The sequence below is a fragment of the Ursus arctos genome, unplaced genomic scaffold (assembly GCF_023065955.2).
Source record: "Ursus arctos isolate Adak ecotype North America unplaced genomic scaffold, UrsArc2.0 scaffold_32, whole genome shotgun sequence".
Classification (NCBI taxonomy): Eukaryota; Metazoa; Chordata; class Mammalia; order Carnivora; family Ursidae; genus Ursus; species Ursus arctos.
In genome coordinates, this window is record NW_026623008.1 from 18,692,237 (window position 1) to 18,762,892 (window position 70,656).

At 46.2% G+C, this 70,656-nt stretch overlaps 3 protein-coding genes and 1 long non-coding RNA gene across 11 annotated transcripts in view; 1 reads left to right on the forward strand and 3 right to left on the reverse strand.

Annotated features, from left to right (window-relative positions):
- The first annotated feature begins 791 nt into the window (after nt 1–791).
- On the forward strand, nt 792–18,724 carry MTFR1L (mitochondrial fission regulator 1 like). Of its 8 annotated transcripts, none has more exons than XM_044390482.3 (7): nt 792–860; nt 4,406–4,550; nt 5,042–5,146; nt 8,011–8,120; nt 8,315–8,526; nt 9,815–10,136; nt 17,323–18,724. In XM_044390482.3, the coding sequence occupies exons 2-7, from the start codon at nt 4,527–4,529 to the stop codon at nt 17,426–17,428; spliced, it is 879 nt and encodes a 292-aa protein (XP_044246417.1). In that variant the 5' UTR covers nt 792–860; nt 4,406–4,526; the 3' UTR covers nt 17,429–18,724. The 8 variants fall into 8 exon arrangements, with proteins under 8 accessions (XP_044246417.1, XP_026372783.1, XP_026372786.1 ...); XM_026516998.4 differs by lacking the exon at nt 792–860 and adding an exon at nt 999–1,582; XM_026517001.4 differs by lacking the exon at nt 792–860 and adding an exon at nt 1,477–1,582 and having other exon boundaries at nt 9,851–10,136.
- A 69-nt stretch (nt 18,725–18,793) lies between these two features.
- On the reverse strand, nt 18,794–41,738 carry AUNIP (aurora kinase A and ninein interacting protein). The gene is made up of 3 exons (XM_026516996.4): nt 41,565–41,738; nt 22,750–22,888; nt 18,794–20,668 (listed from the first exon to the last, which is right to left on the reverse strand). The coding sequence occupies exons 1-3, from the start codon at nt 41,640–41,642 to the stop codon at nt 19,815–19,817; spliced, it is 1,071 nt and encodes a 356-aa protein (XP_026372781.2). The 5' UTR covers nt 41,643–41,738; the 3' UTR covers nt 18,794–19,814.
- Nucleotides 41,739–44,928: 3,190 nt separating this feature from the next.
- Nucleotides 44,929–54,369, reverse strand: PAQR7 (progestin and adipoQ receptor family member 7). The gene is made up of 3 exons (XM_026516997.4): nt 53,867–54,369; nt 50,254–50,350; nt 44,929–46,004 (listed from the first exon to the last, which is right to left on the reverse strand). Exon 3 carries the CDS (start codon nt 45,981–45,983, stop codon nt 44,937–44,939), a length of 1,047 nt encoding a protein of 348 aa, XP_026372782.1. The 5' UTR covers nt 45,984–46,004; nt 50,254–50,350; nt 53,867–54,369; the 3' UTR covers nt 44,929–44,936.
- A 15,485-nt stretch (nt 54,370–69,854) lies between these two features.
- Nucleotides 69,855–70,656, reverse strand: part of LOC130542269 (uncharacterized) — a 14,961-nt gene continuing 14,159 nt past the window's right edge. The window contains exon 2 of the long non-coding RNA XR_008956724.1: nt 69,855–70,511. This is a non-coding gene — a long non-coding RNA (uncharacterized LOC130542269). The remainder of the gene's footprint in view (nt 70,512–70,656) is intronic.

Below are 70,656 nucleotides of genomic sequence, written 5' to 3' on the forward strand. Positions count from 1 at the left end.
ACTTTAAAAAAATAAAAAATTTTTTAAACCTTTAAGAAATTTTTTTCAATTAAAAAAAGAAAGGAATGATGAAGAATGGGGAAAGGAAAGAGGCTAAGCAGGGAGGATACGGTCTCAAATCCTAGCCTGGGCATGATCACAGGGGAAGGAACATAAGCCACACCAGAGTAGAACGTGCCTTTTGTAACCTGTATCAGTCAGTCATTGACTTGGGGGGTGGGGTAAATTCCCAGATTAGGGCCTCTGTGCTCGCTCTTGTAAGTACAATTTTCCAGACAAGGGGGCAGTTGTGTGAAGCCAACACAGCAGCCAGAAGCTGGGTTCACTGGCAGGGTAGAGGTGATCTGGGTCGGGCACCAAGACAGCATCCCCCATGCCCAGGAAAGACCGCTAAGGTGGGTCTGCAAGACCTGCCATTGACCAGGAAGGAGACTCAATGATTAAACAACTTGCCATCCTGGCAAGAAGCCTGGACCTGGAAGTCAACCCTCAGCATTTGAAATATGGTAAGGATCAGGGCGGACAACTCTGAGGTCTCTGGCCCTATATATATTATATAATTATATATATATAATTTCAAGAGGGCAACAGCCGAGCATTAAAGCAAGCACAGAGTTCTGAGCAAGAGGCCCTGTGTGACTGCCCAAACCTGTCCCCCTTGTGAAGCCAGCCTGTTCCTGGCAGCTGGAACTTGCAGGCCCTGAGAGCACAGAACTGCAGCCTGGAGCCCGGCACCGCTGTGTGCTCAGGTCAGAGGAGGGCACGTGACTCAGGCCTGGATGCCACGGAGACCAGGACCAGGACTAGGAGACCAGGACCAGGACTAGGACCGAGAGGGTTTAAGCTCAAAGAGGGAGAGGGTGAGTGCGCCTGGAAGGAACGTGGGGCTCTTTCCCAGTGCCTCTGGGGTTTTGCCCATCAATCTACTACCTCACTGAATCCACCGTGTGTTGGGGGGGGGGGGGAGAGAGAGAGATACAGGCTAAAATAGAAGACAGCTACCAAGAGCTGAAGGGCAGTAGGCAGAGGAGAAAGAGGCTGCTTCTGGCCGGACAGAAGACTGTAGAGGGTCTTGGCTGGGAAGCTAGAAGTGTGAAAAGCGGACCAGGACGAGATGAGGCAAGGTTAAGACGTAGGTCCGGAGGGCCTGGAACGCCAGGCGGAGGATTCTCAGTGCGCACAGGCGTAGGGACAGCTGACGCCACACAATTTGGGGTCCGGGCAGGGACGTAGACCCCGGCCGCTAGAGGTCGGATCAGGACTACCCGAGGAGAGCAGCAAGGCGGCGGAGACGAGCCACGGATGCGGCCAGTTAGGCCGCGGGGATCTCCAAACGCCGCCAACTTTTCCCCACGGCTGGGCCGGCGCGGGTGTGGTCTCGGGAGTGGGCGTGTCCCCTTCCTCGGGATCCCCGCGTGAGGCAGCCCGTCGCCCCGCCCCCGCCGTAGCCGCGGTCCGCCTCCCGAGGGCTCGCGGGGCTGCCGCCCGATGCGCAGCCGCAACGGATCGCTTCCGGGGGCGGGTCAGCGGAAGTGAGGGCGGCTGAGGCTGGGCGGCCGGCTGTGGTAGGAGGGGCTGTGAGGTGAGTGAGTCCCGGAGCTGGAGTCTGAGGTGAGACTAAGTCCGAGTGCCGCTCCGGAGGCGGGAGCTTGGTCTCTCAGCCCGACTGTGGACGCGGCCTAGTACCAGGCGCTGTGCGGAGCCCACGGCTCCTCTTCCCGCGCCAGTTCTCGCGGGAGCCCGTGCTGTCCGCCACGCTCGGCTGAGGGTGGGAGGACTCAGTGCCCGGGGGGTAATTACTCGCTCGAGTCACCCAGCTTCGGTGGCTCCGCTACAGCAGACGCTTCTCGTTTCGGCCGCGTTCCTCGGCCGGTCGGGCCACTTCGGCCGCCTCGCTCCTTCTGGGACCCGGGCCGGGGCCTGTGGGTCCGAGGGCCTCCAGGGCAGGCGGCGAGAACTTGGCCGACCTTGGCCCCTTGGGGTCGGGGAGTTACGGGGGAGGGGAGGCGGGTCCCGGGCAAGGTCCCCGCAGCGGCTCCCCCAGTGCAGCCGCTTGGGGCCCACGCGGGCTGTCGCTCGCCAAGTTCCACCGAACGCGGCGGCCTCGGTGGGGCGCCCGGCGCGGGGGTGATGAGAGCAGACCCTGCTCTGGAGGAGCCCCGAGCCTCCTGCGGGAGAGCGTGTGTGAACAGGCCATGACAGCGGCCTGGAGAGGGGTCGTGGGAACGCAGGGGTGCTGAGAACCAGCCTGCATGGCCAGCGGCCTGGGGGAAGTCTAGCGGATGACACTTGGGGCGCGGAGGGGGGGTGAAGGCTAAGCCGGAGTTCTCCGTTCGTGAACAAACGTTGAAGTGCTCACTGGGGACTAGGCAGGCTCTGTGCCTGGGGAAGCTCCTGCCCTGCGACAGACAGCAGATTACGCGGGTTCTAATTACTATTGTGAGAGGACTCGGAAGGAAACGTGGGTGCTGCGGGAGAGGAGGCAGTAAGGATCTGTCAGGGCAGGGGAGGTGATGCTTGAGCTCTGAAGAATGATGAAGAATGAGCGTGGTGAAGAAGGTGCTGGTGTTTCAGGCAGAGGGGATAGTGTGAATAGGAGCTGAGAGGCGGCCAGCGTGGTTGAATGGCAAGGGGAACGTGGGAGGTGTGGCTGTCAAGTGTGCAGGGGCCCATGTGCGGGCCTTGGAGTTTGGTCTGGTTAGGTTGGGCCTGATTGTGGAGGACCCTGCAGGCCATGCCCAGTATAGATGTTACCCTGTTAGATATAGCGAAGGGGGGTGGGTGTTAAACATAGGAGCAGTGTGTCCTAGAAAGATCCCTCTGGCTGTTGTGTTAGGCCTGAGTCTTTGGAGGTAAGTTTGGAGAGGAAGTGGCTGTAGTGTCTAGAGTGAGAAACACAGGGAAGCACTGTTCTGTGAAACTTGTGGCAGGCACTGACATTCAGCACAGAGCCTGGCACACAGAGGGACTTTGATAAAGGCTTGAACTACAGGGAGTTGAGCCCATGCAGAAGGCAGCACAATTTAGACCAGACTTGAAGTGCTTTCCACTGGCGTGACCACTGAGTGACCTTAGATACTTGCCTTCCTCTCTCCAGCTTCCTTTCCCCATTTGTATCATAAAGTGAGTGATAACTCCTCTCCCACCGGTGAAAGAGAAATCCTGCAAGGGAGGTTTCAGTCCATCCCCTGTTCAGAGCCTGTCCTTGGCTCCCCAGTGACTTCTTACTTGAGTATTCCCAGCCTTCATGACTTGACTTTACCTTTCTTTGCTCCTCTTTACGCCTCTCTTGCCCTCCTGTCCTGGACCTGTGCTATTGTTGCTGTTTTTCATCCCTTTCTACCCCCTCTGAACTCACCATGAGGCCTTGGGGCCAGGGGCCTGAGTTCACCTGGCCATCTGCTTAGTGTACCTTTCTTAAGAGTGATTTTCAGCCTTTGCTAAAATTATGTATTCAATTCCTATTTCTCTTCATATCGTGCGTTCCTTGAGAGCATGGGTGTGTCTTACTCCTTCCATAGCCCCTGCAGTGCCCAGCACAGGGCCTGGCACAGAGTGGGTATTGTTATATTTGATGAACAAGGCAATGAGTTCATTGATTGCATCTGCTCACCATACAAGAGCAGCTGAGAAGAATCAGGAGTGATCCCATCCATCTGTGTCATGTTCATTAAGCACTTTAAAATCTTACCCTATTTCAATCTTACCCTATTTCACAGATTGAGCCTTAAAGTAATCTAGGATGGGAGCTCTTGTCCTCTTTTTACATATGAAAAATCTTACCCTATTTCACAGATTGAGCCTTAAGGTAATCTAGGATGGGAGCTCTTGTCCTCTTTTTACATATGAAAAAACCCAACATTCAAAAAAGTCAAGGGACTTTCCTAAGGCTACAAGACCAGTAGATGGCTAAGCAGTATAAAAATTTTTGGCTGTTTTCCTTGTAGCCCAGTAGACTGAGATTGACAAGAGCTGGCTGTTTATTCTCACGTTGTCTACTTCACATCTCTCCCTTGCCAGGACTCAGCAGTGCTAGGCTTGGTGGCACATGCTGGGGCTTTTACACTCCATCTTCAAGAATGGATGCTGGGTTTGGATGATACCTACAATTTGGCTTTTAAACTACCAAGAAAGTTCTATTTATTTATCTACAAGTAATGCCTCAGGAAGTCCGAGGGATCAGGAAGCTCCCAGAGTTGGCCAAGCTCATGCCACAGGTCTGGAACAGAACCTTCAAGGGTCTGGATTTGGAGCCATTGTTGAGTGAGGGCAGCCTCTTGGGTTGTTTTTCTCCCCTGTGAAACATCAGAGAAACCTTGGTGTTAGTCATGGCTCTGCAGGACCTGGTTTTTGTGGGGCTTGTGTGGTGGCCATTGAGTCTCCACTGTGGGGGGTTGTTTCACAGGAAGAGAAATCTGGTGTTCCTTAAAGATGGCCTGATATGAAGGAATCACGCCTCCAGCCTCCCCAGGCCCCCAGAACTGCCCTGTGGCTGGCTTGTCCTTCAAGTGCAGGAGCCGGTTGAAATGTCAGGAATGGAAGCCAATGTGGTAAGGGGCATTCCCAGGGCAGGGCTTTGGTGGGGAAGGGTTGAGCACTGGGCCTGCTGAAATTCTGCAGGAAATTCTGAGACTCTACAATTAATTCTTCCTTCCCCTGGAGGCGACCCTTCCACATACCCTCACTGCTTGCCCCCAACAGGCAAAACCAAGTGTGGTCTTGGGGACAGTTAAGGAGTCAATGTGTTTCTGCCTTTTTGGGCAGAGGGAAGAGTGGGAAACCTATGTGATCCCTACACCCAACTAATTCCTCATGCCTTCACTGGATCCTCCCAGCATTTACCATGCCTTGGCAGCAGCAGATGTCCCCTTAAGTGGCTGGCAACTGGGGAACCTGCCCTCACTTATATTGAGACTTGACCCACACACAGTGCCCTGTCCCTGGGAATGGGGACTTCAGTCTCCCTGCTAAAGGGGGGTGGGGTGGTAGAATAGAATAGTGGTTGGACCCATCTCTGAGACTGCTTGTGTCTCTCCTTTAGACCATCCCAATCTGGCAAAACAAGCCACATGGAGCTGCTCGCAGTGTAGTGAGAAGAATTGGGACCAACCTGCCCCTGAAGCCATGTCCCCGGGCATCCTTCGAGGTAAGTATACTGAAAGGGCCTGGTTAAGTAGAAGCTCAGAGGCTATGGGAGGATGGTGCTGCTTCTGTGCCAGGTATTGCTAAGGCAGGTTGCTTTCCTGATCACTTTTTCATTTTGTCAAGAAATATTTATTAAGTGCATATAATGGATACTGGTCACTGTGCCTTTCTGATTTCACAAACTATGACCACAACAGACTTCCAGTCTGTTCATAAATAACCTTGCATCTTTGATGCCACTAAGTGACTAAGATTTCATCAGGCTCCTGCAGTCCAGTTCATCAGAGTAGGCCAAAGTCCCTTGTTGAACCAGATTCCCAGAGTAGCCATGTCTGCCCTGAGGTGTTTCCCCGAAACCCTGACAGGTCTCGCTGTGGGACAGAGTGCTGTGTGACTGAGTTGAACTCTGCTTTTCTTACCAGCCCTAAGACTTGACCACTTAGCCACCTATTTTTATGTTTCCCTGAGGCCATTACTCCCCATCCTTTTCTTTTGGGCCGCTCCTTTACTAGAGCACCTAAGGCTTACCTCTGTGTCTAGGGTCCTTTGGCACCCACTGTGCAGCAGGTTCTTGCCAGGCCCATGTTTTTGAGACCCCCCCCCCACTTCTGCAGTGGAAAGCTAAGTCGCATTTATTAGGTCCTAGCTACCTCCCTTTAAGAACTAATGGTTAAGAACCAGCTCCAGGGGCGCCTGGGTGGCACAGCGGTTGAGCGTCTGCCTTCGGCTCAGGGCGTGATCCCGGCGTTGTGGGATCGAGCCCCACGTCAGGCTCCTCCGCTATGAGCCTGCTTCTTCCTCTCCCACTCCCCCTGCTTGTGTTCCCTCTCTCGCTGGCTGTCTCTATCTCTGTCAAATAAATAAATAAAATCTTAAAAAAAAAAAAAAAAGAACCAGCTCCAGGCTAAATGCTTAAGATGTGTACATTTTGGGGAACTGGAAAACAAGAGAAGTACTTCAGCTTTCTGCCTACACAGGGGAAACAAATACACGGGCCCAGGTGGAAACAGAAATGAAGGAACCTGAGTTTCTGTATCAGATGCGGAGCTGTGAAATCGTAGGAACTCGTTCTGGAGTCAGAAATGGTGTCAGGGTTGGCATTAGAGTCAGGAATGGAGTTGGAAGTATGTGATGTGGGGTGGCTATCCTATGACCTGGATTGCCACTTATCCAGGATTGCCTGAAGGGCATGAGCAGGATGTGGTCCTAGTTGCCTCAAGCATCAGAAACAAAGGGGAGCACAGCTAGGGGGTGTGAGGGACTCAGTGGATGTTGCCCCTACACTTGGCTATAACCTCTTCAGTCCTTTGGCCAGATGCTGCTGGGCAGGGACGATCAAGGGCACAGGCTCCCACAGAGCAGGAGTGTGTGTGAATAGTATTAGTAATACTAGCTGACGTTTACTGAGCACATACTGTGTGCCAGGCACTGTGCTAAATTATATGTGTTAACTCATTTAATTGTCAATAGCAGAGCAGCATTCTGGAAAGGAAAGCAAATGGAGGCTTACCCTAAATGGCCCATTTTAGCAGTAACTTCTGGGTCAGTGGAGGTCCTTTCCTGTGTAACCTTGGAGCATTGCATTGCTCCTGTGAGACGCAGGTTCCCTGTCTAAAGGCTAGAGCTATCAACTCCGGACCCACCCACCAACCTATAGCAGAAACATCTGAACTTAACTCGTGTAGATGGGTTTTTGAGAAATTGTCCCTGGATATCTGTTGTAAATTAATTCCTTTAATTATTTAAAGTAATCTTGCTGATTTATTTTTTAAATTTACCCATCCAAAAAATTATGAAATGTGAAAAAAAGGAAAATAAATTACTTATAATCACATACTCATGACACAAAATAGTTAATGTTTTGGTGTAGTTCTTTTCCATCTTTTTCTAGATGCATGTGTTTTTTTTGTTTTTTCACTTTGTTAAAATCATAGCATGATTGAATCCTCCTAATCTTTCATTTAACATAATGTCATTCAGCCTTGTCTGTTCCCTGGTTGTTGTTCATCTGAGTTGAGGGGCTGTTTTTAAGGAATCCTCTTATCCTTTTGGTATAATCATTTCTTTTTATTTAAATCCAAATATTCAGATTATCAAGTTTGCTTAAAACAGTGTTGCTCTGACAGTATAGATCCCAATTAGCTTCGGAGGTGTTGTAAACAGCCTGCCGGGGAAGCTTCCTGTTGATGTCCTTGTACCTGTATTCTCATAGCTGGAGAAAGCAAGATGCTCTTAGTAGCCATTTCTGTTGAAAGGTAACTCTTGCCAGTCCCGCTAATGACTCCTTTGCTCCAGTCAGGGGTCAGCAAATGTTTTAAGAAGCCAAATAGTAAATATTTTAGTATGGGGGCCATAACTTCTGTTAAAACTACTCGTACAGTTGCAGCTTAAAAAATACCACAGACGATACATAAATGAATGGGTGTGACTTTCCAATAAAACTTCATATATAAAAATAGGTCCCAATCCCACTGTAGGCCACCATGTTTTGCTTGGAATATAATAGCCTCATAACCGGTCTCTTCACTCTCTCATGCATGGTCCACATGGCAGCCAGAGTAATCTTTCAAAATCTGATTTTTACAATCTTCCAGTGGCTCATTATTGGTCTTAAAAGTTTTTTAATTCACTTTCCTGCCTCTTGCAAACCACCCTCTACCCCCAGCTCTGTCCTGGTGTGCTAAACTACTTATAATCCCATAAACTCTCTTCTGTCCTTTTTCCAACCGAGAACTGTCTTCTCCCCTCTCTAGGAAGACTCCCTGATACTCAGGGCTGGATTAGGTGCCCCTCCCATGTGTTTTGCAGTCTTTGATAGTCTCATGTCAATAAATGTTTTAATTAATGACTTTTGCTTTCCTGTAGACCCTGCCCAACATCTCTGATCTGTGTCTGAGGGATGTACCCCCAGTCCCAACCCTGGCTGACATCGCCTGGATTGCTGCGGATGAAGAGGAGACATATGCCCGGGTCAGGTAGCTGGTCTGCTGGGGAATGGGGAGCTCCTTCCCACACAGGGTAGCAGGCAACAGGGAGAGTGCTTATGCGGGGCTGAGGGCAACAGGAACAAAAGCTGTGGGCTCTGAGTGGGAGTAGAACCTGGCTGTGTTACTTGTGTAAGAAGTACAGTGGCCAGCTGCCTCTGACATACTTATCTTTCCTGGTCCAGAAGTGACACACGGCCCCTGAGGCATACCTGGAAGCCCAGCCCTTTGATTGTCATGCAGCGCAATGCCTCAGTTCCCAACCTGCGTGGGTCTGAGGAGAGGCTCCTGGCCTTGAAGAAGCCAGCCCTGCCAGCCCTAAGCCGCACCACAGAGCTGCAAGATGAGCTGAGCCACCTGCGCAGCCAGATTGCTAAGATAGTGGCAGCGGATGCAGGTAGGAGCCCGGGTCAGGGCCACAATTTAGCAGATTGTTCCTTTCCCTCTGGCTTTTGGTACAGGATAAAGGTAGGAAAATGATGGTCCATGGTTCAGGGGGACACAGGCCCAGGGCTCTGGGGTTGTCCTGAGGACTGGCCAGCCTGTAGTAATCCTTGAATGGTTTCCATCAGCCATTTTGGGCTGACTGGTTTGATTAGGAACAAAATCTTCACTTAACCTGTGAATGCGCCCCCCCCCCCCCGCCCCTGGCAGAGTCCCTCTCTTGGCTACAAAAACCAACACCCTCTTCCAAGTGTCGTTAAGATCACATCTTCCGTGAGCCCTCAGGCAGCTTCCCTTTTCAATGAGAAATAAGAATTCTCCACCATTAAGAGAGAGATTCCCTTTAAGCTATCTTCCTATCTATCTTCCCTTTCCTTGTTCTCCTAGAGACCACCTCTCTATCCCTCCACCTGTCTGTCTGCAGTTAAGGCAGAACCACTGGAAATGAATGGGAGTCTGCCTTGACCCAGTGCATGAAACACCAACATTGGATCTCTCCCAAGCTGTCCGGGGTTTATCATCCTATTCCTTCTATCCATCCTCACTTTTTTGCTCCTTGCCAGCTTAAAGTCCTAGCTCCCAGATCTTACCTGTTGGTAGAACACATGAAAATCATGGTGTTCTTTGTAATCTTCATATATTTAATTCACTCATATGGCAGTTTAATAGAGGAATTATACTTGAAATTTTCCATTTATATGTTGGCTACATTTTTGTCATCCAAGAGACAAGCTGAAGTAGTTGATGAAAAATGAAACAAAAAATCTTTTGTTTTGGAAATTTTTCAAGATTTGAGAAACTAGGACTATCACCATTCTATTTATTTTTGCTATTTCTTCTAGTCACAGATAGGAGCATAGTCAGAAGCACTAGCCCATTTAGAGAAAAGGACACATTCCGGCCTTGGTTCTGTCACTGTTGCTCTGGTAGAAATAGGGCTGTCACTGCATAGCCCACTGCAGAATGGGAGCTTTTAGAAGCTAAGCCTTTATGGGGGGGGGGGGTCTACCCTCCCAGAACACTGGAAGAGCTCAGTGCTTTTCTATCTTCTGTAGATCCTGAGAGGGGAGGGTAGTGGAGGAACCCTCCACTGGCTTACAGATAACATCCTGGGCTCTCCCAGAATGTCATGATGTCAAGCCCAGGAAATGAATGTTTGATAGGCACTGCTTGTGGGGAGAAGATATTACTGCCGTATTCTAGTCCCAATGTCCATCCATGCCTATTGTTTTCTCTTTCAGCTTCGGCTTCATTAACGCCAGATTTCTTATCTCCAGGAAGTTCAAATGTCTCTTCTCCCTTACCTTGTTTTGGATCCTCATTCCACTCTACAACTTCCTTTGTCATTAGTGACATCACCGAGGAGACCGAGGTAGAGGTCCCTGAGCTTCCAACAATCCCCCTGCTTTGTTCTGCCAGCCCTGAATGTTGCAAACCAGAACACAAGGCTACCTGCAGCTCATCTGAAGAGGACGACTGTGTCTCTCTGTCCAAGGCCAGTAGCTTTGCAGATATGATGGGGATCCTGAAGGACTTTCACCGGATGAAACAGAGCCAAGATCTGTAAGTATATGATAAGGAGCTCTGGTGGTGTGTTTACTGTTTAAGTCACCTGTGGCCAATGATCTAGTAGAAAGAATGTACAAAGTTAAGTCCTCAGTAGTAGTTATGTGTTACTTCATTCACAAAGCTTGCTTGCTTAATAACACCTGGGGCTCCAGTTTGAGGAAAGAGTAACATTTTACATTTGGTTGGGGTGATCTAACACAATTGTTAGTAGAAATTTTACAAGGCAGCTCATCTAATCCAACTTCTGTCACCCAGGGGAGCTTTACCACTTCAGTACTTATACTGCTGGTGACAGTATTCCCATGCTCCACCTTGCAAAATGGGGTTGCATAATAATTATTTTAGTATCTCAAACTGGTAGACTTTCTGATGGAAGGAGAATTTCATAAAGTTGGGGTTTCTGCTTTAAAATACAGTGGTCCCTTATGCAAACCAACTCTCCAAATCCAGGCATTTGAGACTCTAAACCTGGCTGTCCAGCGGAATTGCTAAGATTTGTTATAAATACACCTTAAACTTACTAAAGCAGAACTCCCAAGGAGTGGAGCCTTGTGTCTGGGGATCTTTTCCTTTGTTAATGGAAAGAGCTGGGTTGATGACTAAAAATGAGAAGGTAGCACCATCAGCAAAGATTCAGAAGTGTGACAGATCTTATACCTACCTAATGGAGGTATAAGTAGCCGTTATACCTACATAATGACCAGTAAGATGTCTTCATAGGAATGTACGTAAGTTCACTAGAATTTAAAGCGCCTATTTTCCAGATATCTAGGACACTCTTTTATGATGTATTAGGTAACTCAAACCTACCCTAATCTGGAGTTGGTTTTGTTCCTATGGTTCCCTCGTGATGTGAACGTTTTACTATGAATTCTAGATCTCTTATAAAAACCTCTGGAAAAAACCCTTAATAACAGATAAGTAATCTGCCTGATAAAGAATTCAAAGTAAAGCTCATGAAGATGCTCACCAAACCGGGGAGAACGGATGGACAGAGAACTTCAGCAACGAGATGGAGAATACGTCAAACTGCTAAAACTAAGTCACGGAGCTGATAAACACAATAACTGAACTAAAAAAATACACTAGAGGGGTTCAGGGCAAACTAGATGAAACAGAAGAAAGAACAAGTGAACTCAAAGACAAAGCAGTAGAACTCCCCCAATCAGAGCAGCAAGTAGAAAAAAGAATAGGGGAAAAAAAAAAAAAAAGTAAAGATAGCTTAAAAGCTTAAAGGAATTTACGGGACATCATCAAATGGACTAATGTTCTCATTATAGGGCTCCCAGAAGAAGAGAAAGGTACAGAAATCTCATTTGAAAATAGAATGGCTGAGGGGCACCTGGGTGGCTCAGGTCATGATCCCAGGGTCCTGGGATTGAGCCTTGTATTGTGCTCCCTGCTCAGCAGGGAGTCTGCTGCTTCTCCTCCCCTCGCTTGTGCTTGTACTTTCTCTTGCTCTCTCTCAAATAAATAATAAAAATAGAATGTCTGAAAATGTCCCTAACGTGGGGAAGCAAACAGACATCCAGATCCACAAGGCCCAGAGAGTTGCACATAAGATGAGCCCAAAGAGACCCTAAAAGCAGCAAGAGAAAAATAACTTAGGTAAAAGGGAACCCCCATAAGACTATCAACGTGTTTTTCAGCAGATACTTTGCAGACCAGAAGGGAGTGACACAAAATATTCAAAATGCTGAAAAGAAGAAAACTTCCAACCAAGCAGAGTCATTCCAGACAAGCAAAAGCCAAAGGAGTTTATCACCACTAAATCAGCCTTACAAGAAATGTTAAAATGACCTCTTTAAGCTAAAAAGAGCACTAGTCAGTAATAAGAACACATATCAAAGCGTAAATCTCACTGGAAAGATAATAAAAATAGCAGACTCATCACTTAAGGTTAAAAGGACAAAAGTAATAAAAATAACTGATTATAATAAGGGGTACACAAAATAAAAAGATGTAAAATGTGACATCAAAAACATGGGGTAAAAATGATGAGCTTTAGAATGTGATCGAACTTAAGTTGGCAACTATTTTATCAACTTCGACTGTTATAGATAGTAAGTTGTTATACTTAAGGCTAATCTTAACTACAAAACCCTATAGTAAATACACAAAAGATAAAAAGGAATATAAGCATACCACTAGAGAATGTCATCAAACCACAAAGGAAGAGAGCAAGAGAAGAAGGAACAGAGAAGAACTACAGAAATAGCCAGAAAACAATTAATAAAATGGCAATAAGTACATACTTACCAATAATTCTACTTTAAATGTACACGGACTATTCTGATCTAAAGACAAGAGTGGCTAAATAAAAAAACAAAACGATATGCTGCCTACAAGAGACTCCTTTAGATGTAAAAACACACAGGTGAAGGGATAGAAAAAGATATACCATTTAAATAGAAACCAAAAGAAAGCTGGGGTGGCTATACTTCTATCAGAAAAAAGTCAACTTTAAAACAAAGATTGTAACAAGACAAAGAGCATTATATAACGATAAAAGGGTCAATCCAACAAGAGATGATATAACATTTGTAAATATTTATGAATTATAAAGCAAATATTAGACATAGGGAGAAACAGCCATACAATAATAGCAGGGGACTTAATACCCCACTTATATCAATGGATAGATCATCCAGACAGAAAATAACACTGGCCTTAAATGACATGGTAGACTGGGTAGACTTAACAGATATATACAGAACATTCCTTCCAAAACCAAGACAATATACATTCTCAAGTGCACAATGGAACATTTTCCAGGATAGATCATATGGTAGGCCACAAAACAAGTCTGAATAAATTTAAGATGACTGAAATATCAAGCATCTTTTCCAACTACAGTGATAAGAAACTAGAAATCAGTTACACAAAACTGGAAAATTCACAAGTATGTGGAGATTAAACATCTACTGAACAATGGGCAGGGGATGGGGTCAAATCAGAAACCAAAAGGGAAATAACACCTTGACACAAACAAAATGGAAATATACCAAAATTTAGGAGAGGCAGCAAAAGAAATTCTAAGAGGGAAGTTTATAGCAGTGAGTGCCTATCGCAAGAAACAAAATTCCCAAATAACACAACTTTACACCTTAAGGAACCAGGAAAAAAAGAAGAGCAAATGAAACCCAAAGTTAGAAGGAAGGAAGGAAGGAAATAACAGGGATTAGAGCAGAAATAAATGAAATAGAAACTAAAAAGCAATATAAAAGATGAAAGTAATTGATGGGTCTTTGAAAAGATAAACAAACTTGACAAACCTCTAGCTAGAATCACTAAAAAAAAGAGAACTCAAAATCAGAAATGAAAGAGATATTACTAATACCACACATTCAAAGGATAAGAGACTACTATGAAAAATTATACACCAACAAATGGACAACCTAAAAGATGGATAAATTCCTAGAAACATACAATCTACCAAGACTGAATCATAAAGAAATAGAAAATCTGGACAGACTGATCACTAAGGAGATTAAATCAGTAATCAAAAACCTCCCAATGAACAAAAATCCAGGACCATATAGATGGCTTCATTGGGTGAATTCTACCAAACATTCAGAGAATACCAGTGCTTCTCAAACTCTTCCAAAAGACCAATATTTCTCAGACGCTTCCAAAAAAGAGATAATGAGGAAACTCTTTCAAACTCATTTTATAAGGCCAGTATTATCCTCACACCAAAACCATACAAGGACACCAGAAGAAAATAAAATTATAGGCCAATATCCCTGATGAGCATAGATGCAGAAATCCTCAAAAAAATATTAGCAAACTGAATTCAACAATATCTTAAAAGGATCATACACCATGATCAAGTGGGGTTTATTCAAGGAATGTGAGGATAGTCCAACATCTGCAAATTGATGTGATATACCACATTAGTAAAACAAAGGATGAGTCATATGTTCATCTCAAGAGATGCAGAAAAAGCATTCAACAAAATTCAAGATCCATTTGTGATAAAAGCTTTCAACAAAGCAGGTATAGAAAGAACATACCTCAACATAATAATAAAGGCAAGATATGACGAGCCCACAGCTAACATCACACTCAACAGTAAAAGCTGAAAGCTTTTCCTCTAAGATGAGAAATAAGAAAAAGATGCCCATTCGCCTATTTAGTCAACATAATATTGGAAGCCCTAGCCCGAGCAATTAGACAAAAAAAAAAAAAAAAGAAAAGAAAAGAAAAGGCATCCAAACTGGAAAGGAAGAAGTAAAACTCACTATTTGCAGATGACATGATATTATACAGAAAACCCTAAAAACAAAAAAATTGCTAGAATAAACGAATTCAGTAATGTTGCAGGATACGAAATCAATAACTAAAAATCTGGTGTGTTTCTATACACTAATGACAGGCTGTCAGAGAAATTAGCAACCCCATTTACAATTGCATCAAAAGAATTGAGTATCTAGGATAAAGGAGGTGAAAGAGCTGTATACTGAAAACTACAAGACATCACGGAAAGAAATTAAAGAAAACACAAATATTCCATGCTCATGGATTGTAAGAATTAATATTGTTAAAGTATCCATACTACCCAAAGCAACCTACAGATTCAATGCAATTGCTATCAAAAGTCCAATGGCATTCTTTACAGAACTGGAAGAAAGTATTCTAAAATTTGTATGGAACCCCAAAGACCCCAAATAGCCAAAACAATCTTGAGAAAGAAGAACAACGCTGAAGGCATCATGCTCCCTGATTTCAAACTCTTATTACAGAACTATAGTAATTAAAACAATATGGTATTGGCATAAAAACAAATCAGTGGAGCAGAACAGAGCCCAGAAATAAACCCACACATATATGGTCAATTTACAACAAAGGACCCAGGAACATACAGTAGGGAAAAGACCGTCTCTTCCATAAATGGTGCTGGGAAAACCGGACAGCCACATACAAATGAATGAAACTCAACCACTCACTACCTTACACCATATGCAACAATTAATTCAAAATGTACTAAAGACTTGAATGGTAAGACCTGAAACAATAAAACTCTTAGAAGAAAACACTGGCAGTAAGCTCCTTGACATAGGTCATGATAATGTATATTTTCAACCAAAGTAAAAGCAACAAAAGCAAAAATAAACAAGTGGGACTATATCAAAGTAAAAAGCTTCTGCACAGCAAAGGAAACCATCAACAAAATGAAAAGGCAACCTATTGCATGGGAGAAAATATTTGCAAATCGTATATCCAATAAGGATTAATATCCAAAATACATAAAGAACTCATACAACTCAATAGCAAGAAAGGAAAAGACAAGACCAAAAACCCAGTCTGATTAACAAATGGGCAGAGTACTCTAATAGACATTTTCCCAAAGAAGACATATAGATGACCAATAGGTACATGAAAAGATGCTTAACATCGCTAATCATCAGAGAAATGCAAATCAAAACCACAACTTTCACCTCACACCTGTTAGAAGGACTTATCATCAAAAAGATAAAAAATAAGTATTGGCAAGGATGTGGAGAAAAGGGAACCCTTGTGACTGTGGATAGGAATGTAAATTGGTACACAGACTGTGGAAAACAGTATGCAGGTTCCTCAAAAAATTAAATACGACACCACGTGAGGGGTGTCTGGGTGGCTCAGTCAAGCGTCTGAGTCTTGATTTCAGCTCAGGTCATGATTTCAGGGTCTTGAGATTGGGCATGGAGCCTGCTTAAGATTCTCTCTCTCCCTCTCACCCCCCCCCACCCAAAAAACCCTACCATATGATCCAGCAATTCCACTTGTGGGTACTATCCAAAAACAAAAACACTAACTTGAGAAGATATATGCACCCCCATATTCACTGCAGCATTATTTACAATAGCCAACATATGGAAAAAATTAAGTGTCCATCAGTGGATGAACAGATAAAGAAATCGTGGTATATATACAGAATGGAATATTATTATTCAGCCTTAAAAAGATTGAAATTATGCCATTTGCCTCCCCCCCCATCTCTCCCCCCTCTAAATAAAAGGTGGGGGCGCCTGGGTGGCTCAGTGGGTTAAGCGTTCAATTCTTGATTTTGGCTCAGGTCATGATCTCAGGGATGTGAGATGAGCCGTGTGTTGGGCTCTATGCTGGGCATGGAACCTGCCTAAGATTCTCTTTCCCTCTCCCTCTGCCCCTCCCCATCTCTTAAAAAAATAAAAATAAATCTTGCCATTAGCAACAATATAATGCCTGGAGGGCATTATGCTAAGTGAAACAAGCCAGACAGAAAGAAAGCTATATGATCACTTACATGTGAATCTAAAGTCAAAAACCACCACCACCACCACCACCAAGCTTGTAGGTACAAAGATTGGTGCTTGCCAGAGGCTGGGGGTGGGGATGAGAGAAATACTAGATTAGGGTATCAAAAAGGTAAAAAAACTTAAAAATTTTTTAAAGATTTTATTTATTCATTGACAGCACAAGCAGGGGGAGCAGCAGAGGGAGAGGGAGAAGCAGGCTCCCTGCTCAGCAGGGAGCCAGATGTGGGGCTCAGTCCCAGAACATGAGATCATGACCCAAGCCGAAGGCAGACGGTTAACCAACTGATCCACCCAGGCACCCCTAAAACTTTTTTTAATTAAAGAAAAATTGTACCAATAGGTGACAATAATGTATTATACACTTAGAAATTTAAGAGGGTAGAACTCATGTTAAGTGTTCTTTCCAATTAAAAACATCTCAGAGCTCCCCTGATGGGCAGACAGGGTTGTAGGAAATCCTCACAGCACACCTTTTCCCCAGTACTAATAAAAGTCAGAATAGCCGTGCCCACAGTCACTTCCCCTGCTGACCTGGGGAAATGCTATTAAGACAGCACCAGGAGGTGGGAGAAGCTTAGTCACCACAGGCCAACTCTAACCGGTTGATAGTCCTTTACTTTTGCCCACATTTTATAGCCATTTCGGGAAGTAGTAAAGCATTCTAGTTAAACCAGCTAGCTTGGTTTTGGATTCTGGATTTGCTACTTACTGGCTGAGTGCCTAGTGACTTTGGGCAAACCGTAGAACCCTTCTGTTTCAGTTTCTTCATCTTAAAAAGACTGGAATAGCACCCACTTCATAAGATTGTTGTGAGGACTAAATGAGATAATGTATTCAAAGACACAAAACACTGCCTAAGAGCAAGTACTTAATGTAAGCTGTTATTTCGTTTCCAGGAACCGGAGTTTATTAAAGGAGGAAGACCCCGCTGTCCTTATCTCTGAGGTCCTAAGGAGGAAGTTTGCTCTGAAGGAAGAAGATATTAGTAGAAAAGGAAACTGACAGAACTCAGCTCTGCAAATTCAGTCTCATGCTCCTGGAATTCCTTCAATAGCTGCCTTCCTCACCACAGACCTTCTGCCTCTCAGAAATCTTTTGCAAGTCTTGCTGAAAGCTAGAGCTTGGACTGAAGGAGAAGAGTTGGATCATGCTTCCTTTGCTTTAAACCTTAGCAGAAGCTAAGGCCTGTTTTGCACCGAGACACTTGTTACAGGTAAATGTATAGGTTGAAATGTCTCAGTCTAAAGGGTGAGACAGAAGTTTGGTTTTTTCCTTGCCTCTGTGTGAAAATAGGTCCTAAATGAATGGCTTACTTCACTGCATTAGACCCCATAACTGGTCTCACCGGACATTTTGTGCCCAGCTGTCACTCTCAGCGGCTTCCTTGCAGCAGAGCAGGGCTGAGGGGTGAGGGGCTATAAATGTCTGTATGTGTTGACAGGGCAGGGAAAATCTTATGCTGCTCCTTCATAAACTGACACCAATGCCCAGCAATCACCCTCTCCCCCTTTCCTGTCCCTAGATGTAGAGGTCAGACCTCTGGACCAGCGGACACTTGGGCTGTGGCTGGGAGGCCTGGGCTGTTTTTTTCTTAAATATATTTTGTAATACCGTACAACCAAATCTACCCTCCCAGGCCCTGGGGCCTCATGGGTTCCAGGTTGAAAACGCTTTCTCTTCCATGGACTTTAGTTTAAGCCCAGTAGGAAAGAGAATGGGAAGGAGAAACAGAGCACCATCCTTCTTCCAGGCCCTTGACTGCTCCTTTGCACTGGGCCCAAGGTTTGTACCTACCACACCATGCATGACTCAGACGCCCTCAGGTCCCTTTCTCTACGGTATGCATCCTGTGTGTGTGTGTGGGTGAAGCACTACCTGATATTAAATGAAGGATATGGAGAGATGCTGCATGTGCTGTTTGTCTCTGAGTTGTGACCACCTGATATCCCTCATCGAGTATAGGATTCCTGTTAATTTTAAGGTGTGTGAACTTCCATAAACAGGTTCCTGACTTCCCCTCTTTCCTTATAAAGTCCTGCCTATATAAGAGAAAACTTCCATAGGGAGCCTCTTGTGCCCTTCTGTAGGGATTTTACCCTAAACTCTTAAAGTAGTTCCATCTTAGAACTTGCACACTTACCCCCCTGAAGCTGTTTAGCCTCTTAAGGTAGCACACCTGCAACATGAGAAACTGCCACCTGGTGGGTAACATTTTGGATAGAACACAGGTGTTGAGATGGGACCCTTGGCAATGACAGAACATATAACTATTAAAAACTTGCTTTTTCAGAAATAAAATAGTAATGTTTTAATTACCATTTGTAATTTATAAACAACAAATTTGTAAAGATTTTATTTATTTGTAAACAACCATTTATTTGGATTCATAGTTTTACAAAGGGAGTTCTCTTACACCTTGTAGAAGAGTGATATCACATCTAGATTGCTGTGAGGCTTTTTTATTAGCACAGGCTTTTTTATTTTTATTTTTTTAAATATTTTATTTATTTGAGAGAGGAAGAGAGTACAAGTGGGAGGTGAGGAGGGGCAGAGGGAGAGGGAGAAGCAGACTCCCTGCTGAGCACAGAGCCCCATGCAGGGCTCAATCCCAAGACCCTGAGATGATGACCTTAGCTGAAGGCAGATGCTTAACCAAGTGATCGACCCAGGCGCCCCAGCATAGGCTTTTTTTTAGGGAGATGTTTAAACATAGAATATAAGACTTTAAAATGCTGTGAAGTCCCCACAAAAAATAAGTTTAAAAAAAAAAGCCCTACCTTTGGGGTGCTTGAGTGGCTCAGTTGGTTAAGCATCCGACTCCTTCTCAGCTCAGGTCTTGATCTCAGGGTCATGAATTCAAGCCCCGGATTGGGCTCCACACTGGGCATGGAGCCTTTAAAACAAAAACACCCTACCATCATTGTACTTTCTACTTATCTCTCTATCCTCCCTGGAGGATACCTCTGGACCCCTGGAGGTGTGCCTTATCACTCAAAAAGTTGTCAGGAATGACGGTCCCAAGGTTGCATGGGTAAGATAATGGTGGAAGATTAGAAGAACACACATCCAAAGAAGCAGTGTCCTAGTCAGGCATCTGAAAGGGCAAAGAGGTAGCTTTGCACCTGAGTAAGGGTTCTTTAGTGGAGGGATAAATACCTGCCCTACCTCCTTAGTGCTCATCACAGACTTGTACAAGGTTACCAGCCACCTCTTCCTCGGGGAGAGGCATGATGCCAATCATACGGTCTCAACAAGTGGCACCACCTGCTTTATTTACACAAAGAAAATGCTCAATAACAACTTCATCCCTTGCCTCCCTCCCCATCCCAGTATTTTCCTATAGCTGTCATCTCAAGATACTTTCAGAACCAAACCATCGTAAAGACATTTAGACTTGGTGCCTGATAACTTGATTACCTTCAGAGTCCTGGGTAAAGAGCAGATCAGCCTGCAGATTTAACTGAGTGGGCCTCTCCTGGCACTGAGCCCAAGAGCTATTATGAAACTGCCCTAAGCTCCGATTCTGATTGTTCGTTACATCTTGGAAAGGAGCTCTAGAGTTGTGGGCAATGACCCGCTGGCCCTGAGAATCCTCAGTGAAAAGCTGACTCCAGGAGTCCTTGTCATTCTTTTCACTGTCCCAGGAAAATGCAGGGACAGGACAAGGGCTTTGTTTCACTGAGTCTGTGTTTTCGCCATTCCAGGAATTCCTGTATGTTTGAAGGAGGATGGGGGCCTGCCTGGTTTCTTTGGCAGACACCTTTTCCAATTTAATCTTGTGCAAGGGCTGAAGGCCCTTGCCCCCAGGTGGTTGAACACGTCTCTCCACATCCTGATAGTTTTTTTTCTTACATCCATGAAGCCATTCCCTTTTCCAGGAAGAGTCTTTCTCTCCTTCCTTTTGGTCCAGCAAGTAAGAACCTTCCAAGTTCTGAGTGAAGGAACAAGAGAATGAGACTTTACTCTTTTCAGCACAGACCAAGGCATCAGGCTGGGGCAAAGACCGCATAGTCAAAAATGGAGTTCCCATTCTGTGGTGGTCAGAAGCCTGGAGGGAATGAGGAGAAAGTCCAGCTTCCTGGGTATCTGCGGGGGTTGAAGTGGCTAACGGGGGTGACATGGAATTGTCCTCCAAGCCCTGGACTGGATGATCTAGATGGGTTGCATCTTTCTTAGACTCATTGTTGATCTGACCTTCTATATGAGATGAAACACTCCTCTGGTCACCACCATTTGTCTTTCCTAGTAAAATAGACGTGAATAATTATTCTGCAGGAAATCTCTGCCCTAAGCAGGATTTAGCTGGCTTTTTCTAAAATTAGTATCAGCTACTATCGCTACCTAGCACAGAGAGGGGTCTTAGACTCGTCACACACCTTAACAGCTGATCTTCCTGCCTTTTTTTTTTTTTAATATTTTATTTGAGAGAGAGAGAATGGAGGGGGGCAGAGAGGGAGAAGAAGACTCCCCACTGAGCAGGGAGCCTGACATGGGGCTCGATCCCAGGATCCGGAGATCATGACCTGAGCTGAAGAAGGCAGACGCTTAACCGACTAAGCAAGCCAGGTGCCCCATGATTTTCCTGCTTTCAATCTCTACTTTCTCCAGTATGATCCTTCTAAAACACAGACCTTATATTCCGCTACTCAAATTTATGAATGCTTCCAATGACCTACCTAATAAAGTCAAACATGGTGGGTATACTCAGACCACAGCCTACTTTTCTAGCTGTGTTTTAGTATATGGGGTTTGTTTAACAGGGCACATCAGTTTTGCTTTTGTTTTTTATTTAATATGGTTTCTGTTAAATAGTGATCTTGGCCAAATATATATTCCTGGATATTATCCTTTGAGAAATATGCACAATTTTTTTAAAGTCACAAAGATCACATTAACCATCCAACTCTTAAGAAACCCTCTGGTGACAGTGCAAAGAACATTAGGTCCCCTACTCTGCAAACATTGCCTAGAAAAGGGAATAAAGACAATTAGGGGGCGCCTGGGTGGCTCAGTCATTAAGCGTCTGCCTTTGGCTCAGGGCGTGATCCTGGCGTTGTGGGATCGAGCACCACATCAGGCTCCTCCGCTGGGAGCCTGCTTCTTCCTCTCCTGCTCCCCCTGCTTGTGTTCCCTCTCTCGCTGGCTCTCTCTCTCTCTGTCGAATAAATAAATAAAAAAAGACAATTAGATGCTAAGTCAACCAGTTGGAAGGACAATAATAAACAACTACTAGTGTCCAGCCTGTCCATTTTATCAGGCATGGAATGGATCCTGTTCTACCTTAAGGATGAATAACATGGACTTCCCACTACCGCCCCCGCCCCCCACAAATTATACCAAGGTCTAATTACAAAGCTGAATGATTTCCTTTTTCCTTCTCCAACAACAATTATACTGCAGAAACTGTTTTGTGAAAGATTTCTCAACTTTGCCTAAGAATTCAACAGATTATAGAATGTATAGAATTTTGAAATAGCCGGGGGGCAGTGTGTGTGACTGCGTGGCTCAGACTGTTAAGCATCCAACTCGATCTCAGCTCCGGTCTTGATCTTGGGGTAGTGAGTTTAAGCCCCATGTTGAGCTACATGTTGGGCATGGAACCTATTTTAAGAAAAAAATTTATTTATTTTATTATTATTATTTTTTGAAATCATAAGTGTCCTTGAAAAAAATCTGCCCTTGTTACTTAAAGCAAAAGGGTGCTTATTTTAAGTTTCTGTTTGGGGCAGGGACAGTAAATTTTGAAGATTTATGCAAAGCAATCCTGGGAATCACATCAAGAGTTAGAGCTCTTTCCTTCCAAAACCCTCCAGCTGGCAGACACCCTGCTCTGAGGCAGCTTATCCCCTAAGAAGGGACATGTAAGCAAAGAACTGCCAAAGGATGATGAGACACAAGCCAACTTCATGCCAACCTTTCTAAGAAAAAAGCATCTTTGAACTCTGACAATTTGAGAAGCATTATAAAGAAATACCTGTTATCAAGTAATCCTATACAGACTGCTCATTATGACCAATCCATTTACCCAGCTAATGGCAGGTCAGCTCCCCTGCACAGCCCAGCTCCCCAAGCATACCTTTCTTCTCACTGCTCTGTCAGGGAATACAAATATTTAATATTAGACTGAGCACACAGAATGAGAAAATGTTGGTAAAAGCATGTATATATTGCTTTGCAAGGATGTTTTGTTGTTTGATATCCTCGTCTAATAAGTTAGCTAAGTTTAACACAATGCACTGGTGTCGCCACTTCTCATAAATTTTCCAGCATGGAAAACTACACTCTTTTTTGCTCCCTGGGTGTTCCCAGGCAGGTCATCATACCTGGCTGCAAGGTGAAGAAGGAAGAAATGCTGGTCTGCCGAATGCCTGTAGGTGGAATTCTTTGAGTAAAAGAAATCTTAGCCTTTTTCTCTCCAGGAAAGAGTGTTAGCATTTTGGTGTTTGGCTTCATTAAATGTGTCTGAGAAGGGGGAGAAAAAGAATAAAAGAACTTATTAATATCAAAACAGCTGCCAGGCAGAGATTCAGTGAACACCTATGACCCTCATGGAACCACACTGCACCCTTTGGACTCCACTCCTATCCTACTCTGTAGGTAGTTTTTGCTGTACATCATTTCCTGCCACACTGATGGTGTTTGTTTTTCTCAGGAAATCACATTTTCCACCTGTTGCCCAATCTTTCTGCTTCCCCACGGAAATCAGTCACGCTGACTAAACAAACAGAATTTGTTGAAGTGATTCCAGGAATGATACTCTCTCTTACACTTAAAGATAACTGATGATTCTACATCAGCAGCCACTGACACATTTTTAGTGGCCAAACAGTCACATACGGTTAAGAGCATGGCTCACACAGCTTGAGTTCCAATCAATTCCAAATCTGCCACTGCTGCTTATTCACTGTGTGACCCCATGCAAGTTGCTTAATCTAGATCTCATTCTCATGTGTGAAAGTACCCATCCCATAGGGCTGTTAGAAGGATTTGGTGAGTTAATTCACATAAAAGGGTTACACAGTTCCTCGGGTTCAATACTAATTGGTTATTACTAGGAAGAATAGCAGTGAAAGAGCCAGTCTTATACACTCTCGGCCCCTTCATACTTTACAGTGTGAATTTGTACCAGAAAAGGTTAGGGAAGTAAGTTTTGTCGACTAACTGTAAATATAACCTCATCTTTATTTAGTGTGATTTGTTTTTGTTTCCACTTGCTTGTTATGGAATGCCTGAGAAGTAACCCTGAGAACGGGGTAATTTATATTCCATCCAGTTTGCATGAAAACCAAAGAAACGAGATTTGCCAATTTTTATGTTGTAAGTTGGAGACAGGTCTGAAACTTGAACTCAAATTATTAATTCTAGCCCAAAGTTGACTTCATCTTTACATCTGGAAACTAAAATGTACCTCAAGTGGATAAAAGAAGAAAGAAATCCTCGGGGTAAAACTCATACTCTAACTTGTAGTACTGATGTGGAACTTTCACCTCCACCATACAAAACTAGAAAACTGGATAAAATACAAGAAACAACTGATATCAGATGGTGGACAACAGGAAATGCATTGGATTGTGAGCCCTGAGAGAAGGAAAACAAATGAGGTGAGCCCTATGATGACTCTAGCTTTCTGCCTGGAATCACCTGCCAGTCCAAAACATATAAAGTACACAGGCACTGCATTCTGGATTAATTGAATACATCGAGATTGGAATGTGGAGAAGCTGAGGTGGCCAGCCCTCCTCTCAAGTTGTGAAATTCATATTACCTCACCTTGAACTTGGGAAGAATTTTGTGACTGACCAATAAAGTATGATAGAAGTAATACTACATGGTTTCCAAAACTAGGTCATAAAGATGCCATGCACTTTTTTTTTTTTTTTTAAAGATTTATTCATTTGAGAGAGCGAGCACAAGCAGGGGGAAGAGGCAGGGAAAGAGGGAAAAGCACACTCCCTGCTGAGTGGGGAGTCCGATGTGGGACTCAATCCCAGGACCCTGGGATCAGGACCCGAGCCCAAGGCAGACGCTTAACCATCTGAGCCACCCCGGCGCCCCATCCATGCACTTTGTCTTGCTTTCTTGAGATGCTCACTCTTAGAACCTGGCCATCATGCTATGAGGAAGCCCAAGCAGGCACATGGCTCTCTAAATTTTATATGAGACACATCCTAGATATGTGAAACTATGTGAGATAGTATGCCAACAAATTTTTTTAGCATCTATATGCTAGGTACTGGGAACATACTGATGAACAAAACACACTGTTTCTGCCCTTACACCTTATGTTTTGAAAAGACAGACTAATAATATGTAGTTATTTAAATGACTACAAGAATACTAAGTCCTACGACGCAAACACAAAGGATTGTAAGAGAATATTATGAAAAATTATATGCCGACAAACTGGACAAACTAAAGAAATGAGTAGAAACATATAACCTCCAAAAATTGAATCAGGAAGAAACAGAAAATTTGAACAGACCAACTACCAGCAATGAAATTGAATCAGTAATCAAAAAATTCCCAACAATCTAAAGTCCAGGACCAAACAGCTTCACAGATGAATTCTACCAAACATTTAGAGAAGAGTTAATACCTATTCTTCTCAAACTATTCCCAAAAATAGAAGAGGAAGGAAAACTTCCAAATTCATTCTATGATACCAGCATTACCCTGATATCAAAACCAGATAAAGACACTACAAAAATAGAAAACTACAGGCCAATATCTCTGATGAACACAAATGCAAAAATCCTCAACAAAATATTAGCAAACCCAATCCAACAATACATTAAAAAAAAATCATTCACCACAATCAAGTGGGATTTATTCCTGGGATACAAGGGTGGTTCAATGTTCACAAATCAATCAACGTGATAATATCCCATCAGTAAGCAAAAGGATAAAAACCATACAATCATTTCAGTAGATTCGGAAAAAGCATTTGACAAAGTACAAAATCTATTCAGGATAAAAACCCTCAACAAAGTAGGTTTAGAGGGAACATACCTCAACATAATAAAAGCCATATATAAAAACCCAACAGCTAACATCATACTCAATGGTAAAAAACAGAGAGCTTTTCCTCTAAGTTCAAGAACAAGACAAGGGTGTCCTCTCTCACCACTTCTCTTCAATATAGTATTGGAAGTCCTAGCCACAGCAATCAGACAAGAAAAATAAATATAATGCATCCAAACTAGTAAGGAAGAAGTAAAACTTTCACTACTTGCAGATGACATGATACTATATATAGAAAACCCTAAAGACTCCGCCAAAAAGCTACAACTGATAAATGAATTCAATAAGGTTACAGGATACAAAAATCTGTGTACAGAAACCCATTGCATTTCTATATACTAATAAAATAACAGAAAGAGAACTAAAGAAAACAATCCCATTTACAACTGCACCAAAAACAGTAAAATACCTAGGAATAAACCTAACCAAGGAGGTGAAAGACCTGTACTCTGAAAACTATAAAATACTGATGAAACTGAAGACAACACAAACAAATGAAAAGATAGTCCATGCTCATGGATTGAAAGAACTATTGTTAAAATGTCCATACTATCCAAAGCAATCCACAGACTTAATGCAATCTCTATCAAAATACAAACAGTATTTCTCCATGGAACTAGAACAATCATAAAATTTGCATGGAACCACAAAAGACCCCAAATTGCCAAAGTAATCTTGAAAAAAAACAAACAACAACAAAAAACCCAGAGCTCGAGGTATCACAATTCCAGATTTCAAATTATACTACAAAGTTGTAGTAATCAAAACAGTATGGTACTGGCATAAAAACAGATACAAAGATCAATGGAACAAAATAGAAAACTCAGAAATAAACCTACCATTATATGGTCAGTTAATCTTCAACAAAGGAGGCAAGAATATGCAATGGGAAAAAGTCTCTTCAACAAATAATGTTGGGAAAACTGGATAGCTACATGCAAAAGAATGAAACCAGACCACTTTATTACACCATACACAAAAATAAACTCAGCATTGATTAAGGACCAGGCACCTGGGTGGCTCAGTCTGTTAAGCATCTGCCTTCAGCTCAGGTCATGATCCCAGGGTCCTGGGATCAGGGCCCAAGTTGGGCTCCCTGCTCTATGGGGAGTCTGCTTCTCCCTCTAATCTGTCCCTTTCCACCCTACCCCCCCCCCCACTTGGCTCTCTCTTCTGTGCCCTCTTTCTCTCTCTCAAATAAATAAAATCTTTTTTAAAAAATGGATTAAGGACCTAAATGTGAGACCTGAAATGATAAATATCTTAGAAGAGAACACAGGCAGTAATTTTTCTGACATTGGCCGTAACGTTTTTCTAGATATGTTTCCTGAGACAAGGGAAACAAAAGCAAAAATAAACTATTGGGACTACATCAAAATAAAAAATTCTGCATAGCAAAGGAAACTATCAACAAAACTAAAAGACAACCTACTGAAGAGAAGATATTTGCAAATGCTGTATCTAATAAAGGGTTAATAGCCAAAATATATAAAGAACTTATACAACGCAACACCAAAAAAAAAAAAAAAAACCCCAAATAATCCAAATAAAAAATGGGCAGAAGGGGCGCCTGGGTGGCACAGCGGTTAAGCATCTGCCTTTGGCTCAGGGCGTGATCCCAGTGTTATGGGATCAAGCCCCACATCAGGCTCCTTCGCTATGAGCCTGCTTCTTCCTCTCCCACTCCCTCTGCTTGTGTTCCCTCTCTCGCTGGCTGTCTCTATCTCTGTCAAATAAATAAATAAAATCTTTAAAAAAAAAATGGGCAGAAGACATGAACGGGGTGCCTGGGTGACTCAGTCGGTTAAGTGTCCAACACTTGATCTAGGCCCCAAGTCTTGATCTCAGGGCTGTGGGTTCAGGACTCCACACCCAGTGTGAAACCTACTTCAGAAAGAAAAAAGAAGAACACATGAACAGACATTTCTCCAAAGAAGACATACAAATGGCCAACAGACACGTGAAGATGCTCAAAATCACTCATCATCAGGGAAATGCAAATCAAAATTACAATGACATATCATCTCACACCTGTCAGAATGACTAAAATCAAAAACACAAGAAACAACAGGTGTAGGGGAAGATGTGGAGAAAAAGGAACCCTCATGCATGCACTGTGAGTGGGAATGCAAACTAATACACCCACTGTGGAAAACAGTATGGAGATTCCTCAAAAAATTAAAAATAGAACCACCGTATGATCCAATAATCACACTACTGGGTATTTACCCAAAGAATACAAAAACACTTAGAGGCGCCTAGGTGGCACAGTCAGTGAAGCTTCTGAATAATCTTGGTTTCGGATGGGGTTGCAATATCCGGGTTGTGAGATTGAGCTCTACACTGGGCTCCACACTCAGGGCAGAGTCTGCTTGAGATTCTTTCCCTCTCCCTCTGCCCCTCCTGCTCGTGTTCTCTCTCTCAAATAAATAAATCCTAAAAAAAATATAAAACATTAATTCAAAAAGGATATATGCACCCCTATATTTATCACAGCATTATTTACAATAGACAAATTATGGAAGCAGCCCAAGTGTCCACTGATAGATGAATGGATAAAGAAAATGTACTGTACTATACATACACACAGTAGAATATTATTCAGCCATAAAAAAGAATAAAATCTTGCTATCTGAAATATGGATCTAAAAAGAGTATAATGCTAAGCAAAATAAGTCAGAGAAAGACAAATACCATTAAGATTTCACTCATGTGGAATTTAAGAAACAAAAGAAAGGAAAAAAAGAGACAAATGGAAAAACAGATTTTTAACTATAGAGAACAAACAGATGGTTACCAGAGGGGAGGTTGGTAGGGTGATGGGTGAAAGAGGTGAAGGGGATTAAGAGTATATTTATCTTGATGAGCACTGAGTAATGTATGAAATGTTGAATCACTGAAACTAATTTAACACTGTATGTTAACTATACTGGAATTAAAATAAATTTTAAAAAACATACTAAGTCCTCTAAAAAAGACTTATACAGGGGCACCTGGGTGGCTCAGTCAGTTAAGCGTCTTCCTTCAGCTCAGATCATGACCCCAGAGTCCTGGGATCAAGCCCTCCATCAGGCTCTCTGCTTGACGGGGAGTCTGCTTCTCCCTCTCCCTCTGTCCTCCCCACCCAAGCTCGAGCTTGCTCTCTCTCGATCTATCTCAAATAAATAAAGAAAATCTTTAAAAAAAAAAAAAAAAGGAAAAAAAAGAAGACAACTTATACAAACTACATATTATCAGAAAACAGTAAGACCTCAATTAACAAAACATCTGGGAATAAAGCTTTTCACCAAGTTGGCCATCTTAGCAAGAGTAGGACATTCCTTACTTAGGTCAGAGCAATGTCAAGAGTGATAATGCCCCCCAGTTATAGCTCCCTTAGAAGACTTTGGCTTTAAAGAACTATGCTTATGTCAGTGGAATGTTTAGACTCTGAGTGAGAATAGGTCATCTGGAACTGAAGGGACCCAGGTACAGTCCTTCAGCTGATTATCCTTACCTCAAAATAAAGGCAGCCCCCGTGTGTATATTACACAGTATAAGAAAGCCTGTCTAAAAAGCATAGGGTTCCTACAGGACCAAACACCTTGGTAAGCCACAACCTAGGTATTAACAATTCTTACCCTGTAAGAATGCCTCAAAGGATCTAACTTCAAAAAATACATTCCCTCAAAACCAAAGAATCTCTAGTGCTTCAGTATATCACATTCATGTTCCCATCAAGTTCTCTTCTTTCAGAGTGGTAGAAAGGAAAACTGACTTCCTACAACCACAGAGCTCCTGCTTTCTTGCTATCACAAGGATCCCCTGTGATGTATTCCCACAGAGAATAATGCCTCTTTTGGCTGCAAGTCACCCCCAAAGTGTGGCCCTTTCTTAAAACGTCACAACTCTATTATCAAAGCAGACCTAGGATCATACAGTTCACCCTCCTTACTATTAGAAAATGTTTTCATAATTCCATGACATTTAAGTTCAGTTTAGCCTTCATTCTATCTTTATTTCTTCTGACAATTTATCTGCAAGTTTGTCTTAAATTTCTACTTTCAAGCCAATTTAATTCCCCTTTTTTATGATTCATACGGCCCTCAAGTCTAGCATATAATTTGATCCAACTTACTTTTCCCATCATGGTCACTGGCCTTGAATTTATGTATGAAATCTCATTATCCTTATAAGTTGACATATCTTTGAAAAACATGAATGCATGTGTTTTATTTTTTTTGCTGTATTACTTCTTTTATGCTTCTGAGGTTCCATACTCATCTCTTCCCGCTTCTCCAAGTCCCCCATCCTCCTCCTCAGAAAACCTTTTCCAATCAGTCACTATCATGCTTTATCAAGTCACACTAAAAGGAGGACACCACCTAATAAGGATGCCCTAAGGAGGACTGTTTAAGAAGTCTGACCAAGAAAAGCTGTCAGGGGAAACCTGGGTGGCTCAGTTGGTTAAGCGTCTGCCTTGGCTCAGGTCATGATCCCAGGGTCCTAGGATCAAACCCCACATCGGGCTCCCTACTCAGCAGGGGAGCCTGCTTCTCCCTCTCCCTGCTTGTGCTCTAACAAATAAATAAAATCTTAAAAAAAAAAAAAAAAAGCTGTCAGGATTCTCATCATCTCCAACAACATAAACCAGCTTTGCTGAATGAGTAATAATAAAGTATTCATTCAAAACTTGCTTCAGGGGCGCCTGGGTGGCACAGTCGTTGGGCGTCTGCCTTCAGCTCAGGGTGTGATCCCGGTGTTCTGGGATCGAGCCCCACACCAGGCTCCTCCGCTCTGAGCCTGCTTCTTCCTCTCCCACTCCCCCTGCTTGTGTTCCCTCTCTCGCTGGCTGTCTCTGTCAAATAAATAAATAAAATCTTAAAAAAAAAAAAAAAACTTGCTTCAAACTCTCCAAACCTGCAAAACAAGGAACACACTGACCAAGTTCAGGATTTCATAAACTCTTGCCTACTCTGAGACTATTACAATAGTCTCTGAATGGGAATAGGCTCCCATTCAGTACTTTTCAATCAGTCCCACACCAAATATCTAGATTAACCTTGTAGCACAACTGAGAGCATACCATCTTGTTCAAAATCTGTCAATCAGCATAAAGTACTGACTCTCAGACTGCACACACCAGTATGAGTCCAGTTATCCTTTCTCCATTACCAAAACCCCTTCATGTATACTGTAGCATAAATACTCACCCACATGCCAGTCCCCATTATGGCCTCTGCCTTCCTCATTTCTGTGCCTCCCGTAGAAGGGCCTTTTTCACACCCACATCTGAAATGCTACATATACTTCAGCTTAGCCCCAAGCATTCCTGATTCCCACAACCATAGGTGATCCCTTCCCCTTCTAAAAAATGACATTTATCACTTGGTATTTCAAGACTTACCTAACAAAATCCTGGTATCAACATCTGATTCACATACTTTCCATCCTGTCCTCCACAGAACTAGCTTAATACACATAGCAAGTACTCAATTCAAAAATGTTTTAGGAAGAAGGCAGATAGGAAGGACACATTCTGGTTATGTTTTATATATATAACTATTCATTATATTTTCAGCATCAACAAAGCTCTCAAAAAACATTAAGGCTTTTCCAGTACTGTGATCAAAGTGAGGAGGAGCTCCTGCCAGTGACTGACGTCACACATAAGGTCCAGAGCACAGATGGCATGAGAGGTATACCCACTGAAAACTGAAGGTTTTCCTCCCAAAGTAATCTAACAATACTAAATTTATTGCAAGAATATTCTCTAGAACCACTTGGCACTGATTTTTCATCTAAATCTATGAAAACTCAATAGGGATAAGAGAAAAAAGCAATTTCTTGCAAGTATCACAACTCCTAAACTGGAGACCTGATAGGTCTACACCCCTTAGCATTTCATTAGTAAGTCTCATAAAAGGATATTTCTTGCCAATGAGATTTTCCTCACTTAAAGGGTGTCACACATGTCTGAGATCACTGTAGTATAGGGTTTTTGTACATTTGCCATCAGTTTTGCCCTAATAAGACTGTGGGTTGGATATTTGTTTAAACCTCCTGATTTTAACTACTTCCAATACAGCAATGGCTAAATGTGGCCCTCTCAATAGCAGAGATAAACGTACCATGAAAGAAAGAAGAGCTTACTTAAATTGGAAAGTAGATGCCTCAAATAAAATCCGATGGAGTAGAAATCTCCACTCTGGAACAAATTCCCAAGTCCTCCTGGAAGGTGTCAACTTTGTGAAAAGAAGTATTTGTGTGTGTGTGTGTGTGTGTGTGTGTGTGTGTACACACACACACACAATATATACAGGTGATCCCTGAACAATGTGAGGGTTAGGGTCACCCACGCCCTGCATAGTTGAAAATCCACGTATAACGTTTGACTCCCCAAAAACTTAACTATTAACAGTCTACTGCTGACCAAAAGCCTTGGTGATAACAGTCAGTTAACACATACTTCATACATTATATGTATTCTTAAAGTAAGCTAAAGAAAATATTAAGAAAATCGTAGGAAGAGAAAATACGTTTACAGTACTGTATTTATTGAAAAAAATCCACAAATAAGTGGGCGCATGCAGTTCAAACCCGAGTTGTTCAAGGCTCAACTGTACACACAATCAGCCTATATTATATCTATTCTCCCAATTTCCAAACACTATTTCAAGATATAGGTTTTACTTTTTTCTCTATAATCATCTACTTATTCAGGTCCCAATTTCTGGCTCCTAAATGTCAATGGAACTAAAGGAAAAATGCAAAGGTCCTTTTAAAAAGGAGAAATACTAAGGGATGCAAATAACTGGACCAAAGTCACAGTTTAAAGACATATTTAAGGGATGCCTGGCTGGCTCAGTCGGTGGGGCTTACAACTCCTGATCTCAGGGTTGTGAGTCTGAGCCCCATATTGGGTGTAGAGATTACTTAAAAATAAATCTTAAAAAAAAAACCTAACCCAAAATGTATTTAAGAGACCTCCAAACTCCCGCCAAGCCCACATTTAGGTCCTTCTTGAGCATAATAATCATACTTTAGATATATAACTATAGAGATCAATAATCCACCAAAAATAATAATTTAAACTTCTATTCCTGATTAGACCCTTATTATTTCTTGCCTAAATTTCTGCAATATCCTCTAAATTTCTCTAGCCTACCTTTCAGTGTACCACTTACTTTCATATAACCACCATTGGGCTAATCTTATTACGTCAAATGCTTTCCATGAATTTCCAACAACACAGTACTAGTTTATCCTCCTAATCACACCTTCAACCCCCCTACACTTACCCTACGTTTTAGTCAAACCGAGTTACTTCCTATGTAGTAAAAGAATCTTACCCAAAGAAAGGTCTGGCTTTAACCCTTAGCTCCTGGCAGGTAATCTCTAAGTCCTTGGAATGTCCTACGTTACAGGAGTGTCTGCTTACCTGAAGCCTTGGGCCACACCAGATAGTCTATGCTAACAATGTGATCTACGTGGGAGCTTTGGGCCATGTGGTACCAGCTTGACCTTCACAGGGGCTAGAAACTAAGGTCAGCCACATAAGTAGTCAACCATGTCTACACAATCCAAACCCCAATAAAAACTGGACACCAAGGCTCAGTGAGCTGATGGTTGGCAATACTCTGTAGGTACTGTCACATATCATTGCCAGAAGCAGTTAGGGCTGTCTAATATATTGCTGCCCAGACAGGACGCTGCAAGTTTCCCACTTTGAATTCAGCTTGGAATTCTAGAATCTGCCTTGGTGGATTTTAATCTGTATCTCTTCACTATAATAAACTGTAACCATGAGTTTAACAGCCTTCAGTGAGTTCTGTGAGTCCTACCAGCAAATTATCAAACCTCAGCGTGGTCCCTTGAACTTGCAGTCGATGTGAGAAGTGAGGGTGGTCTTGGGGACTCCCTAATTCACTCCTTATTTCACAAACATCTCTTGTATTTCCTGCCTCTGTGCTACTATTCATACTGCTTCTAGAATGCCTACTCCACCTTCATTGCTTTCCAACAAGATCCAACCCTTGCTTTAAGGTCTCAAATGCCATCTCTTCCACAAAGTCTTTAACAGCTTTACTGACAAATAATTCACATACCATAAAATTTACCCATTTAAGTGTACAGTTCAGTGTTTTTCAGTATAGAGTTGTGTAAACATCACCACAATCTAATTTTAGAACATTTTTCATTGTCCCAAAAAGAAACCTCATACCCATCAGCAGTCATTCCCCACTCCCACCCCACCCCACCTCAGCCCCAGGAGACCACTGATTTACTTTCTGTCTATAAATTTAGACAAATTCTGGGGCACCTGGTGGCTCAGTCGGTTAAACATCTGCCTTCGGCTCAGGTCATGATCCCAGAGTTCCCAGATCAAGTCCCACATCAGGCTCCCTGCTCAGTGGGGAGCCTGTTTTTCCCTCTCCCTCTGCTCCACCCCCATTCATGCTCGCTCTCTCAAATAAATAAATAAAATCTAAAAAAAAAAAAAAAAAAGATAAAGATTAGTCTATTCTGGACCTTTCGTACAACATACAATAGCTGGTCCTCTGTGACTGAGCTCATTCTGGAGGTTCATCCAGGTTGTAGCACGTCAGATACTTCAATCCCTTTTTATTGCAAGTAATATTCCATTGTTTGGAGATACCATTTTATCTATCCATTCATCATTTGGGGGCATTTTGGTTGTTTCCACTCTTTGGCTATTATGAGAAATGCTGCTACAAACATTCAAAATTCGTTCACTGGCGTACAAGTTTTTGCGTGGACTATCTTTTCGTATCTTGGGTCTATACTTAAAAGCAGAAGTGCTGGGTCATGCGATAACTATGCTGAACATTTTGAGGAACTGCCAAACTGTTCTGCAAACTGCCTGTACCATTTTATGCAAGCACCAGTGATATATGAGGGTTCCAATTTCTCTATATGCTTGTCAACACTTGGTATTATCTGTCTTTTTGATTATAGCCATCCTAGTGGGTGTGAAGTGGTATCTCCTTGTGGTTTTGATTTGCATTTCCCCAGTGACTAATGATGATGATCTTTCCATGATACATGTGTATCTGAATGGACCTATAACAAGTAAAGAGATTAAATTAGCAATTTAAAAACTTCCTGCAAAGAAAAGTTCACTGTGTACCACCTGAAGAGGCTGAGAATTTTCAAAACCAGCAAGTCTAGGCTCCTTTTTGTTTAGCTGGCCTTCCTTTAGCTTCTCTCTCTCTCTCTCCTCTGGCGCTTTGCAATAACCAGCAAGAAGAAACAGGTAGCCCTTCAACACTGCCTGGAAATCTCCTTAGCTATATCACATCACCTAGTTCCTTAGGTACATTCTCCATCTTCCACCTTACAACAGCCAACAGTGGTTGTAGGAAACTTTCTGTCACCACATAACAAGGATTCCCTTTCCTCTACTTCCAGTAAGATTATCCTCACTTTCCTTTAAACCCTCACCCAGTCTCCTCAAAGGCCATCCTAGTTCTAGAAATAGTTTCTTACAAGCTCTTCAAGTTTTCACTAGCACTCTCTTCAAAGTCCTTCCAGCTGCCACCCGTTGCCCCATGCCAAAGCCACTCCCCATTTTAGGTTTTTGTTAGGTAGTACTCCACTTGCCAAAACCAAAATCTGTATTAGCTTTCTGCTGCTGCATTAACAAACTGCCACAAAATTTAGCAGCTTAAAACAACATTTATTATCTCACAACTTCTGTGCATCAGGAATTTGAGAGCAGCCTATCTGGGTGGTTCTGACTCAGTCTCATTAGGTCGCATTTAAGGTATCAGCCAAGGTTGCAGTATACACTTTCAAGGTGGCTCCCTCACACAACTGTTAGCAAACACAGTCAGGTTCCTCGCCATGCGAATGTCTCCACAGAGCTGCCCGCATGTCTGCACAACATGACAGCTGACTTCCCCTAAGGAGAGACGGCGGCTGACGCTGCAATGCTGTTGATGATCTAACCTCAGAATTCTAACATGAACTCTTCCATCACACTCTATTCATTAGAGTCACTAAGTACAGCCCACACTGGGCGGGGGGACTTAGCATCCACCTTTTAAAGAGAGAGGTATCAAAGAATTTGTGGACGTATCTTAAAACCACCACCCCTTCACCCATAATAAAATGTAATCTCTTCTTTCTCTAAGTGCTTAGAATTTCCTTATGCCTCTAAGGCCCCTCCTGTCTGACAGTTATTTGTGTACCGATCATATTCCATGCTGCCAGGGTTAGAACTATCTTATTCAGTATTCACCTTTTTATCATCTGAGGACACCTTACACATTATGAAAAAAACACACTGGACCAAGAGTTAGGAGACCTGAAATCAAGCCTTACAGCTACACTTACTCTGATGTGATCTAAAGCAAATCTCTGTCTGACCTTCAATTTCTTCATCTGCAAAATGGAGATAATCTCACCACCCTCACAAAGCTACTGAGAAAGTTAAATGAAATACATGTAAAAGAAGTTTTACAAACCATAAGCCATTACATAAAGACCATACAGATAAACATTTGTTAAGTTACATTTACAGACCCTCATCAGTCTCACAGCACCGACCCCAGCAGTGATGATACTTCAGTATCATTACTGAGCCTGTTCAGTTTCAGTGACATACTGTTCTCCTCTATTCGTTTTTCTTTTTTTTATCATTTCAGTAGTGTCACAGAGGGGGTTTTTTTGGTTGTTAGGTACACACTTTTTTTTTTTTTTTTAAGATTTATTTATTAGAGAGTCGGGGGGGGGGGGGCAGGGAAGAGAGAGAATCTCAAGCAGACTGTCTGCTGAGCACAGAGCCCGATGCAGGGCTTAATCTCACAACCCTGAGATTATAACCTGAGCCGAAACGAAGAGTTGGAGGCTCAACCGAGACACCCAGGTGCCCCTGTTTATATGTATATACTTTAACTGCCAGTTTACTAGAGGTCATCTCCCGTCCATCTTCACTCTAAAAAACTCAAAGTCCTCCCACTTACCTTCTTATCACAGAAAGACAGAAGGAGCAACTATGACCATATCTAAAAGGTTTTCTGAAAGCAAATTTCAGATGGATTAATTCATTCATTCAATTAATTTGTACTGAGTACCTACCATGTGCCACTGTTTGAAAGACTGCCTAATGGAACTTTCATTCTAGTAGGGGAAGATCATAAATAAACAAGTAAATACACAGTATGAAGTGTATCTAATGGTAAAAGGGCTATGGAGAAAAAGCAAAACTAAAGTGTTAGGGAGTACGGGATAAGGGAAAGGCTATTTTATGGTGGTTAAGAAATGGACTCAATGATAAAGTGACAAACGAACAAATGAAAGAGCAAAGCTATGCGGCATCTTAATCCCTATGCATTTCAAGCAAGGTGTACAAAAGTCCCTGCAGAGGTGTACCTGGCTTAAAGGCCAGCAAGAAGGCCAGTATGACTAGAGCAGAGTGAGGCAGAGAAAAGAGTAGTAGATGAGGCCTAAAACGTATGAGAGGGCAAATATACATGGCCAAATCGTGCCTTGTAGGCCTCAGAGATTTTGGTTTTAGAAGATAGGAAACCACTAGATGGTTTTAAAATTAACAGTGAGCAAAGGGTCACTCTCATTCTGGGTCAGGGAGCAGTGGTAGAAACAGTAGGAAATTATGAGATTCTGAACACATATGAAGGCAGAGTCCAGAGAATCTGCTGATGGGCTGAATGTTAGTGAAGCTGCAGAATGTCACAGTGGCACTCTGTTCCGCCAAGGCCCTCAGGGACCAGTGATGACTCAGCCAAGATTTGTTATCTTCGCATTTCTGTCCCCTTCTTAGTTAGGCCTACTTCTCCTTCTCTGGTACATATATTTCAAGGGTAAGAAACTAAACTGCATTACAAGTGAAGAAGAAACAAAAATTATTTTTGAGTTATAATGACATTTTAAATATAATATACCTAAGAGACAGCAAGCATACAAAACACATACATAAATCTTTTTACCTCTTTATTGTGTAGAAAAACCTCTCAGAAATACTTCTTAAAGAGGTAGCAAAGTTAAAGTACAAAATTTGAAAATCATGTAAATTAAAATGGCCCTTTCAAAAATTCATACTAAAACTCATATCTCACATGGAAAGTTCTCCATCATATATTTAGTGAAAGGTGAAATACAGAATATGTTTGAAATAATATCATTCGTGGGGGAAACAGATATATTTGTACACATTGAAAATGCTTCAAAGGATACCAAATTGTTAAAAGTAGGTACCACCAGTGAAGCTTTCTGTTTTTTACTTAATACAATTCTACACTGATTTTATTTTATTTTTTTTTTTACAAACATATATTACTCATACGTTACTATTACAAATACAGTACCCTCCATACCAAGGCCTAGGTAATGAGGCCAAGCCTGTTATGCCTTTTGGTCTGTGGGACCAAGAGAGAAGCAAACTCACTCCAAACATAGGCATCTATTTTCTGGCTAGACTACAAACCACCCCATTAGTTGCCCCAAAACAGCAGACAGTTCTGTTTAGGGATCAAGTGAGAAAGGGCATATTTTCTAAAAAACTGGCCACTAGCAACTGCCTATTAATGACTGACACAAAAACTCAAACAAACGTGTGCCTATTTGATAGCTACTCTAGGAAAAGGCAGGTTTCTACATCCTGTGAAAGGGAATCTTTAGTACTCTGCTCTGGGCTGGAAGTCTTAAAAAGTCAAAGAACCAGTTTTTAACCAAGTTAAAAAAAATTTTTTTTAAAGATTTATTCATTTGAGAGAGAGAGGCATGACAGGGAGGGGGAGAGGGAGAGAGAATCTTAAGCAGACTCCACTCTGAGCGAGGAGCCTGACATAGGGCTCAATTTCACAACCCTGAGATCATGACCTGAACCGAAACTGAGTCAGATGCTTAACCCCCTGTGCCACCCAGGTGCCTGCTCCCAAAATTTTTAACGCAAATTTCTCACCACACACACGTACCAAGAAAAGGCCATGTGAGTACATGGGGAGAAGGCAGCTCATTGTCTGCAAGCCAAGAAGAAAGTCCTTACTAGAATTTGACCACTCTAGCACTCTGATTTTCCAGCTTCCAAAACTGTGAGAAAATGGATTCTGTTGTTTAAGCCACCCAGTCTATAGTATTTTGTTACTGTCAGCTTGAGTAGACTAAGGCAATACTATTGCATATAATGGATACTATTCCATATAATGGAATACTATCTAGTCTTTAAGAAAAATAAAGCAACTCCCTGCTCAGTGCTGGGGGCGGGGGGTGTCTGCTTCTCCCTCTCCCTCTCTCCCCCACTTGTTCTCTTTCTCTCTTGCTCTCTCTCAAATAAATAAAGTCTTTAAAAAAAAAAAAAAAGAATAAAGCAGCTCTTTGTGGATGCATATGAAATGATACATAAGATGCAATAAGTGAGAAAATGCAAGTTACAAAATAATGTGGAATATGCTACTATTTACAAGAAAGAATAGATACTGTTTGCTTGTACATATACAGAATATCTCTGGAAGGATGTGTAAGAAAGTTGTGGCCTTTGAGATAGGCCACGGATGGTTAAAAGTATTAGGGAGATATTTCGCTATCGCTGCCATACATTTTAAATTATATACCAGATGAATGTACTTACCCCAAAAACATTTTTAAGTAAAAAAAAAAAAAAAAAATTTTTTTTAAGTAACAGGTGGTTCATTTGTTATTTCTCAAAAAATGACTTTAGTTGTAAGATGTTTTTTAACAGCCCTCAATTACTTTGTTCAGGAGGTTGTAGCCTCTGTAGGGGAGCAAAATTTGCCACCCCAAAATGTGTCTCTTTGACATATGTATTATTTTAGGCTGATTATTTTTAAGGAACAGAAGGCTCAGGAATAACTGCTGACTTTCCCCCACCACCTAAAAGAATTTAGAGGACCTGCTCCAGGAAGGGAGCTATCACCATAGACAGCTATTCAACTACAATTGCATTTTTGCACGCTAATAATGAGCTATCAGAAAGAGAAATTAAGAAAATAATCCCACTTACAGCTGCATCAAAAAGAATATCTAGGAATAAATTTAATCAAAGAGGTGAAAACTTGTACTCTGAAAACTGTAGGACATGGATGAAATAAACTGAAGATGATACAAATAAATGGGAAGATATATTCTGCTCATGGACTGAAAGAATTAATATTGTTAAAATATCCATACTGCCCAAAGCAATCTATAAATTCAATACAATTCATGAAAATACCACTTTCCACAAACCTAGAAAAAAATAATCCTAAAATCTGTATGGAACCCCAAATAGACTAAGCAATCTTGAGAAAGAAGATCAAAGCTGTAAATATCATGCTCCCTGATTTCAAATTATACTACGAAGCTACAGTAATCAAAACAGTATGGTACTGACACAATGACAGACACAGACATAGATCAATAGAATAGAATAGAAAGCCCATAAATAAACCCACACGTATATGGTCAATCAATCTACTACAAAGGAGACAAGAATGTACAATGGGGAAAAGACAGTCTCTTCAATAAATGGTGCTGGGAAAACCGGACAAGCTACATGCAAAGGAAAGAAACTGGACCACTATCTTACATCATATATAAAAATAAATTCAAATAGATTAAAGACTTGAATGTTAAGACCTGAAGCCATAAAACTCCTAGAAGAAAAGACGGGCAGTAAGCTCTTTGACATCAGTCTTAGCAGTATTGCTTTGAACCAATCTCCTCAGACAAGGGCAACAAAAGCTAAAAAATAAAAAAAATAAAAAAAAATAACTAACTTAATACGATTACATTAAACTAAAAAGCTTTTGCAGAGTGAAGGAAACCATCAACAAAACAGAAAGGCAACCTACTGAATGGGAGAAGATATTTGCAAATCACACATCTGATAAAGGATTAACAGCCAAAATATATAGTTACACAATATAAAAAAAAACTATGAAAAAATGGGCAGGGGACTTGAAAAGACAGATTTCCAAAGACAACATACAGCTGGCCAACAGACACACGAGAAGGTGCTCAACGTCACTAATTAACCATCAGGAAAATGAAAATCAAAGCCATAATGAGATATTACCTCACACCTGTTGGAACAGCTATTATCAAAAATAAAAAAAGACAAAAAATAACAAGTGTTGGAGAGGATGTGGAGAAAGCGTGGAGAGGATGTGGAGAAAAAGGAACTCTCCTACACTGTTGCTGGGAATGTAAATTGGTGCAGTTGCTATGGAAAACAATACGGAAGATCCTCAAAAAATTAAAAGAATTACAATCCTGTAAGTCCACTTCTGGGTATTTATCTGAAGAGAATGAAAACACCAAATGAAAGAAATACATGCATCCCTATATTCACTGCAGTATTATTTACAATAGCCAAGATACGGACACAACCCAAGTGTCCATCAATAGATGAATGGGTAAAGATAGATGTGATAAATATAAACTATGAAATATTACACAGCCATAAAGAATGAAATCTTGCCATTCTCGACAGCATGGATGGACCTAGTGGGTATTATGCTAAGTGAAATAAGTCATAAAGAAAAAGCCAAATATGTACAACTTCTCCTGTATGTGGAATCGAAATAACAAAACAGAAAAAGACTCACAGGTATAGGAAACAGTCACTTACCAGAGGGGGGAGGGCCTGGGGAGCGGAAGAAACAGGTGAAGAGAATTAAGAGGCACAAACTTCCTGATTAAATAAATAAGTCATGGAGAGGTTATTAAGCACTGCGTAGGGAATATAGTCAGCAGTAACTTTGTACGGTGACCATGGCAACAGACTTATCCTGTGGCTCATTTCTTAATGTATAAAAATATCGAATCACTATGACGTGCACCTGAAACTAACTGGATACTGAATATCAAGTTAGTTCAATTAAAAAACAAAAACAACACTCCTCACAGCAAATTTTCTCTCCACCCTCTCCCCACATCTCGAAACCTTATTGTCCCAGTCTCTTCCTTACCCATCCACAGCCTGCTTGCCTTCCTCCCATTTCCTCTCCACTCTTCCCAAACCCCATTTGTCACCCTTGTGCAGGCTCCAATCCCTTTAGCCTCAGAATTCCGACTTGACCTCCACCACCTCCCTTCTCACGCCTCCAGGCCCCTAACCCCTCGTCCAACACCCTCTCACGCCCCCACGTCCCACCTGCACTCTCCGCCGCTTCAGCGCCGCCGCGTCCAGCCACACGCCGCAGGCCTCCTCCTCTGGGCCACTCCGCCTCATGGCCGCTGCCGACACCCAGCCAACAAGACGCCTGGCTCCGGTTCCCGCCGCCTCACGGAAGGGCTGTAACGGCCTTCACGGACGTTCGGATCTCGCGCCAACGCCGGGGGCGGAGCTACGCCGCGGCCGCCGACGCAGGCACCGCCCCAGCATCAGCCCCGCCCGAGCCCAAGCCCCGCCCCTTACTCTCCGCCCCTGGCTTCACAGGGTCGTCTGGTGGGTGGAGCAGTTTTCGGTTTACTAAGGCCTTCAAGTCCCTTGTGATCTTCTAATTCCAGAGTCGCTGTCCCGCGACTAGACTGTGTGAACGTGTTCCGAACATTGCACAAGGAATATGAATTTTTTTTCCGCTAAGTTATTTGCACTTTCTTGCTGTAAACATAACTACCCCAGGCTCAGGGTTTTCCAGTCTCACAGCTGTATCCTCTCAGTCATCCCAAAAGGAAGGGTGGAGCCCAGGCTGCGGTCCGCCAGCTCCAAAGCCGCTGTCCCCAGCACTACCCTAAGTGGTTACCCTACACTCGAGTTTATGAATTACTTTTGAAATTCAAAAAAAAAAAAAAATCTAAGCATAACTATGAAACCACATGGGAGAGGATTCAGAAAAACCTTGAAAAGGGGGCCCCTGGGTGGCTCAGCGGGTTAAAGATCTGCCTTCCGCCCGGATCACGATTCCAGGTCCTGGAATGGAGCGGGGAGTCTGCTTCTTCCTCTCCTTCTGCCCCTCTTCCCGCTCGTTCTCTCAAATAAATAAAATCTTAAAAGGGGGGGTGGGGACACCTGAGTTGCTCAGTCGGTTAAGTGTCTGCCTTCAGCTCAGGTCATGATCCCGGGGTACTGGGATCCAGCCCTACGTTCGGCTCCCTGCTCAGCCCGGAGCCTGCTTCTCCCTCTGCCTGCTGCTCCCCCTGCTTGTGTTCTCTCACTGTCAAATAAATAAAATCTTTTTAAAAAATGAAAATAAAAAGGTTAAAAAATGAAAGCTAAAAATTTGGAGCCCCAGCTTGTCAGCTCCCAGAGCTCTCTCCCAGTCCTGCCTTCACAGCTTAAATGTGACCTTGGATTTTAAAGAGGGTCAAGTGAGGTAAGGTTTGTGAAAGCACTTGGCAGATTGTGAAAGCTCCTCAGAAATACAAAAGTGCTGGCATCCCACTCCTCCTTCCATCCCTAACCACAGTCCCCACAGATGTTCTTTATATATGTATATAAATTATATATATGTAAACTGGATATTTTTTTAAAGATTTACTTATTTTAGAGAGAGAAAGAGAGTGGGGGAAGGGGCCAAGGGAGACTCTCAAGCATACTCCCTGCTGAGCCTGGAGCCCCTCGTGGTGCTGGATCTCACAACACTGAGATTACGACCTGAGCTGAAGTCAAGAGTCCAACATGCTTAACCGACTGAGTCACCCAGGCGCCCCTATAAACAGGATATTTTAGCAGTAGAGTGACATTTTTTTAAGATTTTATTTATTTGTCAGAGAGAAAGCGCACATGCAGGGGTTGGAGCAGACTCCCCACTGAGCAGGGAGCCCCATGCGGGACTCAACCCAGGACTCTGGGATCATGGCCTGAGCTAAAGCCATATGCTTACCCGACTGAGCCACCCAGGTGCCCAGCAGTGCGATATTTTTTATTCACTTGGGGTTTTCTCCTTATCAGTACTTCCTAATTTTCCTTCACTGTACATACATTGCTTATGTACTGTGGAAAAGCAGTATTATAAAAGTTAACATATAAAATCCTTCTTGATTGAAGGATAGACCAAAAAATGAAAAATTTGTCAAATTATAAAGTGGGATTATGTAAAATTTTACACATTCCTTTAACTTCTTTTTTTTTTTTTAAGATTTTATTTATTTATTTGACAGAGATAGAGACAGCCAGCGAGAGAGGGAACACAAGCAGGGGGAGTGGGAGAGGAAGAAGCAGGCTCATAGCAGAAGAGCCTGATGTGGGGCTCGATCCCGGAACGCCGGGATCACGCCCTGAGCCGAAGGCAGGCGCCGCTGTGCCACCCAGGCGCCCCACATTCCTTTAACTTCTAAAACTTATTTAGTAATAAAACTGCCCTCCATTCCCTGCCAAAAAGAAAAAGTTCATAAATAGAGTGTACAAGGCCCCCAAACCACCCCCAGGCAACAAAAAAACACAAACTGCCTTCCTCCTCCCTGTTCCCACCCCTGGGGGCCCCAGCTTCCCCTGGAAAACCTCCTCAACATGCTGAGCAGGTCCATGGGCCCTGTTCCTGAGACAGGAGGCAAAAAGCAGAGAGGCTGCTGTTATCAGTCACTTTATTGTCTCCAGGGTATATCAGAGTCCAGACTACCCCTACCTCCAGCCCTGCTGAACTCCCTTCAGTACCTCTTTGGCCTTTGTCGAGGCTTTTCTCTCTGCCTGGAATGCCCTTCTTCATCTGCAAACTCCTCTTCACCCCTCCCAACCCAAGACCGTGAGGGTGGCAGGCAGCACTGACTAGTCCTCCTCCGTGCGTCCTTGACAGGTCATTCGAGTATCAGAGCTCTCATCATCCTGCGTGTGTGCATGATCCACAGCACCCAGCTGGTAGCCTGCCTCTGAGCAGAGGCCCAGGAAATACTGAATGGATAACTGAATCATGAACAAGGAAAGCAGGAGAGAGGCTGGGAACAGGATGTGTTGGATACAGAACCAGAGCTAGAAAAGCTGGGGCTCCCTCTGTGGGACGGTGACTGAGGAGGTATGGGCACTGGGTGGGATCCATTTCTACCTAGCACAATCTTCTACCTTTGAAGACTCCCTGGAAGTCCAAAACTCCAGGCTGGAGCTCAAGGAATGGTAAGACCCTACATACCTTTGGGGCCTGCCCCTTCCCCCCCAATGAAATCTGGGTAGAGGCGGGGCTGCTGAAGCCTCTTCTGCCTCTGGCCTAAATTCTACCTTCACCCTCTCTCAGATAACCTGGAAGCTCCCAACCAGGGCCCTGGCCCCAGTGAGCCCCGATCCTCACCCCTAGCGAGAGGCAATGGGGAGAGGCAAGCTGGGTTGGCCCGCATCTTTATCTCTTCCTCTCCCAGGGCAGGGGGCTGGGGCAGACCCCGGAGTGGACCCCAGCAGCTCCCGGCCAAATCCCCAAATCCGAGGACTGGCGGGTACCACCTCTGGCAGCTGAGGCATTCACAGAAAGTCACCGCGGGCCAGACACAAACAACTTTACCAGGCCTTGTTCCCCTCTGGAGCCAAGCCCGGACCCCGGGGCTCCCACTTCCCCTCCCTCCCTCCCTCCCTCCCAGCCGCCACCCCCCAACCCCCCCTTCACTGGGTCTTCCGGTGGAGTTTGCGCCGCACCAGCTGGCTCAGGAGGAACGCTGTCAGCACACTGCTGCCCACGGTGAGCAGGAAGAGGCCAGAGAAGTTGTGGGGCCAGCGGGTGTGCAGAGGCTCATAGATGGGCCGCCGGGCCTCGTAGTCCAGGGCCACGGCCTCCAGCTGAGCCAGCGTGCACAGCACCAAGAACACGTGGAAGAGCTGGTGGCCCTGCCCGAAGAGGTGGCAGCTGCCGGGAAACCAGCGCTCGGGCACGAAGGCTGAGAAGAAAGCAGCGGCCAGCAGGAAGAAGACCACCTGGCACTTGTGGTAGAGAAGAGCGGGGTCATCAGCGGTCGGGTCGGGGGCCACCAGGATGCGGTGCACCACGGGGCTGATGTCCAGCGCGTAGGCCAGTGCCGACGGCAACTCCTGGCAGGTGCGGCCCAGCAGGCCAGGCTTCTGGCTGTACTTGTTGTAGCAGGAGCCGGTGCAAGACAGCCAGGCGAGAAAGGCGGCGGCGGGCAGGAAGACGGTCTGCACCCGCGCGTGCCAGGCGGGCTCGATGGCGTAGTAGAAGTGCACCAGGGCGCTGCCGAACTGGTACACAGCCACGCCCACGTAGTCCAGGAAGAAGAAGCTGTAGTGCCAGAACTCGGACTTGGCCTGCAGGAGGTGGGCCAGGGCGCTGAGGGACAGGTAGGTGAAGGAGGCAAGGACGATGATGAAGAGGGGCAGGGCGTGGGGGTCTCCCCAGAAGTCCACGGTCCCCGCGAAGGCGGCCAGCCGCAGCAGCAGCACCAGCGCGGCCAGCAGGTGGGTCCAGACGTTCACCGCCTCGTTGTGCTGCTGGAACAGCGTGCGGAAGTAGAAGCGCCACGTCTGATGCAGCGGCCGGTAGCCCACGTAGATGTACGGCTTCCAGAAGAGGGGTGGCACCTCAGCTCGGTCCACCGTGAAGACGGGCTCTGGCTGCCCCGAGGGCTGCGGCTCCCGGTGGGCCTGCCGCAAAGCGGGCAGGAGATGGCTGAGCTTCTGGGCCACCATCGTGGCCATGGCTGTGGGCCAGACAGGTAGCTGGGAGAGAGGCCAGAGAGCGAAGTCAGGGGACCCTGGCCCACCATGAGCAGCAGCTTGGAGGCTCTGGAGCCCAGTTCTTACTCCCTCCTTCCCGCCCCCTTTATCCCGACACTGAGTTTCCGGAGAGAACAGTCATCCTACGCCAGATCGCAGCTCTGCCCCCACAACTTTTCTGCACCCTGATGTATCCCAAGTGCCTAGAACAGTGTCTGGCGTGCAGTAGGTGCTCAATCAATGCTTGAGGAATGAACGGAGGCGGCTCACGGCCTCAGCCACTTCCATTCCAGTCCAGGTCCACACTGCAGCCCCTGCTGCTTTCTCCTGTGTTCATGTCGCCATCTGCATTCACCTGCTGGGGATGGTGACCTTGCTAACAGACCCGCTGCCTCTACCTTTAGCCCCTTCGGAGTGGCAGAGTCTCCCACTGACCCTCCATCAGCCTCCAGGATCTGGTCCCTGCTACCTCTTCCTGCCCTATTGCTCAGCCACAATGCACTTCCAACCCAGCCACAGCCTCGCCACACCCCTGAGCCTGTTTCACACGTCCTGAGGTTTACACAAGCTGTTCCCTCTGCCTGAGACAGTCTCCTCATCTTGCCTATCTGGTAAACTCCTAATCATCCCTCAAAACCCGTTTCTTCCGTGATACTTTCCCTGGTCCCCTGAACTTCTGATGATGACCTCTCTACTTGAGTGCCTACCATAAGATACCCATCTTTTAACCATTATAACATTTCTTATGGGCATTAAAATCGTTAATGTGAGCTCATGAAGGGTAGGCAGTTAGTCTCACTGTTTTGTGAACCTGTGATGCTTAGCGGGTGGCGGGCACTCAATGTTTGTTAAACCAAAGAGCGTAACAGCATCCCGATAACACTTCATACCCTTGAACTCCCCAACTTCAAAGGTGCCCCCCCAAAAAAGCCACTTTTTTCCCCTGAAAGTCCCCAGTAACAACGGATTCAATAAAAACAGCCCTTTCCCTCAGCCACACCTCGACTCAAAAGATCCCTCCTCCAGACTTTCCACCCCCACCACGGCTGCTAATTCCAAAGAAATCAAATCTAACCCTTCACCCTGGCATTCAAGACCCTGCTCCTACCCTTATTTCCCACCTACGCCAAACACCACAACCTCTTCCAACCTCCCTCCCCTCCACTGAAATCCTTTAGGGCCAGTTCAAACTGCCACCTCCAGGGGGCCTCCTTACTGCACCCCCCACCCTGTCTACTCCCCGTCTACTCCCCCTGTACAGGTTATATAATGCACCATATAATGCATATTCATTCACTCACTTGCTCACTTAGCAAACACTGAGCCCCTCCTCTGCCTCAGGCCCTGTGCTGGGTCCAGGGGAGGGCAGAGAGGAAAAAGATTTGATCCTGCCCCCAGGAACTCCATGGTATGGTGGCAATTATCAAAAGGAAAACAAATCACAGCAAATGCTTACACAGTGCTTGCTATGTGCCAGACTCCGATTTAAGCACTTTATGTATAACTGACTCATTTATGCTTCGTAACACCCTGGGAGTAGGTACTACCGTTATTCCCATTTTGCAGATAAGGAACTGAGGCATGGAGATGCCCACCCACCTAGCTAGGAAGTGGCAGAGGCACGGTCTGGACTCAGTTTGCCTTCTTTTTTTTTTTTTTTTATTAATGATTTTTTATTATATTATGTTAGTCACCATACAGTACATCCCCGGTTTCCGATGTAAGGCTCGATGATTCATTAGTTGCGTATAACACCCAGTGCACCATGCAATACGTGCCCTCCTTACTACCCATCACCGGTCTATCCCATTCCCCCACCCACCTCCCCTCTTCAGTTTGCCTTCTTAACCACTGCCCTAAACTGCCCTTTGCAAGACCAGGTGTCAAGTGCCACTAATCATTTCACAGTTATAGACTCTCTGTGTAGTTTCGCCTGAAACCAGTTGCTTAATTCAGGCTTATCATCATTCACTGTGTCATTCATTAAATCAAATAGCTATTGAAACTCCAGCACCTGCTAGACAGCTCCCATCCGTCCAACGAGCTTATTGGACTCAGCACCCTGGTTGTCTGTCCATCTTTCATCAGATATTTATTGCAACTACCTTTGCACCGGTCATTGTAAGAGGCAAGGAGATCTGGGCAGGATAAAGCTCTCATGTTTCTGCCGCCAGCAGCACCATAATCACCCCCAAAGCCCCCCCCCCCAATAATTTACACACAGTCCAAGTAAATGTAGGGAGCTTGCCATGCGAAGGCAGTATCAAGACAAGCCCCCAGCTCCCCCTCCTCCTCCCCTAGCCTGGCCTGCATCGCGAAGCACCCCCTGCATTACACTTCTCAAGTCAGCTCTGGTCTCTGGCCTCAACTAGTCCACTGAGGAGGCCAGAGTTAAACAAGTCACTACAATACTGCACAAGGGGTGCTTTGGCAGGGGACTGCGGGCCTCCCCCACTTCCCGTTCCCCAGACAGCATGGCACAGGCCAGATTTAGGAAGCAGAACTTGCTGGCCGCTTCCATCCATGAGAACTGCCCAGCCTGCCTTGCTAGTGGAGAAGCCAGCACTGGAGACCCTCTCCTGCCGAAGAGGCTGGGCTTCAGCCTCTCCCCTTGTCTACAACCTTGGCTTTCCAACTCAGAACCTCAGGAAGCCAGAAAAGGCCCCTGAAAGTGTCTCATGCAGCACCTTTGTTTTATACTGAGGGAACGAGAGCCCAGAGACAAGAAGGCCTTCCCCAGAGTTGCCCAATCCAGCAAGGTTTCCATTCCACCACAAGAGAAAAGACTAGGGAATGATATTGTGCGATGGTGGCCTAGTTCCTGGGTCCCTGTGATCCATTAAATCTAGTCCAGGCTCCATATCCCCCTCTTAGAACTTTCCAAGTCATAACAGCCTATTAAAGGCTCTGAGAAGTCGTGCAGCAAAGAAGCCAGCTTCGCTTTGTTGAACCTCCATTTGTCAAGCCTACCTTACCAAGGATTTTTTTCCTAGTAATAATTATACAATAAAGCCAGCTGAAATGTGTACTTACTATATGCTCACTCTTTATAACCTTGTTGCAATTAATTCTCATAACTAGCCTCCTGAGGTAGGTATTATGCCCATTTTCTTTTTGAGGATAGTGAAACTCAGAGAAGTTAGAAGCTCCATCCCCAAGGTGCACATCCACACACGCATGCATGTGTGTACACACACACACACACGCACGCACACGTGCACACGCACGCGCACACACACGCATACACGCACACACACGCACACACGCACACAGAGGCTACCCCGCCTCCTGTCATGCCAATCTGCATTGCACAGAACTACTTTGGAAAATAATGGTCTAAAGCAGGTAGCCAAGGCCTTTCCCATAAATTATTTCCTTAGTCTTCTGGCAACTGACATGCATCCAGGGACCTCAGTCTCCTCACATTACCAGCCACCCATTTGACACTGAGGGAACAAGAGGCCAGAGACAAGAAGGCCTTCCCCAATTAAACTGATCTAAGAAGGCTCTATCTATACCAGTGAAGCCCTAGCTCACAGCCACTTCCTCAGGTGATGACAGATCCCTCAGGGCCCTTCTCCACCAGACACAGTGGGGCCTAAGCACAGAACCCAGAGGCTACATACTGGGATAAAGAGATCCTGCTCCCTACTTCCTTTAGACCTCACCCAGAGGCCCCATTCCATCTGGATACGTCTATTTTCAGGATTAGCTCCCATCTCCTGACTCCATGGAAAGGGGCCCCTGAATCCAGGGGAAAGGAGCAGGTGCAGGGGTCCAGCATGAGCTGGAAGGAGGAGGGTAGGTATCCAGAGGCCACCCTCAGAGAATCCTCGGAGTCATCTGCCCACCAGGCTGCCAGGACCTGCCTGTTTTGGGCCACCCTCCATGGCCCTCCTCCAAGCCTACGTTACCTGGGGGTTTTTCTCGAGCCTTGGGGCCGATGGCTTCCGCTGTGGGACTGGGCAAATTCACCAGATGCCAAGCTCTGGTTGGCACTTCCACAGATGAGGGTCACTAGGGGCGGAGCTTCCAAGGACTGGAGGTGTCTTGTGTGATGTCACCAGAGGGTGGGGCTAAAGAAAACCTTCACCTCTCCCCCCCACCCCCACTATCACCATTCCCACACTGGTCAAATCCCAGCTAAACATTGCCCTCCTAGCCAGGTCTCAGCTGCAGAAGGAAGCTCAGCATCACCCTCCACATGAAACGTCTGGGGAAACCCAGGGCTGGCTCAAAAGTTGTGACTTACCCAAGATTCACACAGCAAGATGGGCAAAGCTGGGCTGAGACCAGGTGACCAGGGCCTGGTTGATGGATGTCAGGCAAACTTGACTGGCTTCTGTCCCCTACTCACCAGGAATCATAATGGAAAGAAGTTAGAAACAAAGGAGAAAGCAGACACCATAAAGGCTCATGAAGGAGATGGACTTCAGATTCAGAAAAACGATGTTTGATGCCTGCTTCCATCACATGCTAGCTGTGTGACCTAAGACAAGTGACTCACCTTCTCTGAGCCTTAGCTCTCTCATGGGAATTATAATATTATCTATAGCATAGATGGTTGTAAAGATTAAACACATTAGAATAAAGTTTTAGCACAGTTTAGGGACTCGATAAATGATTGTTGTTATTAATTATTAATAGTAGTAGTAACTAATTATTATTAACAGTAGTAGTATTTGAATTATCTCCAGCCTGAGTCATAGTATTTGAAATATCCCCAGCCCTACAGGTTTGCCTGGCATCGTCCAAAAAAACTGTCCTCTTTTAGCCCTCAGTAGCTGGTTCCGCTGGATTTGGGGGCTTCAGTTAACTGTGTCTCTTGCAATGTTTACCTTTCTCTGAGAATGCATGTAAGGACCAGGGAAATTTGGCTGGAGTTGGAACTTCTAGGGACACTGACCTTATTTCATAATTGAATTCTCCTCAGCAAAGACCATTCAGAGTAACCCCTCTGGGTCCACAGAGCCCTGAAGATTCGCACTTGTGCCACACAGATCCAAAAGTGGTGGCTGGCAAGTGACACCACCAGGGAAAGGGGTCTCAGCTTCAGCTGCTCCATCCCCCCAGTGGGAGGTTCAAGAGGGTAGATCATGCCAGCAGGTGATCCAAAAGGCATGTGGCCTGGCCAGGGCATGTCTTGCAGGCTTGAGAGGCTTCCAGGCCTCTGAGCCTCAGCACTGAGATCTCCAGGGCCCACGTGGGAGCTCCTGTCAATTGGAGAAGCTTGGTCCTCCTCTGCCCTCCCACCTCCCATTCCCCTTTTCCTAAACACAAGGTCAACCTCCTCACCTCGCTCCCCAACCCAGGCTCACCCCAGTTCCTCCTGGTCTCTACCTGATACACACTGCCAAAGAGTCCCCCAAACACCTGGGGGGCAAAACAGATGGCCAGGTTGTAGGGATGGGGCAGTAAATGGGCTTCAAAGTGGGAGAGCTCCAAGTTCTACCCATCCCATTGAGTTCAGCGTACATTGCAGGCCAAACGCTACAGGGCTGGGGCAGAGGGTGAAGGAAGCAGACAGACTCGCTGCCCTGACAGGGCTCCTGCCACACAAACGAAATGCCTACAGGCTGAGAAAAATCCAGCCCAGAGAGAAGGCATGCAGGTGGTGACCGTGCAGAATTGGAGAGAGCTGACGCCCCAAGGGAGGGTGTCTGCCACTCACCTCCGGGAGACAATTTCAAGAAAAGCCAGGTTCCCATTTTTATGTGAGGGTGGGATTTCAAGTCTGATACCTAGAGGCTGTGTGACTTGGCTCTTAAGTCCCTTAACCTCTCTGAGCCTATTTCCACATTCATAATCGAAGGATAGTAATAGCTACCCCTCGGGCTCTTATGAAAGCAAAACAGTGAGAGATGCAAGGTGTCGGCTCTGGCACAGCACCGCCCTGCAATTTCTGCTGGGTTCTAGTCCTGGCCCAGCTGTTCAATCCCGGTGTGATCTTGGACAAGCCCACTCCCCTCTTGGCCCCGTTTCTCCAAATGTCAAAGGAGAGAAGGAATTTACCAGTAACGTCAAAGGGCCCTTCAGGTCCTGAGACATTCCAATATTTGTTTTAGGCCTAGTGTGTGCCCGGTGCTGTTCAGCAGTGAACAAAGCAGTTAAAACACTTCCCTCATGGAACCAATAGCCCAGCTAACTAACAGCTAAGGGCGAGAACTAAGAGCATTAATACCCTGCCCTCTTGGAGCTTAATAGCCTAACTAAAAAACGCTTAACTATTATGAGTATTAATTGGTTATAATTCCACTTTCTCTCGTGCCACCATCTTGGCACGCAAAATATTCATTGTTGCTTCTCTGGGCCCTGATTGCTCAGCACAGTCCCTTAAAGACAGCTTTATCTTGCCGTAGAAGACAAAGTCTAACTTCAGATAAAAATAATTGTAAGGCAGGGGGGAAGCCTGGCTGGCTCAGTAGGTAGAGCACGCGACTCTTGATCTCAGGGTCATGAGTTCAAGCCGCATGTTGGGCCTGGAGCCTACTTACAAATAATAATCACAATAATAATAGTAAGGCCAGACCTGTGTTAACACTGGAGCTGTTCGAGCTAAATGTTCTTGAGGGGTCCTGACTGATAAGGTATATAAGATATCATGTAAGAGCCCAAAATATTATTTATAAAATTAGGCACTAACATTAGTAATTTACGGCGGCTTGCTGTTTACAAAGAACTTTCACATACACTTCACCTCTCCCTCAAAGCAACTCTGAACCTCCATGTAAGCTGGTGTCACAGCCCAGGAGGCAGGATGGCCGGACACGACATCTGACTCCAAAACCAGTGCTCTTGCCCTTCATCCACTGGAGTCAACTCCCAGGCATCCAGTGGGTGGCCACAGATCACACAAGCAAAGTTTTCATCCCTGGCTGGCCTCCCGATCTCCCAGCAACTGGGTCACCTCCCTCAGTGTAAACCAATTCCCCAACTCGGCAGAATGTGTTTAAGAAAAAGTTCTTCCATTTCTTCCAAAACTGAGCAGAAATCATTTTTGTTTTTTGTAACCGCACCCCTGGGCCTCCGTTTGTGATCAGAATAGGATGAATAAGCCAAAAGGATTCTGTGGAACTCAGACTCACTAATGCTCTGAGGACAAGGAAGAACCGGTAGGAAGAAAGCAGGCTCAGAGAGGTTGGATGAGCTGGCTACAGTCACCCAGCACGCGGTGGAAAAGGGACCCAACTTTCACTTCTGGCCAGCAAGCGCCCCTCTAGTCAGGGAAACTGAGGTTGGAGTGGGGCAGTCTCTCACCAAAAGGCTCTGAGGTGGCACGAGCCCCTTGAAGTGAGGCTGGAACCCTCTCGCACAGGAGCTAAAACATCAGGTCCTGGGTCATCCAAGCAGGGGTAGCCCGGCTCTGGGAAACCACCAAACTCTCACACTCGCCAGCTGTGGCCTGACCAGGCCCCTCACTCAGGCCAGGCCTGCACGGGCTGCCCCGGGGAAACCTCTGGGGGTCCCCAAAGCCTGCAGGCTTGAAGCTAATGCTATGGGTGGTGTGGGGCTCCCTCCCCTGCCCCTCACTGGGTAGGGAAACCTCCATGCTTTCCTGACACCAAGACAGGCCTCCCCATCCCACACGGCCTAGGCGTCCCCCGAGTGGGACCCCCTCACGTTATCCAGTTCCAGGTACTTGCGCCCCTTGTGCCCCCGGAGTCTCCCTAGATTCCCCCGGCCTCTCCTCCTCCCCGCCACCGCGGCCCTCCCCGGCCGGCCGGCCGCCCTGCCCACTCCGTCAGATGCGCTCTGCTCCAGGCTGGCCCCCAGCAACCTCCCGCTCTCAACGGGGTGCTTCGGCTCCGGCTCCGCGGCCCCTGCGCGCGCGCTCGCCGCCGGCCCCCCTCTGCCCGGCCGCGTACCTGCCGCGGGGCGGAGCGCGGCGGTGAGACCCGCAGGCTGGGACCCACGGCCCTCGGCGTCCCGGGCGACCTGCAGGCAGATAAAGGGGCGGCCGGTGGCCCCGCCCCAAAACGAGCGGGGGGCGGGGCGGCGGCGGCAAGCGGAAGGGGTGCGGGGGCACCGCCGGCCTCCCTCCGCCCCGCCCACATGTTGCCCGCGGAGGCAGGGGGGCCCCCCCCCCCACCCCGGCGACCACGGAGTCGTGGTCGTGCCTGTGGCCATCCTGCAGAGAGGTGGGGAGACGGAGGCCCGGAGAGCAGAAGCGGTTGCCCGAGACCCCGGCTGGGCGGCGGCGCTGCGGGGGCTCCAGCCCAGCGGGTCTCACTTCCGCGGATTGGAAGCACGAGCTCCGGAGTGCGGGGTGGCCGCCTGGCGGGCGCCGGGCAAGTTGTAGCAGGAGCGCGCACAGGTTGCGGGCGGGAGCCCGCCGCCCAGCCCCGAGGCCGCTCCGATGCACACAGGCCACCGCCCACGAGGCTGCTTCTGGTCGAGATGGGCCTGGCCTTCCCCGTTTTCATCCCTCTGCCCGGGGAGCCCCACCCCGCCTCTGCACCCCTGTCTTTTTCAAGTTCCCACCTCAGCCCTCTCCGTGGGCGCTTCCCTGGGCGGCCGGCCCACGGCATGGTGTTTGAACCTCTTACAACACCCACTTTCTACTCCCTAGTGTAACATCTCCCCCCAGAAGTGGGAGCACCCAAAGGGTGAGGGATCCCTGCATAGAGAAGGCCCTCGGCAAAGACTGACAGGGATTGTCTGCTCCTCTGGACCTGGACCAGAGTGGGGAGACACCTCCACCCCCTCTGGGGCACACACAGCCTAATGGGTGCGGAGCTGAGAGGGGACAGTCTGAGTGGGGACACTGCTCCGCCCTCAGGGAGTTTTGGGTCCATTCTGGGAGACGGTGTTGGGAGATGGTGTGGGGCGTGGGCATAATGACAGGATCCAGGTCCTGGTGCTACCCCCAACTCACCATGTGACCTTGGGCAAGTCTTTTTCTCAGCCTCAAGTTTATTACCTATGAAATGGAAGTAATAATATCTGACAGGTTGTTAGGAGAATTAATAAAACAGTGAGAATGAAGGTTCTTCATCAACTGCAATGAATACTAGAGGAATGTATATTTCCTTGTTATATATAAATATATATATATAATCATAATCAAATAATCCTAAGAATTAAATCTCTATTACCCATGTGGATAGAAAAAGTGGCATAGAAGATTCAATCATTTAGAACAGGTAGGTATGGGAAATGAAAACAAGTAAGGACATTATGGAAATTATATTCTATATGATGGAATATATTCTATCACAGTGAATAAAAATTTAAAATTTAGAAGGTGACTTAGACTCCACTTCCAGTTTTGGAACATGTTTTTAAAGCTACAGTTTAAAATAAAATAAAATGAAATAAAGTTACAGTTTATTAAGCTCTTTCCATGTGCGCTAAGTAGTTGCCAAACTATCTCCTTTGAGCCAGACAACACTATGAACCCATTTTACAAACTGGGAAACTGAGGATCAGAAAGGGGACATGGGACTGTTAATATTATCTCATTTAGCCTCATCCATTCCTACAAATTGGGTGTGATGACCCCCATTTTACGGACAGAAAAAGTGAGGCCCAGAGAGGAGAAATGATGTACTCCAGGTCACATAGCTCCTGATGTATGTAGGCTCTGAGAAACGGATCTGGAGGTGTGCTCAGGGGAGAAAAGTCACGTGCCCCTGAAACTTGGCTATGAATATTTGAGAGCTGAGTGATAAAAATTTTAAAAAGTAGAAACAGTGACCAGTTATGGAGCGCTGGCCATGTGCCCAGCCCAACGCAAAGCCCCTTCCACACACTATAAGCCCATGAGGGTGTTGTTTCTTTATCTCATTTCATGAATGAGGAAACTGGTTCCGGAAGATGCTATTTGCCCAAGGCCACCCAGTTGGTTAGTGGCGGGACTGGATCCCAGCCTTGCTCTTATCTGCTACACAGTACTGGAAACAAGGAGTGAAGCTGTGGGGCCAGGACAATTCCTTCCCTAGCCGGCTGTGCCCCAACTCCTTTTCCAGCCCAAGGCAGCTCCCTTCCCTGCCCTCCCCCAGTTCAGCCACCTGAGTGATGCCCAGTGACTCCATCGCTCCAAGAGCCCAGAGCCCTGGAATCCTTTGAGTCCAGACCCTAGAAGAGGAAGGTGGGGAACCCACCCCGTAAGCTGTGCACCCCGCAGTTGCCCTCCCAGATGCCAGGCTTGGCTGTCAGAGGAATAGGGTCTCCAGGGAGACCAGCCTCCTGGGCAGGCCTAACGAGTTGAAAGGCCTCAGAAGACAGGCTCTGAGCAAGAAGACCATCAGGAAGGGCTTCAGTGAACCCAAAGTAAGAGAAAGGATGTGGGGCCTGACTGTCCTGGACATGTTCTTATCCTTTCCCCAAAACAAGGGCATCCATTCATCGGGGGCAGCAAAGCAGTGAAGCCCATGACTGTATTGTGCCTGGGTTCACACCTTAGATCTGCCACTTACCCCAGGCAACTTATGTAGCCTCTCTGGATATCGAATTCATTCATCCTAAAACAGGTCAGTACCCTGCATATAGGGTTGGCATGAAGAGTAAGTGAAATCACGTGTGTAAAGTACTCATGGCACCGGGCGTATCGTGCCATTGCTCTAGTTCAGTTCTTTACTCCCCCTCTTTGCCAATAAGGGAGAAAGATAAAGGCTTGTTGTAAGCCCCCGATGTCGAGGTGGTTTGTTACACAGCATTATGGAAGCAATTCCTGACTCATACGTGTAGCAGAGCCAGGATGCAAAGGCAGGGGTCTGACCCAAGACCACATTTCAGCTGTGCGTGGTGCGGGGGGGAGGCCAGCGCAGGGGACACTGATTGCCTACAGAAATTCTCTGCCTATAGTCCACTTGGAGTGAGCCTTACAGGATGAGGAAGGGTTCTCTGAGCCATAAGGAGGGAAAGAACTTTCCAGACAGTGGCAACAGCATGTGCAAAGGTAGAGGTGTGAATGGTAGGGTAGGTTTAGGGAAGGAGCCATCATGTTCTAGGGCTGGAGCAGAAGGGGCCTGGGGGCAGCAGGTGACATTTGAAAGGTAAGGAGAGGCTAGAAGGAAGGGAGACTTGCCTGGGAAGAGGGCTTTATCCTGAAGGCCAAGCGGAGATCAGAAGCAGAGATTAGAGAGAGGGGTGGGATGGGGTGAGGGGGCTTCAAGGAGACCAATCAGAGAGGTGGGGGGTGTCCCCTGGGACTCCATGACTGGGTGTTGGACTCCTGCCCAAGAATCCCCAAGGGGAAGGGTCGGCAGTAGAAGCAGAGGGCGGGGGGAGGGAGCTGACTGCGTTTGCAGGGAAGCTGGCTGCAGGCGCGTGCTGCGCCCAGGCTGTCGCTGAGCCACAGGAGAGAGGCAGCCTTAGACCCAGCCCAAGAAGGTCTCCTGCAGGGGCCAGGAGGCCTCAGCACAGAGAGCTGGGACTGGGGGGAGCCATCGTAAACAGCTGGCCCTCCTCGAGGGATCCCCAGCTGATGCCCCATGGTGACTGTCCCCAGCAAGGCAAACACACGAGTGGCCCGTCAGATCGCAGCTTCGGCAGGGGGTGGGCTGTTCCACGCATGCCGACCTCAGCCCCACTCCAAGTGTCTGCCAGGCTGGCCTCCACTTCCCGGCCTCCAGGCTCTCCTGGAAGCTGTAGCTCAGCCTGCTGGTTTGGGTGCCGTCTAGAAGCGCGGGCACTTAGCACTGTGAGAACGGCTCTCAGGCCCTCATGGAAGCTGCTGGAGAAAGCTCCAGCCTCCTGTTCAAAAGAAGACAGCTCTGGAAGGCATTTGGTCTGCATCGGGCTTTCTGAAATCCAGGTCCCACCACCCAAAGCAGCAACCTGGAAGACACATCCCATCCTCCTTTGCGCTTTGCCTGCTTGTCTCCCCACCCCTTCCCTTCTGCTTTCTGGGGTCACCTCCCAAACAAACTACTCACACCTAAGTCTCTGCCTCAGGCTCTGCTTTGGGGGAAAACCAGACCAGGACTTCCGGGACCTCCTCCGCCTACCCCCCAAGAAAAAGAGTCGGCTTTAAACATCTGCCAAGCCTGGAACGCTCAAGACAAGTACGGGGTAAGGCAGACCTTTCTGGAGCCTTTAACCTCAGTACTTTCCCGTTCCCTCCTGGGCAGCCCTGGAGAGGGCAGAACCTCAGCGAGCTGCAGGGGAGGAGGGGCGCAGGCTCAAAGGGCAGAAATAAAGCACAAGCCAAGCATGCACTTCTCTCCTACTCCAGACTCCAAGTTTCCAGCACATTCCTACCTCTTGACTTTCCACTTGATATTCCTTCTGCCTGGAACTCACTTTGCCCCCGAAAGGACCAGCATAATTTCTGAGGCCCTGTGCAAAATGAAAATGCAAGGCTTTGTTCAAAACTTAGCAACTGCAATATAGCGAAAGCAGCCCATGAAACCAAGCATGGGGACCCTCCTGACCCCAAGCTCCTATGTGACTGCAGGGGTCACATGGCCTACATGGCTCCCAACAGCTGGTCATGGCTCTCAACAGCTGAACTTCTGTCTGTTGCCCCGCTGCCTTCAGATGTCTGTTTCAATGTCCCTTCTCCAATGGGGCACCTGGCTGGCTCAGTCGGTAGAGCATGTGACTCTTGATCTCAGGGTTGTACGTTCGAGCCCCATATTGGGTGTAGAGGTGACTTAAAAAATCAAATCTTGGGGCACCTGGGTGGCTCAGTCAGTTAAGCGTCTGCCTTCAGCGCGGGTCATGATCCCAGGGTCCTGAGATCGAGTGCCGCTTGGGGCTCCCTGCTCAGCGGGGAGTCTGCTTCTCCCTCTGCCTGCCGCTCCCCCTGCTTGTTCTCTCTCTGACAAATAAATAAAATCTTTAAAAAAAAAAAGCTGTTGAATAACTGAACTCTACCTCTGAAACCAATAATACATTATATGTTAATTAATTGAATTTAAATTAAATAAATAAATACGATCATACAGTGGAAAAAGAAAGTCCCTGTTTCCCTCAATAACTGACTGCGGTATCACAGTTTTTGATTCTTGCCAATCTGCGGGGTGAAAAATGGAATCTCAGTCTTCTTTTCAAATTTCTCCTATTATGAGTGAGGCTGAGTGTCCACTAAAACACAGAGACGTTGAGATTTCTTAGAAGAACTCTATACTTGGCCTTCATCTCTGTGGCTCACGGCTCCTGGAGCCCTTGTAATTCCCTAAGCGGTACGAACACTCAGAGCATCTGTTGTTCGGAGGCAACTTGCTGGGCTCCTGGATGGCTCCTGGACGGGGGCTGGCCACCAGAAAGACCAAACCATTAGAAGCGTGGCATTTTCAGCGCCTACCCCCTACGTCTCCAGAGAGGGGAGAGGGGCTGGAAATGGAGTTAATAATTGATCGAGCCTACATGAAGCCTCCATAAAATCCCAACAGTATGGGGTTTGGAGAGCTTTCATTTGGGCGAACACAGCCACACCTGGAGAGTGATGTACCCCAGCTCCATGGGGGACCGAAGCTCCCGCACTCCGGACCTTTGCGCACCTTGCCCTAGGTATCTCTGCGTCTGGGTGTTCACTGTACCCTTTGATAAACTGTTAAGTGCAAGTAAGTGTTGCCCTGAGTTCTGCGAGCCACTAAGAAATGAATCGAACCCAAGGAGGGGGCCCCTGGAACCTCTGATCTATAGCCATTTGGTCAGAAACACACATGATGAGCTGGGTTCGTGACTGGTATCTGAAGTGGGGCAGGTGGCAGTCTCGTGGGACTGAGTCCTTAACCTATGGGATCTGATGCTCTCTCTGGGTCAATAGTGGGTTGAATTCTCAACACCCTGCAGGTGTCTGAGAATTGCTTGGGGTTGTGCGGGAAGTCCCTCCCATCCCCAGACATTGGAATTGGGGCCAAGAACACAAAAGAGTTGGTGGTGGTGAAGTGCGATTTGCTAGAACATTCCTGGCTGGTGGAAAGACGTGGTTTGGGAAGAGAAAGATGAAAGGCTGGGGGTGAAAAACCTTTGATTCCTGGGTGGCCACGTGGTCGCCCGTGGGCTGGAGCAGCGGCTGTGCTGGGCTCAGCTACTAAAGGTAAAAGTTGCCGATGGCATTTAGAGATGCAGCCGACCCTTGAGCAGCCGGCTCACCGGATGCATTAGGAAATGCAAACTGATAAGGAAAAGGGTGAAATATTCTATCCCTTGGTTATTGTTGTTTGAGTGTCGGCCACCAGCCTCCGCTGCCCCCCTTCCCTGCCCCCACAAAGGAAAAACCACACAAAGACAACAGAAATTACCTCCCAGACCTCTGGTCACCAAAAAGGTAAATGTGGGGGAAGGACGAAACCAAGCAACGACTGAAAACAGAGGGCGCAGCGTGAAGGACAGCTTCGTTTAGTGGGTCTGTGTCATCGGGTCCCCAGGGAAGCTTTACTGAATGGGTCGTGAGTGTTACTAGTTTCAGGGCGGCGTCTGGGGTTTGGAAGCTGAGGAGGGGAAGAGCACGTGGGGTTTATGCAGCCCCCTCAGCTCACTCTGGAACAATCACAGATGGCGGTACACAATCCGACACACATGGGGTTATTCCTGAGGGAACAGCCAGCCGGTGGACTGGGGACAAGCCTCTGTAAGGTTTGTTTACCCTGAGGATGGAGACTGTCCAGCCTCCCCCATAAATGCCCGTGGAACACCCCAGACGAAGCAGCTGATAGACTTCATATGCAACTCATTCGGGAATGGCTTGTGACCACCTGGATATTTACTGAACACGCCCGTTACCCAAGTCACGGGGAATGCTGTGGTTAAGGGCGCCCCTTTCACACGGGTACCTCATATAACCCTATTGCCGCAAAACTGAAAAAACAGTTCATGAAGCCATATCAAATTTGCTGTCTCAGCTTCCCCTCATGGGTCTTCTAGATGCTAATAAAAACATTAGGTTATTAGAGGGTGAGAAGAGGCCAAGGGAAAGTCGAGGGACTCTTCCCAATAAGATGGAAATTTTTAGACCTTTATTAAAAAATAAGGCGACTAACAGCACCTGTGTGGCTCAGTGGGTTAAGTGTCCAACTCTTGGTTTTGGCTCAGGTCATGATCTCAGGGTCCTGGTATGGAGTCCGGAGTCAGGCACTGCACTCAGTGGGGAGTCTGCTTGAGATTCTCTCTCTCCCTCTGTCATGACTACCCTCCACTCATGCTTTCTTTCTCTCTCAATAAATAAATAAACCTTAAAGAAAAGAAAGAAGGTGAATATTGGTAGAAGCATAATGAAGAGGAAACAGAGCGGGGAGAGTCACAAGACTCGTCCCCAGGGTGGAAATCTTTGGATGGTTATTAACAAATGGGATGAATAAAATGGGACATTGATGGGCTTGAAACAAAGCTTTTAGGTTGGGTGGGCCAAAGGACCTCCTGTTGGTCCCTCAATATTAAAGTACTTCAAGTCCAATCTTTCCCCGTTTGGAAAAACATGAAAAGCCTGGAGGCAGAGATTACAGCGTGAGAGCCGACCAGCACCTGCTTGCGGCTGTGGTCAAGCAGATTAATCAAGTTAAAGATTAAAAAAAAAAAAAAGTTAAAGATTGACCGAAGGGCCAGGGTCCCTTGGCTCAGCCCCTCCCTGGGGACCCAAAGTCTTCTGCACAAAAAGTGGGCAAAATGGTCAGGGGGCGGGCGAAGAAAACTTTTCAGGACTCCTTAACACAGGAGCTCCACGTGCTATGGTGCAGAAGCCGTGGTGTGGGCTCCATTCAGACTGAGAGACAGAAAAATGGGAGAACCAATAAAACCATGAAAATTGGAATGTTCACACAGGATTTAGGTGGAGTGTTTTTTTACCTGGCTCTGCTCTGGGGATGGACATTGCATCTGGCTGAGAGCATCTCCCTTACCTGGTAAAACAGAAAGGCGTGTAAATCTGCCCTTCAAGTAATACTAGTCATGACAATCAGTAGCATTGCCTGAGCCCACATGGTGTAGAATGCCCTGGAATGCTCGCAAGGACAAATTCTCTGTGTGAGAGCCCTGTGGGGAGCCCAGCCTGGGGCTTATGTCCGCAGCTTGTGGGCACCTCCCAGCAATGACTACTGGGAGAATTTTCATTTGAGGGATATTCATGACCTTGCTATCAATCATTAATTAAAGCTCCCCTAATGACCGATGGGCATTGATAGTAAAATAATGGATAAGATAATCATGAAGTCGGAGATACCCACACTGTCTGGGTGATGTCGGGTCAAACGCTCTAATAAGGAAGCAGTGCCCAGAAGAGTTCCGAAATGGTTTCTACAGGAGCATGCCCATGGGGGGATGCAAGTAGGCACCCACTGAATACACCAGGACGTGGCCTCTCCCCCCACCAGGACCAACTTTGGAACCACCTGCTGGAACCTACTGCCACGTGGACAGTGCCCTACAAACAGCTCTCGATGAAACCACATGCTGCTTGGTTTACGGACAGCAGCTCCAAGGTGAACGCACAGCCTCCCGCTTGGAAAGCACTGCATTCAGACCAGCAGATAGAAGACTCTGATGGAAGAAGGGAAGAATGGATCGGCTCCATGGACCGAACTGCGTGCTGGGGATCCAGCAGTGAAGAATTAGGGAGCTGGGCAGTGGAAAACTGGGTGGGTAAGGGGATGGCCACAGGGGCGCAGCCCTCATGAAAATCGCTCTGGGAATTTAAGAGGCCCCCTGAAGTAGGACATGTCAATGCCCATCAGAAAAGCTCCCATCAGAAAAGGTTCAAAACGTGATTGGAAAAACCAAGTGGCTCTTTTGGTGCGCTGCCTTGAGGTATCCACCTGGATCTATTAAAAAAAAAAAAAAAAGACACATTTAAAAGAGAAGCAATTTGGGGCACCTGAGTAGATAGTCGGTTAAGCCGCCCAACTCTTGGTCTCAGTTTGGGTCGTGATCTCATGGTTGCGAGATTGAGCTCAGCATTGGGCCCCTCGCTCAGGGTGGAGTCTGCTTAAGATTCTCCCTCTCCCTCTCCCTCTCCCCTCCCACTCATGCTCCCTCTCTCTTAAATAAATAAATAAATAAATACTAAAAAAAAAAGTTTTGAAAGAGAAACAGTTCACCCACAATCTCCTCCTCCCACGCTCTAGCAGGCTTTAACGTCCCCATTTCCTTAAGTTTACAGCCCATGCTCAGGCATTGTTTTTCATAGTTTCAATCCGAGAAGACGGGGTTTCACGTTCTGCTCTTTAGTATTATGTATCCGTATACTAGTCAGCATAAGGTTAGCTAGGTTATGCTACAGGACATCGGTTTGTAATTCGTGTTCGCTGTTGCTGTCACCCTCACTCCGGCCCCCGGTGCAGGCAGCCACATCTGCAGAGCTGAAGAGGATGGGAGGCTGCACGCTGGCTCTTACAGTTTCTGCTCAGGAGTGATGTTTCATCGTTTAAGCAAGTCTTGTGGCCACAACTAACTTCAAGGAGTAGAGAAGTACAGCGGGAGAAGAAGCAAGTATTTGAAGGCCAGCACTGATAGCTATGTCACAGAGCACGTAGTCTGTGCTTGGCTGTCTGCTCTCTCCTGGGAAAAGGAAGTTGAACTAGATATTGTCCCTGTCATCAACATTCTCCATGGTCCTACTTGATCAGAGTAGGGAAACACATAACAATCACTTTTTTTTTTAAAGATTTTTTAATTTATTTGTCAGGGAGAGGGAGACAGAGCACAAGCAGGGGGAGAGGCAGGAAGAGGGAGAAGCAGGCTCCCCTCTGGGCAAGGAGCCCAATCTGGGACTCAATCCCAGGACCCTGGGATCATGACCTGAGCCGAAGGCAGGGGCTTAACTGACTGAGCCACCCAGGCGTCCCCATAACAATCACTTCTAATAGCTCCAGAACATCCCATCGATAGAACAGACCATACTTTGCTAATTTCTCAAATGTTGCATATTCAGGATATTTTTATCTTTCTTTCTCTTTTTTCTGTATTAAAATAACATCACAAAAATGTAACATTGCACGTAATCACGTCAAAAGAGGTGAATACTGAGGAATAAAGATCACGCAAGACTTGTAGAAGAAAACTACCAAATATTGCTGAAAGAAATTTTAAAAGGTATAAATATATGGAGAGAGAGTACGTTCATGGACTGAAAGACTCAATACCATTATGATGGCAACTCTCTCCAAATAGATATATATATTCAATCCCTATCAAACTCCTAGCAGACATTTTTTGTAGAAATTGAAAAGCTGATCCTAAAATGTATATGAGGGGCGCCTGGGTGGCTCAGTCGTTAAGCGTCTGCCTTCGGCTCAGGGCGTGATCCCAGAGTCCTAGGATCGAGTCCCACATCAGGCTCCTCCACTGGAAGCCTGCTTCTTCCTCTCCCACTCCCCCTGCTTGTGTTCCCTCTCTTGCTGGTGGTCTCTATCTCTGTCAGATAAATAAATAAAATCTTTTAAAAAAAATAAATAAAATAAAATATATATGAAAACCCAAAGGACTCAAAATAGTCAAAACAATTCTGCAAAAGGAGAACAAAGTAGAGGACTTCCTGATTTCAAAATATACTGTCAAACAACTCAAGCAAAACACTGTGTTATTGGCATAAGAGTAGATACATAGATCAATGGACTAGAACTGAGAGTCCAGAAATAACCCTCACATTTATGATAAGTCAACTTAAAAAATATATATAGATATAGATTAGATATAGATATAGACATATACACACACCCGTATATGTGTGTGTGTCAGACTGGGAGAAAATATTTGCAAATATCACATATCTACTAAAGGACTTGTTCTAGGATATATAAAGAACTCAAACTCAGTAAAATGGTAATCCAATTTAAAAATGGGGAAAAGGATTTGTTTTTTTTAAACATTTATTTATTTGTCGAGAGAGAGAGAGAGCACACGCAAGCAGGGGGAGGGGCAGAGGGAGAGGAAGAGAGAGTCTCAAGAGGGCTCCTCGCTGACGGCAGAGCCAGATGCAGGGCTCGATCCCATGACCCTGAGATCATGACCTGAGCCAAAATCAAGAGTTGGGCACTCAACTGACTGAGCCATCCAGGCACCCCAGGGGGCAAAAGAGTTGAACTAACATTCTGTCAAAGAGGATGCTGAATGGGGGGCACTAGGGTGGTTGAGTTAGTTAAGCATCCGACTCTTGGTTTCAGCTCAGGTCATGATCTCAGGGTTGTAGGAGCAAGGCCCACTTCCAGCCTCGCACTCAGCTCAGAGTCTGCTGAAGATTCTCTCCCTCTCCCTCTGCCCCTCGCCCCCTCCCAATTACATGTGCTCTTTCTCTAAATAAATAAGTAAATAAAATCTTAAAAAAGAAGCTATTGAATGGCCAAAAAGCACATGAGAAAAGCTCAGCATCATTAGTCATTGTAGAATGTGAATCAAAACCACGAGTTACCACCTCTCACCCACTAAGAGGGCTGTAATCAAAAAGAAAAGTGAGTGTCCAGGACGTGAGGAAATTGGAACCTTCAAACATTGCTGATGGGGATGGAAAAATGGTGTAGCCACCTGGAACCTAATTTCGAAGTCCCTCAAAGAGTTAAACACAGCACTATTGTATGACCCAGCAGTTCCACTCCTGGGAAGGTATCCAAAAGACTGAAAACATATCCACACAAAGAATTCTACACAAATGTTCGTAGAAGCATTATTCATAATAAACCCCCCAGCAGTGGAAATAACCCTAACATACACCAACAATAGAGAGATACAATGTGCTATATCCATTCAACAGAATCATCTTCGGCCATAAAGAAGAAGGAAGTGTGATCCATGCTACAGCATGGACGGATCTCAGAAATACTATGCTCAGGGAGAGAAGCCAGATGCAAACACCATAACGCATGGTTCTATGTACACGAGATGACCAGAAAAGGGGAACCGCTAAAGTAGCAGGTATGTTAGTGGTTGCCAGGGGCGGGGGCGCGAACGGGCATGAGAGATCTCTTTGGGATGATTGAGCGTTCTCAGATGAGATTGTGGTGATGGTCACACAACTCTGTAAACTCACTAAAAGTCATGGAATTGCATACGAAGAAGGGGTAAATTTTATAGTATGTAAACTATGTCTCAATGAAACTGTTAAGAATGACATTGCAATTAACATCTTTAAATGACAAATTCAAAACTTATTATTTTCTCATCATACAGCGGAGATCATTTTTTCAGACTTGCTGTCTGATTTCGGATTCGTTACCTGACTGGCCCCCCGAGGCCCACCAGAGCTTATTTCAGGCTTTGGTTTCAAGACACATTTAGTTTTCCCACTTGAAACTGAGAGACCTCAGATCTTTTTACGGGCTCGCAAAGTTTGGAAGGGTCCTCGGAAAAGAGAGGCATTTCACAGCTAGAGGAACGGAGGCCCAGAGAAAGAAAGGGCCTTGCCAAGGCTGCTTGGGCCTTTGGCAGGAGCCCCGTCAATGCTCCACACAGACGGGCTTCACCAGACAAGCCCCAGGGGAAGCAGTCATCGAACGAGCTTGACTTTGTGCGGCACAGGCCCCCCCTCAATTCTTTCTTCCCAGAGCCCCGTTAGCTTCTCCGGAGACACCTGCTTGAGATGCTCCTATGGCTTCTCCATCCTGGGGGGACACTACAAGCTCAGGCTCATCGTCTGTGTATTAAAAAGTCTGGTCCTGTTTGCTCGCAATGTCTGTGTGTTCTGCTCAGTGTCAAGCTTCTCCTCCCTGATAGCACAGAGGATGAGACAGGGGTTGAAAAGTCTTTGCTGGTGTGGGTGTAGTGAGGTTTCGGCACCTCTGGGCATGGCAGGCACCCAAATGCCGATTCTGTCCCCACAGGGCACTTTGGTGGTTTGCAAGGGAACCTCCCACCAGGGACCTCGCCCGCATTCCCAGGCAGAGTGGTGGTCCTCCCTGGCTGATCTCAGGACCCCCAGGCCTCGGCTGCCACACCCCACCCCCCATTCACGGCTCTGCTGCAGTCACCCTGTCCTGGAAGAAACCCCGTGGGCAAGGTCCTCATCGGAAGGGTCACAGCCACCTTCCTTCCCACCCATGGAAGCATCCCCGTTCCCCAGGGTCAAGGCAAGAGCCGCCTGCTCCCAGAGCCGCTGGTTGGTGAGCTGCCGGGCCCTCGGCGGAGAGTAGGTAGTGTCTCTGATCTCACGACAAACTGCAAGACGGGCATTTTCACCCGCCCTCCCCGCCCCGTCTGCCTTCCCCATAAATAAACTCAGGCCCAGACAGCAAGCAGAACCGGCTAGTATTAGAAGCCAAGTTTTCCTGACCCCAAAGCCCTTTCCCTTCTTTTATGCCAAGGTTCCTCTTGGCCAGACTGAGGTCATTACCTTCATTAACAGCAAATATTTAGCGAACACCTAATGACGGTGAGGCCGGTCAGAGCAGGCAATCTAGGCAGATTGGAGGCCCAAGTTTGGACAAAAGTCAGGAGCAGGAGGGACACAGCACGGCTCATGGGACCCATGAACCCGGAAAGTAAATCTGGAAAAAAAAAAAAAAAGAAAGAAAGAGTCACTAGGTGATCTGTAGCCTGGGGCCCTGGGACAGGAGGTGCCATTAATCAAGGCTAAAACAGGGGTTGTGGGCCTGGGTGGCTCAGTCGTTAAGCGTCTGCCTTCAGCTCAGGGCATGATACCAGGGTCCTGGGATCGAGTCCCACATCAGGCTCCCTGCTCCGCTGGAGCCTGCTCCTTCGTCTCCCACTCCCCCTGCTTGTGTTCCTCCCTTGCTGTGTCTCTCTCTGTCAAATAAATAAATAAAATCTTAAAAAAAAAAACAAAAAAAAAAACAGGGGTTCTCAAACCCTGCTACACATGAAAACATCCAGGGATCTTTAAAATAGACCAGTGCCTGTACGCCACCCCCAGACTCTGATCTCATTGGCACGGGGAGCAACGCAGGCATCGTGAGCTGTGAAGGTGTCCCAGGATCGTGGCCGGAACAGGGCGCGTGAGGAGAAGCAGGCAGCTCCGAGCATGTGATCCGAGAGGCACCGACCTGGCCCCAGGGAGCCTGAGGTTCCAGGGCACGGAGTTCAGGGCCGAGGGCATCGGGCTGGCCCCAGGTGGCACTTGGGAAAGGTTAGCTGGAGAGCTGTGGGAGGGAAGGACAGGAGGGCAAGAATGGAAGAGAAGAAGGGAAGCCAAACCCCAGGCGGTACAGTGAGTTTGAGTCCCTTGTCTGTCGCTAACTTTCTCTGTGACCGGGGATGATTGCTTCCCCTCTCTGGGCCTCAGTTCCCCCACCTGGAAAAGGAGGGGATTGAACTTAACGACGGCTCCAGATCTTTCTGGCCCCAGGGTAGGACGATGTGCCAGACCAGGCCCCAGCAGGCTGGCCCGCCTGGCGTGCGGTAAACCCAGACGGCCTTCCTGGGCTGCACATCTGTAAACAGACCGTGCACTGCCCGTCTCCGGACTCCCTGGCCGCTTCATCATGTTGCCAGACACGGTTTGTGGAAATTTCCGCTCCGGCCCTCTTGGCCCAGCTGGGGAGCGTGGCTGTCCTTCCAGCTTCCGGTGGAAATTTCCACTCTGACAGCTGGTGGCAGACGCAGTGCCTCGAAGCGGGAGACAGACAGAGATCCCAGCAATGGGAGGGGGGGTTTCCTAGTCAGAGGCCACATGGGTTCGTCAGGGATCCCGGCATCCTCTGCGACCTCACCTGCTGTGAGCTCGCCCGTACTCCAGGGGCCAGGGACACAGGACAGGAGGGCCCCCAGCCTTGGGGAGCTGGTCTCCTCGTGGGGAGAAGAGATATACGTGAACACTGCGCATGCAAGGAAGCAGGCTGAGGACATAGGGGGTGGCGCTGGAGGCAGGGAGGTGACCAGGGAAGGCCTTGCGGTGGGTGAGGCCACACTGTGATTTTCTGGGCAGCAGCAAGGACACTGGCCCTGCCGCCGGGCCTCCGCGGGCGTGCTGAGGGTGGCGCGGGGAGAGTGGAGCTGTGAGATCAGAGAGTTTCCTGGGGGGACTTCCCGTGGTCAGGACTTTGGAGTTTGTGCTTAGCACTCTGGGGAGTCCACAGGGGCTTTCTGAGCAGAGGGGTGACAGGATCTGACTTATATTTTATTAGCTTGTTTGTGTGTTTATTTGCTCACTTTACAACCCAGGGCTGATATTTATCTCACTGCCGGGGCATAAATGTGTCAGGTTGGCCAGGGCGAAGTTACCCTTGGGAGTGAACTCTTGGGTTAAACACAGTGTGCTGACATCATCTGGAGACGTTGGCAGAGGTTGACGGGGGGGGGGGGGGGCCTGACTCACCGGCCTGCTGCTCGCGGCCCCCACGTGCAGGAAGGCGGAGAGAGCGGACTGCAGGGAACCTGTCACCTAGGAACTTTGCGGGCCAGAGGCACAGCCCTCTTTGTTGGCTAGATTTTCTTTTTCTTTTTTTACGTAGGCTCCACACCCGGCGTGGAGCCCAACACGGCACTCAAACGCACGACTGTGAGTTCAAGACCTGAGCCGAGATCAAGAGTTGGACGCTTAACTGACTGAGCCACCCAGGCATCCCGGCTGTATTTTCATCCTGCATCCTGTTGGGACCTTGACAATGCCTTATGGGCGTACAGGACTTTTGGGGTGTCAGCGTCATACTTAAAGACTGGACTAAGTGTGATTTCATGAAATGCCACAGGCCTCTGTTATAAAGAAAACTGTAGGCCCAAAATGGTGTCGCTAATGTTAAGGCCTTATTTCAGTAAACCGAGACTTAACATCTAGCAATAGCTTCAATGCCCCAGGAATGTAGCCTTTAACCAGCCCAAATGGAATTTCCTGGTCAACATTAGGAGGTAACCCCATAATAAACTCCATCATTCCCCTTAGGAGGGCGATCTGGCCTAAAACAATGCTGTTTCTCCTGCCCCCTCTCTGCCTTTAAAAACCTTCCACTTTGCACAGCTCCTTGAGCTCCCCTCTGCCTGGCAGCTGAGGTGTTGCTGTATTCGTGAATTGTTTCATGACGCCAATTAGACCTGCAGATTTACTCGGTTCAGTTTTGGTTTTTAACAGACTCGGAGGCAGCAGTGGGATCCCAGGTGAACTTCTGACGGCATTCGGGGACAACGAGAAGCACAGTCTCGCTGCTCTGGGAACCCTCGTGAGCTCACTGTCTTTCTCGCCATTTCCTAGGCCCTGGGTGAGCTCCTCTTGGTCTGAGCTCTGCTCCTTTTGTGTAGAGCTGCCAATCCAATTGGCTTCCCGGTCCAGGGTTCACAGGTCTGTCCACACAGACAGGAGGCTCGAACAGAGCGCCAGTCTTCTGCCCTTGGTGCAGTCTGTAGTCCTCCAGTTGTGTGGAATCCCTTTCCCAGTTCCAGTCCGCAGTCCCCATTTACTGGAGTCTGCTGGGTTTGTTTATACTGGGAATTGCGGGTAGCGCATACAGGGCCTTCTGTTGGCCAGTCCACAGGAACTTCAAAAGCCCAGATTCCACTCCAAGAACTGCTGATGGCAGCTCTGGCTCTCCATTTACTGGGAACGAGTCCAACAGCCTTTGTTCTCTGAGGTCTGCTGGTTCAGTCCTTTCCCCAACCCCCAGGTCTCTGGTTACTGGCAGCGCCCACACTTCCATTCCCTGGGTTACTGTTGGTTTCCATTATTGTGCACATGGGGTAAAGGCTTAGCTAAAAGAAAAAGGGAAAAAATAAATAAGACACGATCTTTGAAATCCAAAGAGTGAAACATACCACCATCCAGCACACCTGCTTATTTCATATCTAAGAACTGTGGTCCCGAAAGCTATAAATATCTTGGAAGAAAAAAAAAGGA

Coding starts and splice junctions, on each gene's coding strand:
- AUNIP (XM_026516996.4), bottom strand. CDS start 41,642: ATGAGGCGGAGTGGCCCAGAGGAGGAGGCCTGCGGCGTGTGGCTGGAC. Junction 22,889..41,564: donor TGAAGCGGCGGAGAGTGCAG/GTGGGACGTGGG, acceptor CCCCCTTCTCAG/ACACATTTAATGAAGCCAAA. Junction 20,669..22,749: donor CTTCTTCACCTTGCAGCCAG/GTATGATGACCT, acceptor CTATTTTACTAG/GAAAGACAAATGGTGGTGAC.
- PAQR7 (XM_026516997.4), bottom strand. CDS start 45,983: ATGGCCACGATGGTGGCCCAGAAGCTCAGCCATCTCCTGCCCGCTTTG.
- MTFR1L (XM_044390482.3), top strand. CDS start 4,527: ATGTCAGGAATGGAAGCCAATGTG. Junction 8,121..8,314: donor GAGACATATGCCCGGGTCAG/GTAGCTGGTCTG, acceptor TTCCTGGTCCAG/AAGTGACACACGGCCCCTGA. Junction 10,137..17,322: donor ATGAAACAGAGCCAAGATCT/GTAAGTATATGA, acceptor TTTCGTTTCCAG/GAACCGGAGTTTATTAAAGG.